Raw genomic sequence first — 72,089 nt, 5'->3', positions numbered from 1 at the left:
TTCAAGTATGGAATATATCAAGATTATCGTTAACTGTCATTGGATAACGAATGATTAGAATAGAGGAGATGTGTTCGAATTTTTTTATTGAAAAAATAAAGTATGTGCAGTACTATAAAACTGTGACATAAATTTTCTATAAGTGCACAATAACAAACGGTAATTGTGCACTTATAGAAAATATATGTCACAGTTAGGAGTCTGAGATTTAATTTCCTTTCCTAAAGTGCTACACTTTGAGAATTATTACCTTGTAAGATTATGCTATTAATGCGACATATTTTGTTTTTTTAAATTTTACTTTGGTTGGTTAAACTTTAATTTATTTTTAATTAGAAATTGTTTTGTTCTGTATATGGAATTTAATGTTCTGTCAAGTAGCAAATGACATGTGTACTTTTTATTCAGATTTCAAGAAAATTGTCGTCATAAATGATCCTTGGCATTAAAACTAATTGTAATGCGGTGAATTTATCACGGACTTTTGACACATAACGATAAACAGAACATACGTTAAATACCGTGCTATTTTGCTGGAAATTTTAACGAGTCAATAACATTTACGAATGACTTTACATAACAATCGCATTGGTAAAATGTCAAATATAGTCAATAAAGAGTTTCCAACAGTGTAATGTTTCATAAACAATTTCATGTTATTTTTATTTATAATTTTTATAAATAACGTTTAATGTATTTAAAATACCACAAAACTCTAAATTTCCAATTGACAACATGCGATGAACTTTGAATTCACCAAAGATCATTCTCATTTCACAAATTGAAAAAAAAAGAAGTACCACTATTTTGATGATTATGCAATGTGATGTTTACAAAATTGAACAGGTTATTGAAAACCTGTGTTGTGAGAGTAAAATTATATCCCGACTTGAAAATTCATCTGCCAACAAACACATATCATGTTGATATGAATAGATATAAGAAGATGTGGTATGAGTGCCAATGAGACAACTCTCCATCCAAGTCTCGATTTGTAAAAATAAACCAGTATAGGTCAAAGTACGGCCTTCAACACAGAACCTTGGCTCACACCGAACAGAAGCTATAAAGGGCCCCAAAAATGACTAGTGTAAAACCATTCAAACAGGAAAACTTACGGTCTAATCTATATAAAAAACGAGAAAGTATCCTGAAATGATATATTTGTATCAACGTTGGCCATATTTTTTTATGAATCAAATAAGTTTAGAATGAGGAATAGTAATGTAAAGGGTACATAAAGCCAATTTTCTATACTATAGCACGAGAAGAGAGAATTCTATGGTATGTACATACATTTACTCTTTTTAATACAGATCTTTCGAATTTGTTTAGCATTCACATCTCATTCACTATGTCAATAGAGTACGTAGTTTCACCGTAACTCTTACGCCCGGTATTTGTTGCTGTTAAAATAGATCTGCATAATGTAAAAGTGTTTTAGCAGAGCATTGATCAGACCAAACAATATAACGATTTTCGAATGGACACTTGTGTAATTTGGGTATCCAGTACATTAAAGGAGGATACAATTTTCATTTTGCAATTGGTTGAAATCGATGAAGCAAAACAAATCTATCGAAGATATGTGATATGAATGAAAGAATATACAAATCAAAGTCGAAATAGGAGCCTTTCAATAGAGACTACCAAAGTTCACCAAGAGATAAATATATAAGGTAATGTCACGTGAGAGAGCTATAAAACAAAGACAAACAAAACCACAAAACAATAGGACTTGTGCCAGGACAATATATATTTGATTCCTGATTATACTCAGTTCTCTGGAAATAAAAGAGACGTGTGATATCATAATCAAAGAGATCTTTTGAACATGGGAGGGAGCCATGTGTGGTATTCTTAAAAGATAGCAACCGAAATGACTTGTTCAATTAGAAATTTGCAGATAAAAGGAAAGGTGTGGTATACGTCAGAAGAGTAACCACAATGAATTGTTTAATTAGAGGTCTGCATTTGAAAGGAGATGTGTGGTATTCTTTAAAAGGAGCAACCCAAACGACTTGTTCAATTAGAGATCTGCATATGAAAGGGTATGTGCGGTAAAGAGAGCAACTATAATGACTTGTTCAATTAGAGGTCTGCATATGAAAGGACATGTGTGGTATTCGTCAAAGAGAGCAACCCTAACGATTTGTTCAATTAGACCTCTGCATATAAAAGGAGATGTGCGGTATTCGCCAAAGAGAACAATACAAACGACTTGTTCAATTAGGGCTCGGCATATGAAAGGATATGTGTGATATTCGTCAAAGAGAGCAACCTTTACGACTTATCTAATTAAAGGTCTGCATGTGAAAGGACATGTGTGGTAAACTTCAAAGAGAGCAATCCTTACGATTTGTTCAATAAGGGGTCTGCATATGAAAGGACATATGTGGAATTCGTCATAAAACGCAACCCTAACAATGTTCAATTTGACCTCTGCATATGGAAGGAGATGTGTGGTATTCGTCAATAAGAGCAACCCAGCCATGTGTTCAATTAGACCTCTTGCATATGAAGCAAGGCTACCTTCTAGAAATTTGGAATGCACCACAAATACTACCTCCTATAATGGATTTTAATTTATTCGACGAATACATTTTTTTAGATTAAATACTTAATCTTTCGATTTCTCTTTCTTCGGAAATACGTGTTCATGTACAACGTCAGGAATTTGAGAGTTGTTTTCATTCATTGCATTGGTTGAAATAGGGTAACATTTGATATTGTCAGGTCATATGGACTTCCCCCTCTTCAAAGTTACCTTGAAGTTCGGTATTTTTGTTAATACTTTTTTCCTATTACTAGTGAACTGGTCATTTAAATATAACAATCCTCATCAGAACATTATGCCGAATTGCAGATATAATTTACAACATAAACCAAATAAAATATATTGCTGCAATATAATCACTTTGATATAAATAACAAACTGCTCTACATTAACTTCCATAGTTCCCCAATGATATGCTGTATGCACCAGCAGATATAATTCATCATAATCAATAGCTACAGACCAAACAGAGTTTTGTATTCAAAAGAACATTTTCTTCGAGGGGCAAATAATTGCTTTAGAGCCAGCTAGGATCATTACTAACAACACTATGCTTATTTCCATAGGAACAATATATACGAAATTAGCGTGAGAAATACTCCGGGATTAAAAGCAAAATACCATAATATTAGACTGATATTCGTACTTGGAAATTTTGTTAAGTTGACAACAATATGTAAAATTTGTTTTGTAAAATCGCAGATTACTTCCCCTGATGAATAAAATGTCTTGTATGGTTTTAATGTTCTTTCATGCTAGTACTTCAAGTTTGGACAAACACCACGGTAAACTATCAATTGTTGTTAGATTCCAATGCAGACTTTATACCAAATGTGATATATAATATCTAATTCCTAGTAACTTCCTATCAAATGTTTACGCAATCAAATTATGTTTAACATAGATAAAAAAATCCGTTGTTACATACATGCATCGTTATTCGCATTGGAAAATTAATATCTCGAAACTAAATATCGGAAGTTTAAAAATGTCAAATGTTAAAAAGCAATATATCACGATAACACCAAACTGATTCAATATTACAACGATTGTGTTCTTTGTCATGATTTCTGTCAGATAGATTTGTTGTTTACAAGCAGGCTAATTAACCAAAGGTTCTTGATATAAATGTTGAAGGCATTTCTTAAATGTTTTACGGACACCATCATCACTTTACTGTATATTTATGTTTCAGATATCAAAGAATAAGTTTTAGTTGGCGTAGCCAATACGCCGCTTTCTTTTAATGTTCGTAACAGTAAGTAATGAGATAGTGAGGACAGGTTATTCCTGAAGTACTATTTGTTTGTGGAATTCATGGGTAAATGTTGTTAACGAGTTCAAGTGTTAAAACAAAATTTTCTAAAGAATTTGATACATTAAAGTAAGAAATCAGGTATCACCGAAATGTTTTGATTTTCATCAACGATAATTGGTAGTGACGAAAGTAAATTCATCCGTATATCACACCTAGATTTGACATGCCATGATCAACTCATGGGGTACCTCTTGTGGAGCAGTGTCTTCTCATCTCTCTATTTAGACAGGTAAATTAAAAGCAATGGACTTGTAGAGCTGCTTTTGGTCCGGGTATTCTTTAGAAACTCATGAATCTTGAATCAAGCTTTTATTTAAGTTCTGATATAAATTACATAATACATTTTGATTTATAAAGTTATGTAAAACAGAGGCGATATAAACCAAAGGGATATGTCAACTTATAAATCAAAACCAAACTGCCGATGCCATAGCAAAAAAAAAATAATTTGATCAAAAGACAAACAACAGTATACAAACCACAACATAGAGAACTAAACTATTTGCATGATAGAAGATATACAGCTACAATATGTGTGCTAGCCTTCTGTGGGACCTGGTTTGAAAACTTCGTATAACCGAGCCAGACAGAAATAGTAACTACATTTAGTTTTACGGTCACTTACCTCATTTGGGAAATTTGATAGTTCGTGCATGTGTTTCCAATGTTTTATGGTTGTTCGTGTTTTAAATTCTAAATGAATGTATTTACAAACAAAACATTGGTAATTTGAATTGCATATCAATTGTAATTTTTATACCGTAATCACAACATGCGTGCCTGCATGTATATATATTCTACAAATGGTAAAGACTGTAGAAGTTCAGATGAAATTAAACAATCAACATTGATATTTGTTTATGACGTAAATAATGTCTCATTTTATTTTTAAAGATTTAGCGAAAGAAAACGGATGCAAACGGATGCCTGGTAATTACTTCAATATTTATTCATGCTGCTAATGTTACCATCTAAGCGCCAAAGTTATTAAAAACAACTGATGAAGCGCGATGAAATTATGTAACTGGACATTATTCAGCCAACATGATAAAATAAAACATTTACTCAGACAGCTCTTACGTCTTACGAACGGAAACATATCAAATAAGATGTATTACTTAATTAATAGTCCACTCAATAAAGTATTCTAATGCTTAAACCATGCGGTCGAAAAACAATATATAACTAAAAATAGAGTGATTTGATATTTCTTCTACTATTTCTGGTGACAGAAGTCTTTTGTCTAAATTCTTGTTCTTGTTATTGAAAAGTTGACGGTAATAACTACGTATCAATTCATAACAATTACTAATAAAAATAAAAAAAAGGTAAATTAATAAGTACGACAATATATTTGATAAAGTCTGATTTTTAAAGACAGTTTCGTTTAATTGCTTCTCAACCAAAACGTAGTTGATGAATAGTACATCCTCGCTGATGTCATCGTATCTCATACACTGTTCCATTTGTGCTCATAACGAAGTTTGGCAATACAAATTGATTGAATTACAAGCTTATTTACATATAACGATTAGTCCGATTACCCAATTATGAATTGAGATAGCATTGATATATTAATATGTGTCCATGTCACCATAAATGAGTCAAAATATGGAAAATGTTAGAGGGGTGCTGATAATCTGATTTTCGTATTGACTTCAATCTGTTTTAACCGAACCAAATGACGTTCTCGATTATTATTCTTATAGATTGATAGTATAAGCAGTATGATAGAGTACGGAATTTAAAGTTTAAGTGTATATACGGACATACAGTTGTGACAAGGACTAATATTAAAATGGAAAAAACAGATTTAAAGTCAATGAAAATGTGTTAATACATATCATTCAGACTAAAATTAATCTTTCAAATAGGCATGCATTTACCAGGGAAATTTGATACACACGCGGAACATGCTGAACATAGCTAAAATGTTAATGGAAAATGCTGTGCACACATAGGAATGTTCTTTAAATTTTCCTCTTGTGCGTTTCCGTCCAACAGTTGTTTTTCTATATGAACGATATTTTTCCTATGTTTATAATGAGATGAATATCAAGAGCTGACTACCGTACACCGTGGATTTGACTATTTCAGAACTCAAATATAATTGGGAGTAAATTTCAGTACCCCCCAATTAAGAACAGTTTCTGTGGTGGTCCAAATTGTTTGTAAACTATGTGTTCATCATATAACAGTAAACAAACGAAAATCAAGTAAATTCCACCAACTTCCGGATTTACAATGCTGTTTATGCCAATACATAGACTGAAATTTAAGAAAAAGAAAAATAAGTGATCAGTCTACATGACATAAGGCTGATATTCATACTTAAACAAACTTTCTAAGTTGTTGACAATATGTACAATATGTTTTAAAAATAGCAGATTATTTTCCCTGATGAACAAAATTGTTAAGCTTGTATGAATGATCTTTCATTACAGTATTCCAAGTTTGGACAAATACAGTAAGCTATCCATTGTTGTTAGATTGCAGTGTAGACTTTATGACAAACGTGATATATAGTATCTACTTCCTAGAAACTTCCAATCAAATTATTACACAATCAAATTTGTTTAACAAAGATATTAAAATACCGATGTTACGTAGATGCACCATTATGCGCACTTCCAAACCTTTTCTCGAAAACAAATATCGGAAGTTAAAAAATGTCAAATGTTAAAGAGCAATAAATTACAATAACACCAAAATGGTTCAATATTCTAGCGATTTTGTATATAAGTGACACCCAACATCCACGCATTCCAACATACATCCAAATCTCAAATGCCAAAAAAATCTTATTCAGAAGACTCCATATACATAGGTTTAGATTGTAGTTGTATAACAGTATAATGATAAAAAAGATGCTAGCATTAATAGACTTGTAATTGTAATTCGACCTCTGATCCCTTTTATATCTTCTCTTTTCCCTACCAAGGCAGGTAAATCAGTAGCAATGGACTCGTAGAGCTGCTGTTGGTCCGGGTATCATCACAGATCTTTAGGCACCCACGAGTCTTGAATCCAGTTTTATTTAGGTACTGATATAATTTACGTATTGATGAAAAAGAGGCGACAGATTCAAAAGAAATATTCAAACTCATAAGTCGACAATGCCATGGCAAAAACGTAAATCGATCAAAAGACAAATAATGTATACAAAACACAACATAGAAAACTAAACTGAGCAATACGAATCCCCCCAAAAAAATCCATATACAATAAGGGTTAAGAGTACATCAATTGAAGTTGATAAAATATTGGTTAATGTTCCAAAAGTTTTTAGTGTCTTCATATTACGATCATTAATTATGAATATTAATTCAGAAACGTGTACTGTGGGTATTGAAATCGATATCAAACTTTTATATTAGTCCGAGCGTAATCAAAAGAAAGTCATCAAAGACCCATACTTCGGTTTGCACAGAACGTTTCTTAAACAATAATGAACGGTTAATAATAGGCATTTAAAATCAAGGGGGAGGGGCGGGAGGGTTTTTAAATAACTGCAGGTACTTTTTTTTAATTCAGCTGAAAAATGGGTTCGTTCCAAAGTCTGCTAAATGGGATAACATTATCATAAATTTCCATAATATCAGATGCACAACATCATGTGTGTGGTGTTTAGTGATCGGGTTTAAAAACTGGAAGAGGAGTTGATTACACAAAATAGGTACTGTAGTTTGTATTGTGATGTCAAACATTTCCATAATAGAATAGAATTTATACAACTTCAATATGTGTGCCATCCTTCTGTGTAGTTTTAGGGACCTGGTTTAAAAACTTCGTATAAACCAGCCAGACAGAAATTAGTTTTTCGGTCACTTTCCTCATTTGGGCAATTTGATAGTTCGTGCGAGTGTTTCCGATTATTTATATTTGTTTGTATATTAATTCTAAATGAATGTATTAACCAACAAAGCATTGGTACTTTTAATTGCATATCAATTGTAGTATTTAAACTGTAATCCCTTCATGCATGCATGCATGTATACACATTCTGCAAACGGTAGAGACTGTGTAAAATCACATGAAATTAAATAATTTACATTGATATTGTTTTTTTATGACGTAAATGATGTTTAATTTTTTCTTTAAAGATTTAGCTAGAGATAACGGATGTAAACTGACGCCTGGTGATTACTTCAATATTTATTCATACTGCTAATCAATGTTAAAATATAAGCGACAAAGTCATCAAAAATAACTGATGAAGCGCGATGAAATTACGTAACTGGACATATTTCAGCCAACATGATGAAATAAAACATTTACCCAGACAGCTTTTATTACTTAATTAATAGTCCACTCAATAAAGTGTTCGATTGCTTAAACCTTGAGGTCGAAAAACAATATCTATCTAAACATAGAGTAAGTTGTTATTCATACTGCTATTTCTGGTGACAGAAGTCTTTTGTCTAAATGCTTGTTCTTGTAATGGTTAAATTGGTGGTAATAACTACGTATCAATGCATAACAACTACTAATAAAAGTAAAAAAAAGGTTAATCAAAACTACAACAAAAAATTTAATAAAGTCTCATTTTAAGGGAATAAACCAAGGTTTGGTCAATGGTTGCACATTTGACTCCTTTGAGGATTATCTCAGATTAATTGTTGTTACGAACTGGGGGTCTCTACCTGTCAAGTCCATCATCTACTGATAATTCAGTAAAATCCTTTTGGTGATTTTCATGACGAGATACGTTTCAAAAACCCCTTGACTTTTTTTTTTTTATATTTGCAGCCCAAATTTCAGCCCATTACTGTTTCCATGAACAATTCAGTTTCTACATGATGTGCGTGAAAATGTTATTGGAAACTTGTAACCGTCCTTAATATATGACAATATTTACTAAGGACCATAAAGCAACACCCAATGTCATATGATAAGAATCCAAACGAATACCTTGTACCATAACATAAACCGAGGTTTTTTTTTTCTAGTTATCCTATATCGAAAAAATCTGATAACACGGTATTCTTTATGACATTCTTTACGAGTGAGTGTTAGTACACCATGCACATGTATTTTTGCACGGTTGAAGATCATTCAAATAAATGACGTAAAATTAAGTAAGTCTGCACATCTCAATATTACTCAATATAACTTTTCACTACGGATTTATAAACAGAATGTCCATGATGTGTGCGGCACGACATGGTCAGATGGCTTACTAACGTAAAACACCTAATGTTTTTTTTCTGTAAAAGATATAATCAAAAATATATAAAGCAGACAAGGCATTTTGTTTGTCAAAACTCTTCATTAAGCAATGTTTTTTATAACATTGCATAACGCGTTCAGGAATTCACTTACGTAGTTACTACATATACAAATAATTCACATTATTAGTGTTATTCAAGGTTTTGATCTATAACATGATTATTGGAAATAACTCATTTAACTTAATCCAATCTATTTTACTGGGAATACAGAACTTAAATGAAACTTTGATCAAAACTACAGTAACAATATCATAATATGATCGAATTCTCAGCAACAGGATATGGCATCGCCTAGAGAATAAAACTACTTATGGATACAAAACAATCTCGAAATTCTATTATGTAGTCGAACTATTAGATAGTCTGATTTTTCACTTCTCACTTAATACAATTTGCAATGTTTTCCGTTATAAATTACTTTTAGGTGTTCAATTGTACTTGACCAGTGATAATGGAAAGCTTTACAATCCTTTATATTCCATTTGCACTAGATTGTTTTACATGGCGTTTGGAAGTAGTCGATGATAGCATTATACTTGTGGATAATAAAGTTATATGTCTCAATCGGAATAAACTCTGGGCAGAAATTTTACGTTTTTATCAAATGTATAAAAGCTTTCCTAAGTAATTTTCCGCAATGTTTAAATAGAAAAATAGATGCCATCACTTCACAATATTAGGGAAAATATCACTTCCCTCGTCGGATGTGATCCAGTGTTTAATATACGCCATTAAATTTAATCGACATTGATGTTGTTCATGACATTGAATAAAAACATTTTTGTATACTTTTTTATGTGGTCAGTTATGGCTGAAGAAATGTTATGTCATTTTAAATGTTACCGTCGTATCCTCTTTATCTTAACATATTAAAGCAGTCTACAGACTATTTTCATACTATTTATGGACACATCTGACATGATTTCATGCTCAGCAAAGCATCTGTTCTGGTATTTTCTGAGCGACATTCAATTATAGCTGTGAGCGGAAATTATTTATCGTATGGACATTGTGTCACACTTGTCAATTTTTTGTCTGGTTATTTCTAAAAGAAACAACATCCATTTACACGGAAAATTGTTAAGGCACGTTTTATATATTAGAAATGTTTTTACTTCAGAAATTAGCGTCAAAGGAAGGTAAACCACGACTAATTTTGGGGTTTATTGCTTTTTTATTATGTCAAATTAATGAGGTATTGATCGAAGATGATTCATCAATGATTAAGTAGCATATGATTTTAAGATGTGATCTCGTTCATTGGTCAAAATCTGACATCTATTTAGTAACTAACCAGTAATATTGTTTGATTAAAAGGGTTTTTACAATGCAAGTCTGATTTTCATGATTATTGTGGTTTGAAATTTACCGTTAAAGAGTTATGCTCCGTAGTTGCTTAAAAAAATAGATATTTGTTTTGTAAACGTCTGGATGAAACTTGAAGTTCCACCAGACCAAATTGTTGAAATTTTAACACTCTGTCGAATCATAAACTACAGGTCAAGTTAGATTCCTACATTTACCGATCTAGAGTTACACCCCCTCACTTACCCTTAAAATTATATATTTAAAAAACTTCAGATGATAAGTGAATCACTAAACAAAAAATTTCAAACTTTGAGCATAATGTCATGGATCATGATATACAGTTCTAGTTCGATTGTGTATTTACTGTTCGAGTTCTTTGCCTTATATTTTTTTTATGTTTTTTATCAAATGAAAGTAAAGAACCATTTGATGAAATATTTTTAGATTTCAACAATAAGTTATTAAACATTCAATTTCAGATTCAATTTGAACTTTTGTTTTTTTGTCATTTACCGTTAAGGCGATTTATTTTTTCTGCAAGCGGGAATATTTGTCATCACCTAGTTCTAGTTAAAATCAAAGATGCATGTTTCTTAAAATAAACCTCCATGATGACTAGAACATGATGGAACTTTGGATAGGGAAATACTTGTTTTTATTTGCATAACCCTCGTGGTCGATGCAATTTCATAAACATGCAGAGATCATGGGACTTACTTATATTGGGGAATCGGACTTTGAAACATATTCATTCTGACTGAACATAGCTACGTATATATCCCGCATGGTCAAACAGACGCACTCACTTCAGCGTGGGTTTTACTATTGAATTGCAGAGCTCTAGGAATGATCATACATGTACATCCCAAGTCAACCCTAGTAGTTTTAAATTCTTTGAATAGAAGAAATATATTGAATATATAAAAAATTGCTGGAGCTGGAGTTAAAATAATATTTCGGTAACATTATTGATTATATAAACTTTGGATCTTCATTCAACCGTTGATTATGAAAACTTAATATATTTGAGAACCTTTCCAACTTATGACAATGAGAGTACATTATTTTTGATAGATTCCATTATGCGCAATAAATTCCTTTTTATTGTAATGAAAAAAAACTGTTATATCGTAACAGTGGACAAAATAATTGGGCCATTATAGTTTTGTTCTTTCTAGTTTGTAAGCCAGTATGCATTGACTTTATATCAACATTCGATGATTAACGCAAACGGGGACAGCTGTGAAGGAAAATATGATAACGTTGAACAGCCAATTACATGAATTAGAGATATTAGTAGAAATGACTATCGTGAATGATGTATATTTATACATTAGTTTTGACAAAGTCAATCAAGGGTTTAGGATGGTATTTGTAATTAACAATGATAATTTCTATCTAGTAGTTCAATTTAAAAAATTTCCGACATCAAAAGGAGATGCAAATGTCTAAAATCAAACTCAATAATATTATAATTATGAAGGTTTACCAAATTACAACAATAACTCAAAAATGCACACGTAGTAAGGGAGGTTATCCTGAAACCAAGTCCAATTTCTTGTACTCAAACGTTCTTAGCCGTATAATGGTAGACTAAATTATTCAATCAATTTCCGTGCCATCGCTTTGTTTTTTGCTCAGGCTTTTGTAGAGCTTTATCATCACAAATTGAATTTTCTGCTTTACAAAACCTCAAAGAAATAAGTTGTCGCGCAGAGGATAAAAATCCAATGTTTATATTGTTGGAGATGTCTTGCAGAGTTGTATTTAAGTTTTCATTTTGTAAATTAAACATCATTAAATCTAAATAAAACAACTGTTTTAAAATGAAATATATGATTGATAGTTACTTTGTTATGATTTCAATAAAATGAATTGTATACCTTTCTTTGACATAATTGGAAATCAGGAGATCTTGACGAATTATCGAAGTACTCTGAGGTCACTATCTATGGAAATCATTAATTATACATTTATTATAGACACATAACTTCCACCCAAATCAATTCTATCGTTTAATTTAAAAGCACAAGTCTCATACATTGGTAATATTTATAATATATTTTTTGGGCAGTTCTTGTACAATAAAATAACCGACTGTGCGTAATTTAAGCTACCAACATCCAAACATGTCAAGGTGTACGTAATTATTAGGTGTATGTAACTTGCAGGATATATAAATTGTGAATTCGACAAACACTTTTAAAGGGGCATTAGCTATCAAATTCGTGCTCATCGATTTGACTAAAATTTTCATATTTGATTTTATAACATACTTAAACGTATATTCAAATTACAAAATGTCTAAAATAAACATTTAACAATGCATAGACTCGATGACATATATCAGTATTTCGTGTGTATTTTAGTCAAGACGCCATGTAATTAATCATCGCGATGACCTCACAAGACTGACGACGGTCACATAACCCGATATAAAACATAAACATACATATGAATAGATAGCAATATCGTGCAATTGGACTTTTTTTTTTAGATCAGTTTGATTTAAAAATGTTATAGGTTGAAAAATAAGTTAATCATCGTTTTTAACTGTAAAAGAATGATTTTTTGTAGATTGAATCAGTCAACGAAATGGTTCACCTTTGTTTCACTTTCAATGTTGATATTCTTTTCCTTTTAATGGCTGAACACGACTAATACATTCGTAACCAATCTCTAGCTAAGGGGTTAAATTGAAGGTAACATGAATACGGATTCAATGAGGTCGAAGTATTCACTTGCAAGTGAATAATTCATCAGCCATGTTTCTTATTTTGACAAAATTGAACAAAACTGGCTGCTAAAAGCGAATTATTATTTCACTATTTCACTTTCATAAATGATTGCACAAAAAACAAAACACATTTTAATTGTTTTTCAATCTCGTAGCTAATACCCCTTTAAAAAACTACTGTGTAGTTACTCAAACAAAACGCAGCTTAATATAAAGGCATTTAAAATTTTTAATGAATAGTTATTCAATTCGTTTTCTAAAAATAGTTTACATTAATCTATCAAAATGAAAAATTGACTCGTTTGAAATCAGTAATACATTCAAACGGAATTCAAGTTACGAACATCCATAACAAGTTGCGTTCGTCTTTAAAATTTAGACATCTTAGGTTACGGAAATTCTTATTAAAGTCACGTACATCATTACGTTTTTCATTAAATTAACACTTTCAATATGTTTAAGTGTTGCTGTTAATAAGAACATTCGATAGTTGTTTTTTTTTTAGTCAGAGTGTGCTTCATTAACGACATTCGATCAAATGCAATCTTAACGATGTCAGAGTATATCAATGTTGGGATATAAGTATCTTACATTTCTAGTGATAACGTAACCCTGTGTTCGCTACTTTATCGAAAGGAAAGGAGAATTCGTCAGTTAAGTATAAAAAAAAGTCAACCGTTCGCATGAAAAACATTTAATGACAATGAAGAATGGATACCTCCCACGCTCAAGTTCAGAGATTTCATTAAAAATCAATTATACACTCCCTCAGGAGAAATCAATCTTAAGCTATATACAAATAAATTGTTGATTTACACTAAAATTTTGCATTTTACTTTAGTCACGACATTTCTTACGAAAATCGATTTATATTTTCGATTAAGTTCTTGTTTACTTAAAAAAAATGTATGCACAAATAATTAAACGGTCTAACGCAATAACTGTGCCTGGAGTGGATTCATTGCACGTAGTGGGATGTAGTCGTAACCTTGTCGACACAGTAGCAAACACTGTGTTACGTTGTCGTACATAGTACAATTATCATTAGTATAATTAGTATTTTAATATTCAATGGGTTAAAAAGTAACCAGCAAGGTATTGAGTTGAGAACCAACATTCATTTAAACGTTGTATTGACATCCGGATTACAAAATCAATTAATTTTGTTGGTTATTTGATAACCCCTTTTGTGGATCTGTTTACGGAGCAATTTTCTAATTTTGCCGCCCTTAGAAACCCTTAACAAGCCCTATTTAGTCATGTCGGGACTTTTTTTACCTACTGCCAGACCTCGAACTGATGCCTTTTACTCTTAAATCACCATTCCGTGCATCTAGAGCAGGTAAGAATTGAAAAGAAGACATATTTGCCTTTCAGAATTCATTGAAAATGCTCTTTTATGTGAAGATACGCATTTGGATCATGTTTTGTTCTTCGTGGGTGAAACTCTTCATATGAATACATACATTTGTGCAGGCAAATTTTAAACCAAAGACAAAAGCAAACTAACTTGTACGAAGATGGGTTTATATTTTTCTAGAAATTCGAATGCAATGCAATCAGTCATTAAGTCTGTAGTTTTTTTTTATGTTGGGCTCTATCAAAAACGTAAATTGTATTTGTTAAATAAATAATACATTTTGTTTGCATTTAGTCAGGAAAAATTCAAGTGCAAAAAAAATGATATCTCTTAAATTTCTTGTCTTAGGGAGGGATAAATCGTACTAAGTCTTCTGTTTCAAACATAAAATTCTCTGAAACTGACATTATCAAGATGCTTGATTTCTTGATTGACAACATATTTTTTTACGTTTGGAGGACGTGTTTTTCAATAAACAATCGGCATTCCCAAGGGAAACAACTGTGCTCCTCTTCTTGTCGACTTGTTCCTTTATTCATATGAGGCTGACTTCATACAGGAATTTCTTAGAAAGAAAGAAAAGAAGTTGGCAGTATCCTTTAACTTCACTTTCCGCTATAAAGATGATGTTCTCTCACAAAAAAAATCAAATTTTGGTGACTACGTTGAACGCATCTATCCCATCGAACTTGAGATAAAGGATACAACAGATACAGTTTAGTTTGCCTCATATCTTGACTTATATCTATATATTGACAATGAGGGTCGGTTGAAAACAAAACTTTACGACAAAAGAGATGATTTCAGTTCCCGATTGTGAACATTCCATTTCTATGTAGCAGCATTCCAGCAGCGCCTGCATACGGAGTACATATATCTCAGCTGATACGATATTCCAAGGCTTGTAGTTCCTATCATGATTTCCTTGATAGAGAGTTGCTGCTAACAAGGAAGCTATTAAACCCAGAGTTCCAAGTGGTGAAGTTGAAATCATCCCTTCGTAAATTTTACGGACGCCATCACTGGTTTCCAGTTATGGAATATCTGTTTCACAGATGACGACTGATATGTTCCAATTGTCGTAACTACAATCCCGTCCCCTTTTCCCCGAAAATGACCTACCGAATTAGACATATCACCGGGTTTATACTTACATGAGCAACCACGACAGGTGCCACATGTGAAGCACGATATGCTTACCCTTCCGGAGCAACTGAGATCACCCCCAGTATTTGGTGGGGTTCGTGTTGCTCAGTCTTTGGTTTTCTATGTTGTGTTTTGTGTACTGTGGTTCGTCTATTTGTGTTTTTCTTTTTTGGCCATGGATTTGTAAGTTTGTTTCCGACTTGTGAGTTTGAATGTCCCTTTGGTATTTTTCTATTTTAATCAATACATGAGGTTTTTAAGATCGAACAAGTATAAAAGTAGATCACGATTTGTTATTCGTAAATTATTACTATGTACTTACACAGTGGAAGCACTAATATACTATCCCAAACTCCAAAATAATACACCACTGTACCAGCCGATAATCGAACCCTGGACTACTTGCATCGCTCTAGCAACTGGACTTACGGAGTACACCGCTAGCGCTGCTAATAGAGGGTTGTAACTTACCTACTGGGTTATCATAGTAAATGATCAGTAATGTCCTGAGGACATTTATTGTCTTTATATGTCATGAAGACACATAAACAATGCTTTCAAGTTGTAAGATGTCTTGAGGATTTTTTTGTCTCTAGAAATGTCCTAAAGACACATAAATAATACCTTTAAGAGATGACTAACGACATAAATTTGTCTAAAGATGGTGCAAATAAGCTGATGTCCATTTGCTATGACATAAACATATATTTGTCTTGTACTTGAGTAATGATTCAAGCCATGAGATCGTTCCTTTCGACTTGGGGATTAATGCCAATAATGACGTACGAAATTGCATTTTACATGTTCATCTACCATCTAAAGATTCGACAAATGTAACGAAAATACTAATATCAATCTATATATGTCATCAATGAAATTCATTTTCTAAACTAATTTCTCTTCAACACAAATATATAGAAGCTGCGGACTTAATTATTGTTTCAACATGATGCATTGGTGAAGTGCATGAAGACTTGCTGATATATTACTCATTGTTATGGGCATCGGCTTTTAGGCATGCTTTTTTCTCGTTAACGGTACATGGAATAAACAAATGTATGATTAACAATTATTATAGCATGCCAATTTCTTGTCTTAGGGAGGGATAAATCGTACTAAGTCTTCTGTTTCAAACATAAAATTCTCTGAAACTGACATTATCAAGATGCTTGATTTCTTGATTGACAACATATTTTTTTACGTTTGGAGGACGTGTTTTTCAATAAACAATCGGCATTCCCAAGGGAAACAACTGTGCTCCTCTTCTTGTCGACTTGTTCCTTTATTCATATGAGGCTGACTTCATACAGGAATTTCTTAGAAAGAAAGAAAAGAAGTTGGCAGTATCCTTTAACTTCACTTTCCGCTATAAAGATGATGTTCTCTCACAAAAAAAATCAAATTTTGGTGACTACGTTGAACGCATCTATCCCATCGAACTTGAGATAAAGGATACAACAGATACAGTTTAGTTTGCCTCATATCTTGACTTATATCTATATATTGACAATGAGGGTCGGTTGAAAACAAAACTTTACGACAAAAGAGATGATTTCAGTTCCCGATTGTGAACATTCCATTTCTATGTAGCAGCATTCCAGCAGCGCCTGCATACGGAGTACATATATCTCAGCTGATACGATATTCCAAGGCTTGTAGTTCCTATCATGATTTCCTTGATAGAGAGTTGCTGCTAACAAGGAAGCTATTAAACCCAGAGTTCCAAGTGGTGAAGTTGAAATCATCCCTTCGTAAATTTTACGGACGCCATCACTGGTTTCCAGTTATGGAATATCTGTTTCACAGATGACGACTGATATGTTCCAATTGTCGTAACTACAATCCCGTCCCCTTTTCCCCGAAAATGACCTACCGAATTAGACATATCACCGGGTTTATACTTACATGAGCAACCACGACAGGTGCCACATGTGAAGCACGATATGCTTACCCTTCCGGAGCAACTGAGATCACCCCCAGTATTTGGTGGGGTTCGTGTTGCTCAGTCTTTGGTTTTCTATGTTGTGTTTTGTGTACTGTGGTTCGTCTATTTGTGTTTTTCTTTTTTGGCCATGGATTTGTAAGTTTGTTTCCGACTTGTGAGTTTGAATGTCCCTTTGGTATTTTTCTATTTTAATCAATACATGAGGTTTTTAAGATCGAACAAGTATAAAAGTAGATCACGATTTGTTATTCGTAAATTATTACTATGTACTTACACAGTGGAAGCACTAATATACTATCCCAAACTCCAAAATAATACACCACTGTACCAGCCGATAATCGAACCCTGGACTACTTGCATCGCTCTAGCAACTGGACTTACGGAGTACACCGCTAGCGCTGCTAATAGAGGGTTGTAACTTACCTACTGGGTTATCATAGTAAATGATCAGTAATGTCCTGAGGACATTTATTGTCTTTATATGTCATGAAGACACATAAACAATGCTTTCAAGTTGTAAGATGTCTTGAGGATTTTTTTGTCTCTAGAAATGTCCTAAAGACACATAAATAATACCTTTAAGAGATGACTAACGACATAAATTTGTCTAAAGATGGTGCAAATAAGCTGATGTCCATTTGCTATGACATAAACATATATTTGTCTTGTACTTGAGTAATGATTCAAGCCATGAGATCGTTCCTTTCGACTTGGGGATTAATGCCAATAATGACGTACGAAATTGCATTTTACATGTTCATCTACCATCTAAAGATTCGACAAATGTAACGAAAATACTAATATCAATCTATATATGTCATCAATGAAATTCATTTTCTAAACTAATTTCTCTTCAACACAAATATATAGAAGCTGCGGACTTAATTATTGTTTCAACATGATGCATTGGTGAAGTGCATGAAGACTTGCTGATATATTACTCATTGTTATGGGCATCGGCTTTTAGGCATGCTTTTTTCTCGTTAACGGTACATGGAATAAACAAATGTATGATTAACAATTATTATAGCATGCAATTCATCACAACTGCGCAAAATTTAATTAAACAAAAAACTTTATTTGTACAACTAATATGCTTTAAAGGTTATAATCTTAAACTTGTGACATTTTGTCAATTTTAAACTTGTTATCCTTTTTCATATCAATTCTATTTATGATTTTAAAATTATATATTTCATACTAGGTTGATTTGAATAAAAGAATATATTTGAGTATGAATCTGTTCTAAAGGGATGCGACAGATACCTACTGATGAATCTGAATATCCCATTGCTATGTGCGACCCTAGAGGCAGTGTTTTATACATAAGTATAAGCAATTACCAAAAATGACGAAAATAAAAAATAAACAATTAATAAGGTGCGATTATATAATAAATACTCTATTGAAATCTCTATCTCTATATTATTTTCATAATGGTCAAGAATAATGCTTCTGTACAATAATCATATTTCAGGTGTCTGATATAACTTGATATAACTACATGTATTTAATATAACTACATGTATTTGATATAACTACATGTATTTGATATAAAAACATATATTTTAAGTAAATAAGGAATATAAACAGATTTATGCCAGTGCACTGTTCTGTTTTAAATGGTTAAATTTGTTCGTTAAAGTATTGAGTTGTTGATGGTTGACAGAAGACAACAGCCATAGGATCTTTTTCAATAATCTGCCAAAAGTTAAGTTTTTTCCTTGTGACTTTCCATCAAAACAGGTCGCCGTTTTATGTAGAACTGACATGAAAGAACCACGCATTGATTATAAAAACAATCAACCAGTTAGGGAAAGTATAAATAGGCTAAGAGATAGAAAAAATGAAGTTCTATTTGATATGCGTTCTGTAATTTTATAATTATAGATTTTTGTATCAACGTCCTGTTAATGACATCTGTTATCCAAGGAGTAACAGGAACGAGGAACGTGTAGTGAGTTATATAAACGCTCTATTTTTTGTACGTAAGCGTATAAATAAGCATGACCGTCTTGGGAGTGCAAAACCGTCTTACAAGGAGAAAAAACTTAACAATTATATCTTTCATTTTATATCATTCTTATTTTGCGTACACAAGTGCAAAATTGCCGCCGTTGCTTACTTTACCTTATGGAACTTGTTTAATTTCCCCCATGCAGTCCTTAATATTAATGCACTAGTCACCACTAAATGGAAATTAAGTAAACATCGATCGATCTTGTTTTGTTGGACACATTGTAGCGTCCTTTGTTGTGTTTAAAGCTTTTCGTTGTTGAACATAGGTCATACATTTACAACAGCTATACAATTATTTATTTTAGATCCTGGTACTACAAGGTATATTTAATATTTGTTGTATTTTTGCCATGCTGAGCATCTTCAAAATAGCCTATATCTTTTCCATATGAATGCATCACTTGTTCGTATGGTGTACGACTAAAAAAGGAAGTGGATGACCGTCAACTAGATTACAACCAAACAACACAATAAAATGCAAAGAAAATTTGTCAAAATAGTATGCCCATCTGATGTTGTAGTAGTTGTAGTATCAAAAATGTTTATAAAAAGCAATAGAGGTAGTAGTAGTAGTAGTTTTAAAAGTAGTACATGGCAAATAGATTTTTATCACAAATATCTTTCTCATCAGCTATGAACAATCATTTCAATGAGTAGAAAGCGGATTGCAAAATATGTTATGTTTCCTTATCCCCAACCCACATGACCTAGGATAAAACTAATCGTGCATTATGACGTTTGATTACTTTGCTTACACATACATCAACCTATTTTTATCTGTTTAATCACTTCCCCATTGTATTATTTCACACTGAAAACATATAAACAAAAAAACAATTTTTTTTCTGATGTGCATATGTGAAAATCCTTCACATTCATACTACAATTGTCATTTGCATATGTACCTTACAATTATTTGGTTTGTCAATATTATATTCTAAGAGTGTTAACGTAAACGAATTTTGACATCAAGTTAAGTCAGTTAATGTATTTGTTTTTGCTGACCTACCTGATTTTGAAAATAAGTTTATTTTTATTCATTTTCTTTCGTAATTTAGATATTTACGAATATCAGGTGCATTGATAAGCGTATTTAGAAGTAATTAGTGTGAAAATAGCTACAATTTTCTAGGATTTGAACATGTTTCAAGTTGATACAATCTTTCCAATCGATTTGATCCATTCTATAACAAAACAACAGAGCAAACCATAAACAAAGGGTTTCATGGACTGTTAGATGGGGTGTTCTATGTTGACATTCCAGTAAAAAAAATGTTTAATGATGTCCGTGTGTTTGATGTAATTTATATGGAATTTTCCTGTATATTACCACCTAAAAAAACAACAATCTGTCGATCAACGCAACAAGTGAAAAAGAGTTGCTATATTTCTGACTTGGAACAGGCATTTTCCAACGAAAATGGTTTTTTAACTAGCTAAATCTCCCACTTGTATGACAGTTGTTTATTAATTTAAGTTTAGGTTCCGGTTGTTTTATTTTTCTGGATATTTGCATGTGGTCACAAACAGTCGAACTGTGTTTGCACAAAAAGGGGAAGCAGAAATTATTTGTGTGTGTGTATTAAAAGTGTTAGCAACAGAGAATATATTATCTTTAATCCGATGAGAGGATCTTGGGTAGCATTACTTTTTTCTTTTACCAATTTTCTTAAATAATTTGGCTGCTGATTGGATACCTTTAGGTTGTCTCCAAACTTAATATTCTACAGGCAGATGTAACTGACCCCTTGCATCTGTTCAAACACTCGCTTTTGTCTGTGTTTAACTGTAAACTAGTTACTACACTCGCACGCAGTAGCTAGACTTATTATCATTTATAGGATAAATAATTATCTTCCTTTTTACAATTACATTTTGAATATCGGTTAACTACTGTTGTCTGAATTTACAAAACAAACAACTGTAAAAGAGAGGCGAAAGATACCAACGGGGCATTCAAACTCATAAGTCAAAAACAAACTGACAAAGAAAATGTAAGGATATTAAAAAAAATGTGAATCGATTAAGATTGATTCCCAAATTACTGAAAGTAACAAAATGACAAATGTATCTAGATTAATTGTTATGCATCACGTGTATACTGATAAGTAAAATCAAATTAGAGAAAACGTTATATTAGTAATGTTTAACTGCTATAACATGTATAATCACTTTGAAAATAGCACTAAAAAATGTTGGACTACGTCCATTAACAATTAATATTAACATAAACGGTACAAATGTTTCTGCACCAGATGCACATTTCTACAAATAATGTCTCTTCAGTGATGCACGATGCCAAAATATTTGAAAAGCCAAAGCTTTTTAAAAATTGAAGAGCTTATAGACCAAAAAGACAAAAAGTATATCCTAAGCCGGGCAAGGAATCAAAACTTTGAATGAAAGAGATATATTCCTTAATTTAAAATAATTCACAAAATTTTATCACAACAAATTTAATAACACAATATCCGTATTTTCTAGACAGAACCGAAGATACTGGGGTGTCTATACCATTGGGGACTAACAGTCTAATAAGACTATTCTATGTTTTTGTTACAGTCGTCAACTCTGTTCAGTCAGTTTACTGAAACATTAGACCATCTGAATTCATGCATGTACCATTAATTAGACAATAATGAATTGAACCGATACACTGGAAAAGTCTTTCAAATGATTGACAAACTAAAACAAGTGTTGACAAGTTTCTATCCATCTCAAATAAGTATTTTACTGATTATTAAAAAGAACGTATCGTTCTAAATCACACCAGCAACAGTATTTCAAGTAAAAGATATACATAGACCAGTTTTCAAAAATAGCTTAGAAATATAAAAAATAAAAGAAGGAAAAAAACAGAATAAATCAGAAGGATGCAAATGTAAGAAGCTAATATTATTTAATCTCTGCATTATACATTACAAGAAACACATGTTTTATGTGGATTGAAGAGAGTCAGTTGAAGGCAATAATTTTTCTACTTTTATTGACCTCTAAAACATAAACAATATCACAGAAATAACGATTTTAAAATGTCTTTCCTAACGAGGAACTCGAGAAATAACAGGAAATACAAATTTATCAGTTTCCTATTTACGACTAGAAAATTACTGTCGTAATTGGCAATGAAAATCTTTTTACGACTTAAAAGGGATGTTGTAAAGTAGAATGCACATTATCAATGATTTGATGAAGAAATCAAATATTTTTTGAAAACGAGAACATACGTTTTCAATATATAAAATTATTCTTTATAATCAGATGTGAATTCCGTACTCATTTGGTAAATGCAAGGAATAATAATCATAGTATCAACGAAGAAAATTAATAAAAAGAGGTAATGGTTAATAACAATGAAAGAATACAATCATCTGATTAAACCTAAATTAATTAATATGGAGAGTAAAATTAGCAAAAAATTACAATTCAACAAAATGGTAGAAAACGTCAGCTCCGTTTATTAAGAGTAAAGTCTGTAAAGATTTATTCAACAATACTGATAAAAGCTGATTACGTCTTGGAGGTTGCACTTTGTAAATACAGCTGTTTCACAAGCCACGCCTCTTTTGGGGAGATATATAATATTCATAGATATTTTAATTTGTTAACGTACTGGTTCCCAGATATGATCTCTGTGTTTCATCTCATACAGACATAACTTGAGAATGTTATCAGTATAGAAAAAAATGACAGCGCCTAAAATTTAATTCTTAGGAGGTCCAAACGTGGAAGTAGGGGTAGTATAGAATTTTAGTATAAGTTTAAACCCTTAGAAGTTCAGGGCATATAAATGTTGAAAATATGCTGCACAGCCCTATATTTTGACCTTTGAATAAAATAGTAGTGCATCTCAACTTTCCCTTCTGGGATATAATTTTTCACGAAACTTCCTAGTAAAAGTGGCACAGTTTTAGCCGCAAAGGGCTATATTTACAGAATTGCAACCTATAATTACTAATATAGTTTAGCAATACAAACATTTCGAGTCACGTTTTGAAAAAAAAATCAAAACTGAAAAATATAAAAATAAGAAGATGTGGTATGATTGCCAATGAGACAACTCTCCATAATAGACCTAATGACACAGAAATTAACAAATATAGGTCACCGTACGGCCTTCAACAATGAGTAAAACCCATACCGTAAGTTTATTTTTGCGCCGAAATGCTTTGTCTTCTATACGAAATAAGTTTATCTTAGTCGTCTTTTACCAGTACCGGTGCACTAATCTAAAGATTAATCGGTTGTTTCCGTTATTTCCAGGCGATTTGATACCAGTATTGTTTCCTAGTTGGGTGTTTTCAAAGTCTTTTATATATCACAATCACCGTATGGCCTTTAACGAAGTGTAAATCTCACACCGTTAGTAAGCTATATAAGGCATGGGAATTACATAATGTGACACAATTCAATACCAACGACCGTATTTATATTAAACGGACTATGGCAGACAAGAACATGTTTCATAGCATGTCGTGTTGTAAAAGTGAGGACTGAATTCCTGGTGTCTTTGTTCGCATGGAGCAGAATGCATCGAAAGTTAACAGAAAAGAAACCACTTCATTTTGACTCTGTTGGATAATTGTTCATCGGTAATCATACCATATCTCCTTATTTCAAATATATATAAAATAAAATTGAGAATGGAAATGGGGAATGCGTCAAAGAGACAACAACACGACCAAAGAGCAGCCATAGGCCACAATGGGATTTCAACATCCGAGAACATGCGGCGGGTTAAACATGTTTTGTGAGATCTTAACCCTCTCCTATACCTCTAGCCAGTGTGGAATAAACAAACACACAGAGTACGCACTGTAAAATGCAGTTTAAAAGAAGTCCGAATACGGTGTTAGAATAGGTAACAGAAGAAACTAAGTAAAATGACAATAATCAACATAAATTAACAAAGGAATACTAGCAGTTACTGACATGCCAGCTCCAGACCTCAATTAAGCTGATTGAAAGATTATGTGTTCATTATATGAAATTTAAGCACAATCCTTCCCGTTAGTAGTTTAGTATCATACCATCATAAAATATAAGAAAAGAACATGACCCGTATCCTGCCCATAACTGGTTTTAGAAAAAATGTGTTTATTTCCGATGCAAAGACACTATGAGTGAATCAATATTAATTCCTAACAATGCCATCTTTAATGACCTGACAACAGTATCGGAACTATATCCCTTCTAAATAAGTCTGTTTAAAGGTTTGGTTAGCTTTTGAGGTGAATGACGACATTTTTGTGCTTTGTATAGAATATTACCATAAAAGATGGGATATGAAATACCTGAACGTATAAGATGTCTGGACGTTGATTTATATTTACGAATAATGTTCTTGTACCGATGACCCTTAAATGTTGTAAATGTTTTGACAAGTTTGTGATATCGAAAACCCTGGTGTGATAATTTCATTCGTTAAAATCAAATACATTGTTACATACACGAGCGAATAGAGCAAGTTGAGATATATAACACAATAAGATGGTGCAAAGGGAACGTTACCATCTAAAAATGGATAATTAACAATAGGAAATGAAGATCCAGGAAAGGGCAGTGTTCATTGTTAGTATTAGCTTTATTTAAAGTCATTTCAGCAGGATAAAATTCTTTAGTGTACATACTGAATCGTCATTATTGAGAGCCAATATATCATCGAAATATCTAAAAGTATTATCAAATTTTTGTATCAGATGTTGTTTCGATAGATCTCTGCTGATTTCAGTCATAAATTATAACTCGCAACAATACAGAAACAGGTCCGCAATAAGTGGTACACAGTTAGTCCCCATTGGAATTCCGATAACTTGACGATAAACGGAATCTTCATAGTGAACAAAAATGTTATCTAGTAAAAAATCAAGTGCAGTAATTATATCAAAGCAGGTCCAATTGACATAGTTCTTATGTTTGTTGTTACTGAAAATTAGTTCTTTTGTTTATTTTGTTACTAGATATATATATATATATATATATCATGATCTCTTCATTTTGATAAATAATACCATATCACTTAATAATAAATTTCAAAGTTTTGCAATAATGTTGTTCGCATCAATTTCCATAACTTGAAGTAACATATACCACAAATTCATATTCAAACCATATCATTTTTTTTAGAAAGAAAAAGAAAAAGCATATAAATGGTAAAGTTGAAGTTATCCTTAGTCAGTGTTGATCGTCACGGAATATTATATATATATATATATATATGAGATCTGTAAATTTTTTTGTTCTTTCCTCGCCGGGATTCGAACTCATGCTACTGAGATATCGTGACACCAAATATATATATGTCATTGATGTCAACAGACGTGGGTTCGAAAGCTGATATCTCGTCTACCTCTATTACAATACAATTTGTAATTAGCGATTGATAATATTTAGAACCAAATATAACTCAGAATGCATCCAACTATTGCAATTTGATTTCATACAGCATTTCTAATGCCAAAAACATGTCAATCCAGATGTCTTTAAAGCCTTCAGGTAAAGTAACACGTTTGAAGTTTTTATTTTCTGTTACGTCTGTTATCGATAAATTATCGATATGTTTGATATAATACATCTGCCCACTGATAAAGTTACTTTGTACCTAACAACATAAACGTTTGACATGCATAATATATTATCTGTTTTGAATGTACTTAAAATATATTACTTTTGATATGATTGGAAAAAAATACAATTGTTTCAATTTGAGATCTTGACATAAAATTTCTATGTAAGCAACAGCTTTTCCTTTAGAATATTATGTTAAAAAAAATATTTGACTTATAATTTGGTACGCCATACGCACGCTTCGTCTTTATAAAAATTACCAATTGCGCTCCAATCAAAACAGTTCGACGCTCAAATAAAATACGATTAAATGTAGTTTCAATACAAAATCCCCGATCCTCTTTTTAAAACTCAGTCACTGGAATTACAAAACGTACACATGTATGTATCTCCACATTAATGTAGACATAATTGGGAAATCCATGTTGTTTTTTTTAAACTAATAAGGTTATTTATTACAAGTTCCTAATGTGAAAGTTCTTTAAAATTCTAGAATTGTGTGTTTAACGACGAAAAGTACATATTATGTAATTGTAATCCCTTATTTATTACATGATTATTGTCTTTTTCTGCCATATATCATTATAATGAGTGTTTCACTGATGCATTGAATATTTATCATCATGCATTCTGAAAAATTCTTTATTAGTAAAACAATGTAGTACATTATAACCCTTATAAAAGAAGGAGATGAGGTATTATTGCCAATAAAACAACTAACAATTAGAGACAGAATGACGTAGATGATAGGTTGTCATACGGCCTTCAGCAATTAACAAAACCCATACCGTATAGCAAGATAAAAAAAAGGCACCGACATAGCAAAATGTTAAATAAATTCAAATGAGAAAACATTAAACTATATGTATTTAGATGAAACTATCGGGTTAATATTGCTCTTCATACCTTATGTCGTTCATTTGTGTCGAACATATGATTTTATTGACAATAAGAGAACTATCAATTACACAATTTTGACAATTTCTTTCGTAATAAGTCAATTAGTACGAAAAATGAAGCAGGTGGGTTGTATTATGGTGATTAATACGAATTTTCTTACACAACACACATTAAAAGATGTTCTCTGACTAATGATTTTTAATCCTTATGTTAATAAAAATGTCAGTAATTTAATCCGTAAACATTAGAATTATACTAGAAATATAAAAGTAAGTGTTATTCCCATGTGTGTCTGATGCTTAACCTTTCTTGCTAATCTGCACTAAATTCGTCTCCGCAGAGTTTTATTCGAACAAATATAGTTTCTTTACCAGGACAAATTATATTTCAATATCAGTGGGTTATGTTCTATATTTTCACATGATTGTGAAATATCAAATTTAATGTCAAATGGGTATTAGTTCATTTTCTGTAGAGGTATTAATGTATTTTTATTTTTATTACTATATGTACATGTTTTTTAAAGAATGTCGACATTCGTATTACTATATGTTTTAAAGAATATCTAAGTTTTCCTAAACAATGAAATAGCATTTCGTGATCAAGTCATTCTTTATATTATAGTAGTTAAAGACCGGGGATGACCTAGAAAATTTTACACCCCTACAGCAATTAAGCCTATTTAGATATGGGCGGTGCTAAGATAAGAAACAGATTATTTTTAGTGAATTAGCTTGTCATGTAAATAGAAGCACATGTTCATAACTGCATGCTGTGATCAGAGAAAATATGAAGAAACTAGTAAAACTTACACACTGATTTTTATCTGATGAAAATCCAATTAATTTATATACAAGATAGAATCACAATGTTACTGTATCCAATAAGTAATATTGAATGTTTCAATGAGGCATAAAGTTAAAATAAAAATGTAAAGGTGCATCCATGAATTGATATTTAAATAAATCAAAATGTTTCCTTCATAATAAAAATGATGAATTAATATTAATTCCTCTCTAATTTTCTCTAATAAAATGAATTTATTTGCCTGGCCCAAATACTTTGTCTGTAATTTTAAGTTGGAGGCTTTATAGTCCTTTTTTCGAATGTTACTTCTTGGGGCATTTCTAAGGTTTGGGTTCCAGATCGATGTGAAATCGCGATCAACATTTTCATTCCAATGACAAACTGCCAACTGACTTCTAGCTTGGTAATTGTCATCAATAAAAGCAATCCTTTTATCTTGAGACATGTTCATAGTATTGTTAAAGCTCTCAACATAACATGTATCTTTGGCTAACACATAATCCTCAGGGTGAGTGTTAATTGTAGATTTCCGTATAACACCAAAGAGAAGTTTTTCGGCAATAGGTATCGTAAGAACTATCCGCTTAGGTTCGTAATTTGTATCACGTTTACATCGTGAATAAGGATGACACTTTTGGTGGTTGTTCTTATAATGTTCCACAATATTTAGCAATACATCCTTTAATTCCTTTGAAATTTCTTCACAATTTCTAACGGTCCAATGAAAATGTGTGGCAACTGATTCCACCTTGTCCTCTAGTTGAGCAGACCAGGACTTTTCTTTTAAATATTTTGGTCCCGCAGACACTCTTTTCATTGCAACTTTTACCTTTTTAATTGCATACCATGGATCATTCTGATTTGTAATTATCAATTTGTCTTTTACCAGCTTGTTAATACTCAAGTTTCGGTCATGTGAATGTACATTAACTTGAACATCTTGTTGTTCCAAGTACTTGTATATTCGTTGTGTACCCAATTTTTTATGTCGTTGTGATACAGAATCATCAGATTTTGTAATATGTTCACATTTAAGAACTTTGTGGATTTTTTCTCCTATGGCAACAACACTGCTGTCTTTCGCATTTTTACGCCAGCCATGTCGAGCATCCGTCATTATATTAACTCCTGTCAAGTCATCATACATTCCAATTTCTTCTAATACTGCTGACTCGATACTTTCATTGTACTGCTGTTCAATATGATGCTTGTATCTTTGAAACATGTATTGCTGTTTTTGTTTGTTGATATGTCTAATTTTAGCAGCATTAGCAAATCTGTTGTAGTGCACTGGTTACATTCCGCTACAAGTATATCCATGAAATGTCCTCAAGTTTGCAAGGTATTCACCGTTAGGTAAATAAGGAGAAGATGACCATAAAATAGAATGGTGTTTATCAGTGTCATAATTGAAACACACTGCAGCCACATGTCCTTTTGGTGTCAACTTCTTCATACTGAAATGTCCATTGCAAATGGAAGAGTGGTTTTCTACAACTTTGATGATTTTCTTGAGTGATGTTTCAGCCGTTAGGAATAATTTTTGATCGACATCTTTTTTCTGCATCTGAATGTAGGTATTTAAATCTAATGTTGTCAAATCAGTGTTTGCGGACTGTCCATTTTGGTCAAAAAGAAAATAGTCTAAGATGTCAGCATTATTTACAGGGTGGTTCAGTTGCTTCACAAGAATATTCCGAACATTTTGTAATTTTGAAAGTATTAATTGCCTTTTACTTTCATCTCCAGGAACAGAAATTTTGAAGCAAGGAGGTCGTTTTGTTTCTTTTTCCATTTTCAATAGCAAGTGAATAATACTAAAAATAACTGATGCTATTTAATATTATACATCTAGAAGATTATCTACATGATCTATATGTAAACAGTTGTGTAATTTGACCCAGTCTAAGAAAATTTTGGACAAATGCAGGGTATTGTTTTTTTTATATTTTTTATCTACAAATCCTAGTAATCATATTATGGATATAATAATTTTACAATTACAGTATAGCAATGGACATTTTTTAAATATTGAATAATAGGGAGTAGGGTCAGAAAGAATTAAACAAATTTATAATAAATCCTTACTTGTGTTTCCTATCATGATTTCCTTGATAGAGGATTGCTGCTCACAAGGAAGCTATTAAGCCAAGAGTTCCAAATGGTGAAGTTGAGATCATCCCTTCGTAAATTTTATGGACGCCATCACGAGTTGGTTGACCGTTATGGAATAACCATTTCACAGATGATATCGGATATGTTCCTTATGTCGTAACTACAATACCCTTCCCTTTTCACGAATGTGACTTACCGAATTAGACTATTTACCGGATTTGTAATAACATAAGCAACACGACGGGTGCCACATGTGGAGCAGGATCTGCTTACCCTTCCGGAGCACCTGAGATCACCCCCAGTTTTTGGTGGGGTTCGTGTTGCTTAGTCTTTAGTTTTCTATGTTGTGTCATCTGTACTATCATTTGTCTGTTTGTCTTTTTATTTTTGGCCATGGCGTTGTCAGTTTGTTTTCGATCTATGAGTTTGACTGTCCCTCTGGTATCTTTTGTCCCTCTTTTACTAAACCTGCATTGCCCTGCATGATAGCCCCCCTCAATTTGAGAGGGGATTCTGAAGGAGTATGTACTGGACATAACTTTCAAAGCATTACAGAGGCAATGTCTTACTAAAGTATGTTAGATATGTTTAAACATATTCATCATGTCATTTTTTATCCGTTATATAAAATCTTTTAGTGTAAAACATAAAATATGAGATCACTCCCGTAGGTACCTTATTATAATATGAGGTGTGTAAAACACTGGGAATATGATATCCAAGATATTTGGTGCTAAGATTTGGAGGGGAAAAAATATCGTTGCTTTATTGCTACAGTTTGATAAAAGGACAAGTCGTGTAAATTAGATATAAAATAAACACTTGACAAAATGGAGAAAATAGCACTTCTTGTCACTGAAGAACAAAAGGAAACTATTTACAGTTTATTTAGATATTACAATTGGGATGTAAATTTAGTAGATAGTGACAAAGAGATTGCAAAAGTTACAACTATGTCCACACAAACTAGTGACATTGTACAATAGGAGATAGAAGATGGAATTGAAGGAAACCAATTCCTAATAGAACAAGACCAAGAATGTGAGGAATGTCCCTTTTGTTTTTGCAAACCTTGCATTACTAATGAAAAAAACAAACAAATGTGGTGGGAAAGTGAACCTCAAGGGAGACATCAAAGAAATCATAGTTTGCAAAAAGAGAAGTACAAATATTTTTGGACAATGATGTTTCACCGTGAAGCTTGGAAGGATGACAGATATTTAATGCGAAAACAAGCTGCTCTTGAAAGAGACCCTAAATTTAAAAATTACACATGGCATAAAAGAGATATTATGCCTAATTGTGTCCTAAAACTAGTAAGAGGGTGGCATCCAAATCCTGAAAATATTACTTATTTGGGCCACCTCTGGGAATAGTTACATAAATTTATCATACGTGACATTTGTTTGGGATATAACATATTTTTAAAACATAAGTTGGCACTATACAGTTTAAAAGACTATCTATATTCTGAAGCTTTGAAAGGATTATATAATTGATTGATTCCGTGCAATATGTAAGTAGATTCTCAATTCACTAATGCATGATTTAGATTATAGATAATAAAGCCACATGTAGCATGCTACTTCCGTTGTAAACATAAACAGAAAGTTGTTGTCATGGATATCTCCTCCTACTTGTCAATCACAGGAATTTGAATTTGAAAAAAAGCTGTGCTTCAGGATTTAATTTGAAATATCTTTATTGTGAGTTATATGATTTTCTCACTTTTTGGCCTAAACTGACCATTATTTATGTTCTGACAACTGTACAAATTTAAAAGTAAAGAAGATAGCAATTTAAGAATTTTGAAAAATGCTTCTCACTTCTTAACCCTGCCCAATATTTGAATAAAATCATATTTTCATGAATTGTCTCCCTTTTATACCCTAGCCCCGGTCTTTAAGTTTCTTTATTTTGAATATAAGCAATGATTTTAGTTACCATCACGTAACAGTGTCCTAGCTATGATCTTATCTTTAAGGATTGTTTAAGGTTACTTTCAAAGGAGTCTGATACGTTGTTGAAGAGTTAAATGATTTTCTGATGCTGATTTCCTCGCATGTTCTTTTCTTTTATTTTTTGTCTACTGATCGAGATTAAACGGGGAAGGTTAAGATCTAATAAATTAGAAAACCTTGCTAGCGGTTATATGTTATTTGGCGAGTTTGGTGGTCATCTTTGATGGTTCCTGTTAAATTTTGTCGCAACTTTTAAATACATGGGAAGATTTAAAGTCATAGTGCACTGGTTAAGATAAACATGACAAAGGAGACAACATACTAAATATCATGAATTATTTAATAATTCTATTGCGTGAGATTGCTCTTTATGGAAGATCTTTGAATGCATAAGATGCATTTGTAATGCCGAATGAGCTAAATAAGAATACAATCAAATCCCAGTGTGTTTGATGCTATTTGAATAAAAGCCTACGATCGACTAATTTGTAATAAGGTTAAGGTGTACATGTCTGACCTTGACCTCATTGTGATAGTTCATTGGTAAGTGTAAAGATTTCATGGTTTGGTCTCTTTCTTGGATAATACATTGGTGATGTTTATCTTGTAGTAAAACCTTTGATTTCATCTTTATCCTTTAAAAGACTTTCAAAATAATTGCAATCATGGTCAGTAAAACAGGCGAGACATGTTAGCGTGTGCACTCTTGTTATTTTAGAATTAAATTTATCTTACACGATGATGTCATTAAAGTTAATTGGATACCCTGCTTTTTTGTATTGTTTTAACGTTTCGTAATGCAGGAATGCAAAAATAGAAAATACTAAGCACTGAATCGCCAGATAACACTGAAACTTGTCTGATATGCTTTTTATCATAATAACATCAAATTGACATGACGCCTCTTATTTGGGTTTTAATCTTATTCCAGATAAGAGTCCTATTATGATAAGCGAACCTTTAGATGCAAAGACAAATACAAAATGTATCTAGCAACAAAAAAAGCAGTATTTAACTTCAATATGAAAATTCATGCGAATATATTAAAGCATCTACATTTGAAATAAATTCTTAATGGTCCTTTGAACTAACTTATTTTAAAAGGGACATTACCTACGATTTATTTCGCAATTTATAGTCAGTTTGGTTCAATTATGTTAAAATAATCTCAAGAGTTGTCACATTGGCACTCATACCGCATCTTCTCATTTATATAAAATACTAGTACACCGATAATATATAATTGGGTTGTAATTCAATCTCATTGGAATCTGTATTCATCAACCTTTAAGTTGATTCATAAATGGAGATTTGTTACGCATGTTTATTCGTGTTCAGTTATTTAAAAAATGAAAAGGATGTTAACGTTGAAAATCGAAACAACGGAGCCACTAGGAACATGAGGAAAACCCATTTCGTTGACTGATGACAAACAGTCATTCATATACAGGTAAAACGATGCTTTACTTTTTTTAAATCTATGACATGAAAACAAACAGACCTATAAGATCAATTTATACTCCGTCCAAAGTCAGGAGCCAGAAGTTTAGTGGTCGTTGATGGCTATCTGCCATACTTATTTTTCATTTCATGCTATTGTAGCAACTGTTTCTTTTCAATTGTTTCTTTTATAAACCCTCGGCTTTTTAAAGCATACTGGTTTTAAGCATTGTTGAAGGTCGTTAGGTGTGTTTTCATCCTTATCCTTGGATTTGTGGTGGATAGGTCTCTCAATGGCAATCATACCACATCCTTATTTGTATAGCAAGTATTAACGGATTCATCATTAATTACTAGTATGCAATGTTTTATTTAATATTTTTTAAGGATAAAAATAATGACAGACACTTTTAGGCAAACAGAGAAGCACCATTCAACCAAGATGTTCAAACCGAGGAGACAGCTACAATTTTGTGCTGAATTAAATAAAATGGAGCTGTCAGGAAGGTATAGCATCGAATCTATCTACAATGTAAATATCGTATTTTCTGATGCCAATGCCTTTCGTCTGCTTTTACACTACTGTTATAATCCCCTAATGTCCTATGAGCATTCTAAAAGTTGAAATGTTATTTTCGGATCACGATGAATCAAAGATTTTGTTGGTCAGAATACAATTGTGTTCAGCCCTTGGTTGATATCAATGAGTTGGGTAAATTCTCTTGGGATTTGTTTTTTAATTTGCGTGTCAAACAAGATTTGTATGGGATCAATGTCCGTGTTGAACTCTATATGTATATGAAATAATTTACTAGACATAAGGCAATGCAAAATCCCTATTCATTTTTGCTTATGTGCTTTGTCTATAGAGTGTCTATATACCATTTTGTTTTATTTTGTTGACGTAGTTGTTTGTGTTTATAGTGATTGAGATTATAACACAATGTTGACTGCTGAATCCCAGTTTTGACATTTTTACCTATTTTTTCTGTTTGTTTTGCTCACACATTGTTGTTAATATAATAGAATTCTATGCAACTATCATACTAGTGAGAGTTTTAGCTAGCTCTTAAACCAGGTTTAATCAATAATTTTCTACTTTCAGGAAATGCCTGTACCACTTCAGGAATATGACAGTAATTTTCCATTTGTTTGATGTGTTTGAGCTTTTGATTTAGCCATTTGATAAGGGACTCTCCGTTTTGAATTTTCTGTGAAGTTCGGTGTTATTTTGCTTTTCCTTTTTGTAAATATTTTGAAAGTTTTAAATAAATTAACAAGCTAACAATATAGCTTGGAAAATGTCTTATTTGATCTGAATTATGCAACTTTATGTATGTGTAAATCCTTTTGAAAGATGGATTTTGTTTCAATCGTTCAAAAAAACTTTTCAGGTGCATATGCTTATTATAAATATAAAAGTTTGAATGACATGTTTCATTTACCTTTACCGTTGATGGGTAAAATACTTTTGAAGTTGTTAGCAAGTGTGAGCATTTTCATTTTCTGTTACGATATATTATTATTTTGTGGTCTTTGTACTTCCGATCTTTACATTATTTTTCTGGTTTGATTTATATTTTTCATTTTCATTTTTCAAATTATCGAGATAGTGGCGACTCACAAACCAGTAAAACCTCGAAAGCTTGTTTGTTTGAAAGTCAACTATCTCGTCACTGTCAATTTCGTCACCTTTGTCGGTTTAACACTGTCGTAGATGAATGTATTATGTCTTCATCACTCTTTAACTAATCAACAAATTGTCTAGACTCAGGGAAATATATGTACACAAAGGGGGTCGTCCTATAAAAAATGAAATCATTACGGTGATTGAAGTGTGGGGATGTCACTGCCTCATCAGCAACATCGAACCAACTGGTGTACTCAATGAAATGGAGCAAAGAATTACATCCAAAGACAACTAATGGAAAATCCGTCCGTTTGTCATTCATAATTTGAATTTCAGGGAATTCAAATACAATAACTTCTTCTGATGCTGTGTTAAGTAAGATTTAGTTCAGGGAGATGAATTTCATTGATGTATTGAAACTTAACCACGGCTTATATATCTTTCCTCTGCACACAAGTGCACGTCTATATGTTTTAAATGTGATCTCTAGATTTCGTAGTTGTATTTCGTGTCGTTTTACTTTTCAGCGTCTGGGTATATTTTTCGATTAATTACACCTTATGTAAGAATCCTGGGTTTTGATTGGTTGATAGCCAGTGTATTTTTCACCAATTTACTGTTATCAAATGAATATCGTTCTTTTTTTAAACGCCGCCGGAGTATATGCAAAATGGATATGCCTTTTTTACCCTCTCTGCCATGGTATTTGCCAAAAAATACTCTATCCGAATGGACGCTTGTAACGTCACGATCATGCGTTTTTGAACGTTAACATTCGGTGTAATTAAACAGATATGGCATGTTCTTGAGGGGTATTTGCGAAAAATACCAGTCTTGAGAATGAATTTCCCTCGCCTTACGGCTCCCGAAATTTAACATTCTCTCGACTGGTATTTTTCGCAAATACCCCTCCTTAACATGATATATCTGTTCAATATCATTCGATATAGGTTTTATCTGTTCTTAAAAAAACTCTATAGTTCTTGAATGAAGGTTAAAGAATATATATTTACCAATGGTTTATCAATTGTATAACGTCTTAGGGTAAGAAAGAGAAATGTAGTAATCACCTTCTATTGTTTAAGGTGGTACCTAACACTACAGGGAGATAACTCTGTAAAAATCAGCTAAACGTTTTAATTACGTTGTATTGTTAAGGAAATATTAAGCTTCTCAATGATCAAAATTAGTGTTTGTCAAACTGCTATATAACCAATGAAATTTTTCTGATAAAGTTGTTGGTTCAATTTTTTTGAAATTTTTATATTTTTGTCAAAGGGTCAAAGTAAACATTTTGTCAAAATTTTATGAAAATTAAACGAGCCAAATTAATATTAGTCAAGGTGTTGGGTACCACCTTAAATCCATATCACCGAAAATGACTCATCAACAGATTTTAAAAGTGGTGATATTGCAAGCATCGTAAGTAGAGCAGGAACTATTTGCCCGTCTGGAGAACATGAGTTTACCGAATTTTGGTTGATTTCCTGCATGTTTTCATGTAGTGTTTTGTGAACTGTTGTTTGTCTTTTTCTCCTATTTCTTTTTTGACCCATGATGTTGTCTATTTGTCTTTGTCTAGTTGTTTCGGACTGCCTATCTTTAAAGAAAAATCGGGAACAGGGCCAACTAATAAAATTACAGATCAGACGTATTCTGATATCTAAAGATCTAAGACCACGAAAACATGGCGCTAGTGAGTTGAGACACAGACTCATCGTATAGGTCAACTAATTCGTGATGGTGACCGTTAAACTTCATTCTTCAGTAATGTCAATTTTCAGTCGTTCTTCATAACTCTGTTGAAGCAGTTTTGGTGTAGACGCACATATGTTAATGAAGTCCGCAGTGTGAACATGTACGAGTGTAACGTATTTGTTACTGCTGTGAAATGGGAAGTTGACAATTGGAAAGTTAAAACAATCGCGTTTGTCATATATTCTAGGTTGAAGTCGTCCATCTGTGTCAATATAAGTTCACTTGGATACATGAGATGCAAACACTAAATGAAGTTTGAGTTATTTCGTAATAAGACATCAGAATATCTGAAAGTGAAATTAAATAACTTTGCAAGATGCTTTTTCTTTTTGTCTTTGAAAAGGATATGTGCTTCATACGAGTACAAAATTAAATCCACCAGTAGGAGTGCACAATTTGCATCCATTGGAATACCGACCGTATGTTTTAAATGCCATTCCACCAATGTCAACTAATATTCTGTCGATTAAAAAGTCCAGCATTGTGATGATATCTTCTTCGATGTATTTATTATTGAAATCAGTATGGTTCTTCACAAAGTTAGATCTTCATGACCTTACACAAGGAATTTGTATCTACGATTCCCATTTGTGTAGAAAAAGCTCTATTTGATTTAATGATGTGGTCGAACTTTCAATTGAGCATTGAAAATAGTAGTGCAAAACGTAGAAAAATCTAATGTTTTGATATTAATGCAAAATTGTAAAGATTATTGCTGGAGATTTTGGGGTATATCTTTAGAATTTGTTATAATCCACATATGATAGATATCGGTTTTTGAATATACCTCATCACAATAGTTATAAAGGCCGTTTTTAACTGTAGAATGAGTGGTGATAAGACGCTATATATCGTGCTTTATTAGGATTTTGTTTTTAATTTAAGGTATCCCGTATAAATATGGGAGATTTCCATTGTCCTTTTTGTTCTAATAATAAAGCAGACAAGAATGTTTTTTAATTGCCTCTTTCGTAAATGGTGTATGGGTATATTTGAGATTTCCAAATTTGTTGTAAATTCAAAGTTCTTTATTGAGACATTCCAAATAATCATTTTTACAAATAACAAACAATAGTGTTTGAGATTTTGTCAGCTTGAGCAGCAACATATTTGTCGTGAAAAAGATAGAGCATCCACAGCAAAAAATCGTTTGACTGGAATTTCTAGATTGGTTTTAAATTAGGAACAATTTACTGTTTCTAATAGCAAGAGAACACTTCTTTGATAAAAGATACACGGCAAGCTCCTATTTTATTACCCGTTAATTGTGAGACGCATGTATTATCGCTTAAAACGAAAATAATATTCGATAACATCAACTACATTAGATATAGTTACATCAAGATTGATCGAAAGACGATTTTAATTATAATAAAAGGAATAAGTTTCTGTTTAGTAATAGTATGCAGTGTCGAATGGAAAAAATATGACTATCAACGAAGATAAATTGACACTTTTTTTTTTATTAAGAACTTAAATGAATTATTTTTTTTTAGTTTCTTGAAATATATCTTAACGAATGACGAACATCGAAACGATTTGAGTGAATATATTTTTAATACACATTTGCACTTTAATCTTGCAAATCTTTTTTCCCAGCAAGTTTCTTTACATATTGTTTTGTCTACCTCCAGTTGTTGGCACTGTGCGTTCTAGACGAATATTATTGCAGAATATGCATACGGAACTTTCGATGGACCATTTGAATGTACACGAGTAATTCTTTTTTTACATGATTTTGTATATTGATGGATTTTAAATCTTAATATTCGTCATCAAAGTGGCTGTTTTACATTGCAATAAAAAAGTATTAACAAAAATACCGATCTCCAAGGTAAATTCAAAAAGGGGCAGTCTATAAAACTGATAAAATCAAACGTTAAACTATCAACCAACGGAAAGAATGGAAAATAGCTGTCATATTCTTGACTTGATACAGGCATTTGTCAAAGTAGATGGTTGGTTAAACCTGGTTTTGTAGTTATCTAAACCTCCCACTTGTATGACAGTTGTTTAAAATTCTATTTTATTGTCAAAATTAGGTGAATTTATATCATCTGATGACTATTCGAAATTATTCACAGCCTAATTTATTGTAGAACCAAAATAAGGCGGACGATTCAAAAGGGAAAATCACAAAAAATACTGAACTCCGAGGAAAATTCAAAAAGGAAAGTCCCTAATCAAATGGCAAAAGCAAAAGCTCAAACACATCAAACGAATGGATAACAACTGTCATATTCCTGACTTGGTACAGGCGTTTTCTTATGTAAAAAATGGTGGATTGAACCTGGTTTTATAGCTAGCTAAACCTCTCACTTGTATGACAGTCGCAAATTCCATTATATTGACAACGATATGTGAACAAAACAAACAGACACAATGTACAGGTAAAAATGTCAAAAATAGGGGTACAGCAGTCAACATTGTGTTATCATCTTAATCACTATAAAACAAACAAATGTAACAAAGAAGCACAAAAAGGCATACATCAAATTTAACATCCTCATTTTGCTTTTTTATTATACGATTTTATTTATCTATGTAAAATCCACCCATAATTTTAAATAACTGACAAAACTAGGTCATAAAATAAAAACGAAAAAAGACAAAACAACAGTCAACAAAACACTGCAGGTCAAACTTCTTTTTGGAAATTTGTAGACTTAACAATTGAATATTAAAAGACATTTAATGGTATAGTATATATCTTTAACACAACAAAATAACGTACAAAATATTTTACCCAAACATAAGTTAGCATTTAACAGTGATTATAGACATGTACAATATGCGCGTGTGAATAGATGCCATAGAAGTGTTTAAAAAAAATACATATATTTCAAACAGAACAGTTTATTGTTCACTCAATTTGATTTTTCTTTGCAAGAGAAACAGGAAACAAATGCATTTAACTAATTATACCGTCAAATCTAAACTGACGTAAAAAAAGTCATATAGTCAAGTAACCATTTTTTCAAAATCTCTAATTAACGTGGTATCTACATTTGTATTTAAGAACGGAAAACCATCATCACTTACTACACGATGTAACAATTTGTAAATGGTACATTAATTTTATATTTCCTCATCCCTACAGGAGCTTGGGTTTTCCTAACGAACATAGCTCCACATCTCAGTATCGAATTACAAAAATATCAACACTCATCATAGTCATTGCTATTATGTCTTTTATCACGAACCAAACCAGTTCCGGCATTTCCTGAATCATCTATATAGTCAGTCATAGTCTGCATCATTGATCCGTTCCTGAATTTCTCTGACATTGCAAAGGAGCGAACAGGATTTAAACATGTCACATATTTTTTCTTTATCCTCTTGCATGGCCGGCATGGGCAGAAACAAAACGCTTCAATAAATCCCGAACGAAATCTGAAATTGATACACGTACGTTTTAAGATAGAAAAGATGCAATTAGTTGTAAATTTGGTAAAACGTTTGCATCCTTACCGATAACACACATATCAAAGGGTTCAAATGAAATAATAAAAACATAGACCGCAAATCAAAATTTACAAGGAATTGCATTCTGCTTTAAGGATTAAGGTTATTTTTGAGAATATTGAAACATGCTTAAATAAACTGAAAACACTTTTATTATTTAATAAATTTTATAAAGACAATCTACAATCTGCTCGGAAAAGTAAGACATTTAACAATCCATTACTAAACAATATTTTACCGTATCAAAGAAGCAGATACGGTAAAATATTGTTTAGTAATGGATTGTTTGTACCAGTTTTTCTGTTATTTATTTTACCCTTATTTTACAGTATAGCGCTTTTCCTGTCCTGATTTCATTCATATTTTATCTGAAAGCGGATTAAGTCTTCTGCTTTAATATCATGATAGTGTAACCAATAGGGTAATGCAGTATGCTTTCTACTATTTTTAAAAGAGGTAGGGCCAATGTCCCATCTGTTGGTTACACTCACAGGGTCAAGATTAGAACGTTCTTTAAATACGCTTGAATTTGTATAATAAGGATAAAAATGAGAAGGACTCTATATGAAATAATTAAAAAATAATCGACAATTTAAGATCATGCAAATGTTATTCAGCGCTACATACATGTATAGCTTCTGAAGGCAATACTGCAAAGTTAACAATGTTTATAAAAGTATGCACCAATCGATATCATTAAGGTTCATCTATACACTTTAACAAAAATGGCTGTGTTTACACCATGAAATTTTCTCTGAGTACAGACAAAACTGAATAATTTTCAAAGTTTTAATGCCTGGCAGCACCTAGATAAATTAATGTTACATCCAATTTATGTTCTAAAAACTTAAAACACTTAATGGATTTTGATGAACATTTTCTTTCCTTGCCACAGAAGATGGTGCAATAAACAAACACCTGAGTTTTCTTTGATACAGTCCACTCATTTACACTATTTAAATCACCTTTGTTGTGAGTAGATTTCTATTGTCCCTCTATTGTCCATATCAATCAATATGATACAATACAATCATTACCTCAGGGGGACCATCTCAAAGATTTCACATGACTTTGTTTATTTTTACACAACCTGTGGCAAGGAAAGAAAATGTTTAGCAAAATCCACAAAAGTTTTTTCTCTTTTTAAAACACAAAATGAATACAACTTGTATATATCTAGGTGCTGCCAGGATTTAAAACTATTAGAATTACACAGTTTTGTCTGCATTCAGAGAAAATTCCATGGTGTAAACACAGCCATTTTTTTGAAGTGTATAGATGAACCTTAACAACAATTAATTTATCTTAATCGCAAAGACAAAATATAGAACTACTTCGAAATAGAATTTTGGTTTTAATTAAGAACGTTCTTCTTGATATTACTTTTTTCAATAAGGTACATGTAAAACATTTCGAAATACGCCAACATTTAGTTAAAACATTCAAAACACATTTCAATCTATCACGATACTGTGCGTTTTAGTAAAGATTAGGGACTTTTCAAAAATGACTCTTATGTGAAATAAGTTAAAAAGAGAAATTGTCCCCAACTCTTTGGTTGTGCAATTTAAATGTCGTTGAACTGAAGTCAGCAAAATGTGTTAGATAGGTAGGATACAATCATGTAAATAACTGACAAGTGTTCTAACGGGATAATAATCATATTATCTAAAGAAATAATCTTTTAATTATAACTTCTAGTTTATAAAATCACATATGTTGAGTAATTTCTTGTATCAGATCTCTTTAATTAAGTTACTTTTAAGCACTGCATTGTTTACGATAAAACAATTTTTCATCCAATAATGACCAGATGCATTCAAATTACCTCATAAGAAAAATGTATTAACTGAGTTTAAACTAAACAAGTAATACCTTTCATTCATCCAACAGTATATAATAGGGTTGTACATAGAGTTACTCATTGCTATCCAATAAATCACCAGATATATTTGTTGTACATTTTTTGCCAACGTTATATCAGGAACTGATGATGCCAACAGAAAGTAGAGATGATATGGTAACCAGCAGACACCAAACACAATCACCACAAAAATCATCATTTTTACAACCTGCAAGAAAAGAGATACAGGTTTGTTTGGGTAGTGAGTGTTGGTTTTTTTTTTTTTTTTTTTTTTTTTGGGGGGGTGGGGGGTGGGGAGGGTAGCATTTGATTCGACAATTAGTTTGAATTCTAGGTTTGTATTATTATATTGTAGATTAATTATTATAGATACACAAGACACGGAGTTGAATTTTGTTGCAAATAGCAAAAAGACGATCATAAAGGTTTCGACATCAACGCTTCCTTTTTTCATACTCTGTGATACAACTACCATGTGTGCCCTGATTTTTCGAACACGCAGTTGTCTATGGGAAACTCAAATGAGAAAGCAACTATTTTTAACTATCACTATTAAGTAAACAAGCAATTATAATGTTTACCGATGTTCAAAACATACTAACATATAAAATCGGATAGCGGCTGATGTGTGTCTATAGAACGGAAGACGCTTTTTAACTCTCTCAAAGTCTCGAACATGTGCGATTAACTCAGTTCATTAGCTCTTGGTTTGTATATTCCAAATTAATTTAAAAATGGTCAGATCAGACAACACTTCTATTCTAAGACTAAAGACAGTAAAAACATGTCTCTTCCGACTTTGCAAACGTCATTTAACAGTTTGATGACCGATGCCAAAATGGAGAATGGAAACGGGAAATTTGTCAAAGAGACAACAACCCGATCAAAGAGCAGAAGACAGCACAAGGCATGTACCAATGGGTCGTAAACGCAGCGATAAAATCATACTTTTTTGTAAAGTTGTTTAACTTTCTCACATTCGATGTGTGTTTACATAAGTAACAGGCGCAATTTACCATTCATAAGATGATTTTAAGCTTCTGCCCACCTAGAAATATAAGTTACAATACATGCACTACATAAATTGCATAACTGTTAAAGAAATTACCCTTCGTTTGGACTGTATCCGGTCAAACTGTAGTTGTGTATTTTCTCCAATAGCCCTATGACCCCATAATTCTTTACCAATTCTACTATAAGCTAAGATCAGTATAGCCATAGGTATCACATAAGATACAATTATGATGACTACATTATACCTGGGGAAACAAATAAAAAGTAGTTATTAAAATTATAAACGGATAAGTCTGCGGGGATAATAATCAAGTGCAATTTAAATTAAGACATAACTGAAACGTTTTTTTACAAGTTTCAAATAAACTCATCATAGACAACAGGATTAAAATTTTGTACTGTTACGAAATATAATAAATTCCATGCAGTTTGCAGATTACGCTTAGTGTAAGTTTAGAAACAAACTTCAATCGAATGTAGATTTTTTGGTATTATCTTGTATTATATAGGATTTGTGCAATGCATCGACACTCCATCTACACCACATATCTGTTTATTTTCTATTTGTAAATGACGAAGTCACCCAAGTTCTATAAATAATGCACAACTGCCTGTGTTTATATACTATTACCAGTAACCACATTATGCGATTTCTCTTTTGCCTTTTGGTGACTTTAATATTTCTACGAATATTCTAAAAGATCGCCTAAACGATATATATAATAAATGAGATGGACAAATATTTTTTTTTATTATTTGATTTTATTTATTTTAAGATAAACAGAGTGTCTGATAAACGTCATTGAGACAGCAAATAAAAATAGAGGTATGGTGAGAAAAGCTCACAAATTGACACCACCACTCCCCTACATACAGGAATGGCAAAGTCTATACATTGCTCAGAGAAACTACAAAAACGTGGTTTAAAAAACAAACTAAGTGTACAATTGCAATATATGGTGAAGATTCTGAGAAAGACTAGAGATGAGTAAGATTCTGTGAAGGTGTCACAATATTCTAGATATGTCGAGTCGTTCAGGGGCAGTTTCGGGTATAAAAGTGGGACGGACGGACGAACGAAGGGACTCCCATATCACTATATACTTCCCACTTCCGAAATCGGGGGAAAATAAGAGTCCCTTTGACCAAAACTCATAATATGATACCCCAATTCCTAGATACAGGAAGTGCAAGTCTATGATTTGCTTGGGAAATCCATAAGATAATGTGGAGCAAAAATACATATAGGAGGTACATAATGATAGTTATAGTTACCCAAGGTCAAAATAAAGAAACGGAAATCAATGATTTGCTTAAGGAAACCGAATAAATAATTCAGATCAACAAACAGTATAGAAACTGCACAACAGCGTTCTACCCACTAAACATGAGGTATCCAATAATAAATAAGCGTGTGTAACGTTTACAAACCTATGTATTACCCGAAATGTAGACAAATAGTAAATTAATTAAGCACAGTTTAGAAGAAACGTTTCAAAAATATCTGGGCAAGACTTGACAGAAATTTACAGACAAAGTATATCATTTAAATCATGTTAAAAACAGAAGCACATACTTCAAGGTTGGTGTAAACGGCATGTGATTTATTAAAAGATACAAAGCATATCTTTTTGTTTTTATATGTCAGTGGAATTTCACCTGATGTTGTATTATATGTGTCGTTCAGCAACTAACATAGTTTAAGAGCAAACCTAGGCTCATTAAATTTCGTAGAATAATCTAAACATTGCGTACATGTCTATTTGTGAATCATTACATAAATAACAATGCTGTAGCAGCTCTGATTCTATTTTGGATTTGGCAATACTTTAAATCCTTTTTAGTTTGGTCAAATATTTTGGCATCGAGCATCACTAAAGAGACATTATTGTCGAAATGCGCATCTAGAACATACTTTTATCTGAAAATAAAAACTAAATTACAGACCAGAAATCAATCTTGCTTTCCGCCGGTGTTCCATCTGACCATACAATGCCACATGTTTTCTGTGATATATTCGGGTATGTGATAAGAGTCCCATACATCAGATTTGGTAGTGCTAGAGCTATAGATACTGTCCATATACACAAAATCGCTAGAACGACTCTTCTTGTTGGTCGTGGTCGTAGCGGATGTATAATAGCCATGTATCTGAAACAAAGGAAAATAATTGATATGCGTTTTAATAATGTCTGTTCACTTTTCCGTGGAAAGACTTTTTGTTCTTGTTTTGATTATAATTTTTTTTTTTTCTTCCGCTTATTTTTTTTTTTTTTTTGCTATTTTTTTGTTGTTTCGCAAGAAGTCGCTAAGACATTTGGTATATGATATATCATGACACCGCTCAACCAAATACTTTTACTTGTAAGAGCTATCTCCCCAAACACTATTATTTTTATTACTTAGCAACCGTAGAAGAAACCGACAAATTTATTTTTCCAAATTTCCCGTTATATCCTCAAGATGTTTTGTTTAATTTTGACTGAAGCGGTATAGAGATTCCATATGAGCGTTATTTCCCCTTCTGCGTTTGAAATAAGTGAAATGTACTTGTAATTGGCAAACCATAAGTGATAGAGACCTATGGTCTCTTGATTTGAGGTCATTGCTTGAAAGTGTACGTAGACATTTAATTGGAGTTGTCTCCCCTCTTATATTAGCTGTATGGTGATATAACTCATTAATCATATATAGTAGAGACTTAGGGTCTTTTGATTTGAGGTCCTTGTTTTATGACCTTGAAATGGGTTTAAGGTCAAAGTTTGATTTGACGAGATATTTTGAACTTTGAACTAACTCCTTATTGTTTCAAGATATAGTCAACTGGTCTTATTCATTGGATAACAGATATATGACCTCAAAGAAGTCAACCGGAAGTGACCTTTTGTTAACCGGAAGTAGCCATTTTTGCTTTATTTTTACATAGAATTTACTAGAATTAAAAAAAAAATTGGAACCAGTGTGAAGTAAGGTTCAAATGTAACTGGAAGAAACATTTTGTAAACCGGAAGTACCTACTATCTCCTTTAGTTTTAGCAAAAGTATATAAAAACCATATATTTTCAGAATCAGCATAAATTAAGCTATTTTCTAACACCAGAGTTGACATTGTATATCAAAATTGAATATTTTTCTGTCTAGAGATGTCTATTTTTAATTGTGATTGGTTTTCTTTAGTCGTGATTGTTCTTTATATTTCTTTTGGTTGTGCCTAAACGCCCAATACATTCCTTAAAAAGAAGGTATAATGTATTTACACTTGGAACCAGGCAGGTCGTTAGGATGGTATAGTTTAATTAATTTCAAATACTTTTCATACATGCATACAAATGTACAATTTCCACAAAATAGATAGACGATTAAGTTCGTTTTAGATTATCCGTAAAGTAGCTTAAGTTAAAATAAATATCCTTCTTGCAAACATATTATCTGATGAAAGTATATGAGTATATTATAATTCATTTTGTATCTTTTTAGAACACATTACACTAATGGTTTGCAGAAATGAAAGGCTGAGCTTTTCATATTTCCAGAGTTAACCTGAAGCAATGAAACAGCTATATCTAATTAAAAGTTCTTTAAATAATGATCATATCAATTAAAAGATACTTAACATTTTGATATATAGGATTATGTTGGTATAGAAAATACAGCATTTTGATATATCACTGAAATCAATTACAATGTACTTTATAAGTACTTAATCAAAACAAATAAAAACTGTATTTCACTGCCATCTGTACGATGTTTTACAACAATTTGGCAGTGGTTGCCAGATACATTTTATAAAAGTTCGGTTAATTTATTTTAGAATAAAACCATCACCCTTTTCGAGTGTTATTTATATGACTGTATAATATATGTTTTTAGTATTACTAGTTAGCTTTTCTCAGAATCATACAGTGGTATAGTCAAAACGTGTGAGTTACCCATGCATATGTGATTGATTAAAGTCAAACTGAAAACCCGTTTTTTAAAAAGTAAATCTTAAAGAATCTATTTAGATTCATTTTACGATTTTGTTTTTAAAATTAATTTAAATATTCTACCAAGGTATGACATGTATTTTTTTTATTTCAGGTTCAAGAAAGACTTCAAATAAGGATATTTGTCTTAAATGATTGCTTATATTGATTACAAAATCTAGATTCCCGCAGTTTCCTTGCAAGTTTTCGATATCATTGCTACGTTTCCCCCCTTTGTTTTTGTATGTACAGGGTCAAATAAAAATTTGTGGTTTTTAAATATCAGAACAGAACAGTCTTATTTAACTTGAACAAGTACGAGGCATGCTGGGCAAGTAGATTAATAAGAGTTTATTGAAACATTGTTTAAGATGGTTTTTGCGTTTAGTTTTGGGGACCACAATGTAGTTCAAACGCGAGAAGTCAGCGTGCAGCGTATTTTTAACATTAATGTTGCCGACCAATACTTGGGGCAGCAAGTTTCAGTCCAGATATAATAAAATATCAATTGTCAAGTAAATAAAACTGTCATTATTAAGATGAAAGACTTTTTATTGAAAAAATTGAATATCAAACAATATCTTTTTGTGTGTATTCAATATAAACTGACTGATAAAGGAATAAGGTGATGACAGTTCACTCAGATTGATTCATTGTTGTTTGCCCAACATAAAGTGGCAAATATGTCATGAATCGGATAGGAAGGTTTGTATAGATACATTTACCTCTTAATTGTTGAAACTATCATTTTAGTTATTGTTGTTGTTGAGTTGATGTCTCGTTTGCGTATACCACATCTTATTTACTCGTATCTGCAAAGTAAGGCAACCGGAATTATGGTTGACAACTGAACTGGTATTAGAAAATGAGGGTATGGAAGGGGACAGAAATGTTGCCTTGCAACAGGTCATTGACAGAACCCTCAAAGTTTCTTTAACGAATAGGGAGCGTGGCAGTCTACCTATTCATCACTTATAAACCAAACATATACAAAAAAACACCTCTTACTAATTATGAATTACTTAACAACCTGCTTTTGTCAACAAATGGTTAAGAACTAGATTTCCCCACTTTCTACTTCATATCCAAATTATATAACCAAGTGTCGCTACAAATACATTACATTGCGTGATCTGTCAAATGTGCCATCAAACTTATTTCCAAATAAGCAAAATATATTCCTTTGGTAATAAAATAACAGTTAAAGTGTTATTTTGAAACTTTATAGATCTACACGTGGATAAAGATAATTGAGATATGTCTAGTACATACAATCAAGATAATATTCCTCATGAAATAATTTGGTTTGTTTTTTGTTTTTTGTTTTTTTTAAATTGACTTATTCATCCTTAACATATCATTGATATGTTACTTTTCTGTACATGTAATGTTTATAAAATGCTGAATTATTCCAAACACTAAAGTTTTAATAACCCCCAGTCATAAATTATATTAACCTGTTTTGACACCAGTTTTCGAAACCCTTTAGGATTTAAATTCTCTTCAACTTCCGTTTTTTATTTTGACTTTCAACTATTCGAGCACCAGTGGTGAGTCTTGTGTAGATGACATGCGCGGCTGGTGTAAAAATGATAAGCAGTGTACCGTAGATGAGCTTTCACAAAAGATTTCCTCGTGCTAAATTTAAGACAAATTGAAAAACAACTTTGTTCAAAGAAACGAAATGACCAATGAAGATAGAAAATTAACATATTCGGAATAGATACTTATGAGACAGATTGCATACAAGGGCTTTTAAAAAGGAACGAAAAGAATTAAAAAAAGAAACAATATCATTTAATTTTCGCTCCTGTATATCGATGTTGTCTTTTCAATGAATACTTCAAGTTTTTATTGTGATACTTCCTTTCTAAGGCCACTGATTGTGACTATATGATACCGCAGATACATCTAGGTTAGTTTTGGTCTCTGAATCCGTTAGAAATCCAGTGAGGGTACAGTAACTTATAAATTAGTGTGAGTCAAATTTTGGTTTTGAATTTTTCATTGAAAGTTATCAATATTTCAGCAGCATCTGCATATGAAGTTGATTTTTTCCAATGAAACGAAATTCCAGAGCTTGTTATGATATTCTCTATATTGCAACTTGAACAGGGATTAATAAAGTTACAGTTGACGTAAATGCTTTGCGGAAGCCTCCATGACTTAATTGATCGTATGTATGTGTACCAAATGATCACTGATATGTCCCGTTTACGTAGTCACAGTTCCGTTCCGTCCTGTTTTCCTCTTTGACAAAAATGGTCGACTTACTTCAAATATTTTTAAAATGTGATGAATTCAGCATTCCTATTGTCCACTTCTCATTTCGCAGTAGTAACATATATACCCTCTGTCCCATCGTAAGGCGTTTATATATTTCAATTGATATACTCATACATGTTCACATTATACGGACTTCATTAAGAGAGGTGTGGTCCTGACACAAATTTTGTTATTTGAAACAACGACTGAAATCGACACTACATGAATTTCACGAGTACGTCAACTTCACGAATTTGTTGACCGATATCTAATCGATTATCGAAATTTTGACAGTGTTTTGGATCATTAGATGTCATAAAAGTCTTCTGATCTGTGAATTTTCCGAGCGTGTCCTGTTCCATGGTGTGCTATTCATACTGGATAGGGATTGAGATGAAAGGTGATGCATACACTTGTTTGTTCTGGTTAGATTTGTGGGATTTTCTTGTGTTTAATTTATGAGGTATCTGTTAGCTTTCAAATGTGTTGGATGTAACATTTTTACTCTGTCATAGATCTCCCATATGTCTACAAATGTCAATCTAACACAATTATAGCAATGACATTGTCTAAGTGATGTGACTTTGGAATCATTAACGGGTACTGAGGATATTGCAAAAAAAAAGAGGCGGAATATAAAAAAGGGACATTCACAACTCATTAGTCGAAATAAAGTGACAACGAGATGGCAAACAAACGAAAGACGACGGAAAGACATACACGTCCACAAAAAGACTACACAGAAATCTAACGACTGAGAAACATGAACACCATCAAAACATGCATATTCTGACAACGCACATAACCCCACTCAATTTGAAGTTCATAGATTTCACTTCTGATATTTTGTTACATGGAATTCATTAAATTTACAAAACATGGATATACTACTATAATCTTTATTGCTGAAAACGAACACTCACTTATATATCATGTCTTCGAGGAACTCGACGAGAGAAACGCTTTTAAATCGGGAACTGCTCAGCCTTCCGTAGCACCCGTATCTTCCGCAGTCCTAATAGGGTTTATGTTGCTTGGTATTAGTTTTTCGTGTATTGGTTAGGTTTTTGCTTTCATTTTCTTTGGCAACTGGTGTGTGGTTTTTAGTAATTTTTTTTATGTTGATTTATTAGGAGAATACAGGTGAAACAATATGTAATGAATTGATCTTTAAAAATAAATCGTTCATGCTAGGCCAACCATCTACATGTCTCAACCTTCGGCAAAGTTATTATAAATTTAACCAAAAATACCGAAGTTAATTTAGCTTTAGACACTTGTATTAAAAGGTTTTTTTTTGCGTTTTTAATACGTGTCGCAATATGTAAAATATTTCTTTTTTCTCAATAAAGGATCGAATTTTATTAATACAATTTAAGTCCAGTGGGCTACTATCTTTCTCTTCGCAGCCAGTAAGTACTTAATATCAGTAACAATTTCTCTAAAAATAAACAAAAGGAGGCAAAACAGCAATTAATCTCTTGATAAAACGGTCAAACACGGTGTTTGTTTTAAATACTAAAAATCATGTACTATCTTTTAAATAGTCTTGATGTAGTTTACAGACCATTGTCCAGATCATGAATTTATCAATGCTTTTCACTATGTTTCATTAAATTAGTGTCGTCGGTCACTGTTATAATCAAGTCAAAAATAGTAATGTAACTTTTTTTATCAACAATAATTTATTGTCTTCAAGAGGCATTACCATTGTCACATCTTTTAACAGTACGAGAAGAGAGGTTTCGTACTTTGATGTAATATTCCAATCCATTTTTAAATAGAATTTGCAATATAGTTAGAGTTCATAGTTAACGTTCACTTCTAATCACTATTAAAAAAACGTGGCACTAAAGAATCTATTATGCTTTAACAATTTGTTTTAAGGATGCATGATGTATAAATTGTTAAGTTTTACGATTAACATTTACAATTTCATAACTTCATATAGGCCGCAAAGAATATTTCTATTTTATAATTTTCAAAAACACGAGTAACTACTTCCTAGAGGAAAATAATATATGTTCTTGCATTTTGGATAAACATTGCTTTAAATATTTCAGGAACATTTTCTTTTTAATTCGCGGTACTCCTTATTTGCCATGCAACGCAGTTTTTTTGTCTTTTTCTTTATTTTACAGCATATTGCGCATGCTCTACCACTATATATAGTGCCAATTTGCATTTACCTCACTAGGTTTGCATCCCAGCGAAGGGTTCTTTTTTGCTAATATCAGATGTCTAGGATTATCTCGAGGTACAAAAAATTATCATATATTAGTGCTTGCCAAGTCATTATAGTTGAATAATAACACATATAATAAAACATAAATCGGAATACATGGGGTAAACCACACATCTTCTGTGAATTGGCAATTGCAATTGGCTGGTAATCACTGCTGTATCAACCGCAATACTGAGATAATCTTGTCGACAAAAGTTATAAGGAACAACAAAAAGAAAAACTCCACCAACAAACGAAAAAAGACCAAAAACAAGACAAACAATAGCCCCTTGGTGGCCTATCACACAGAAAACTTAAGATTCAATTTGGGCAATACGAAAACAATGCATATTACTTGAACAATGTATACAATGTTCACCTTTACAGGTATGTTCATACCTTTTGACTTTTGTTCGGCCATATGTCGACAAAATTCCACGAAATTATATTTCTGTTCAGATTAGCATGCACAAAAAAGTGTCATTCATGGAAACTATTTTCCAACCTTTTAGTAAAAGAAGGCACGCAGAACTGCACTTAACCATGAAAACAGGAACACGAATACAAATGTCGTAAACATTCATATTCAGATCATTTCCCTTCTACCATTAATTACGTAAATTCTGTTCTTAATTTTCTAATCACCATAATAATTGATTACACTCTAGATGATTTACTTTCATGTTAATCTCTTCCTGACGGTTGTTTTCAACACATTTTGTTCAGTATCCATTAAAAATGAAAGAGTGATCAATCACGCCTGTTGTATATTACCTAAAACTTTTATCAGTAATTATAAAAACACAGAGACCGTTAATGACCCCACTGATAATAAGTAAAGTGAAATTCGTGTGAAGTCGAAAGCTTTCAAAGTCGCCAACATTCAAATGTCGTCTATAGTCATAGTCATCATCGACTAATGTACTTACAATGTTGACAACATACTGGTAAAAAGGTATAATAAATTACATGCCAATTATCCCTCAATTTATGTCACAGTATGACCATTTTCACAAAATTAAATCGAAAAAATAGGCATACAAATTTATTTGAGAAGGATAAAGGGTGAACAGTTTTGGCTGACACAGGAAAACGTTGAAATTTTGAATAGGGGCACACATTTTGCCTTGCATTAGATCAATGACGGACCCTGGAAAGTTGTTATAGAATAGTTTAACTTACAGGGACATTGCCACTCTTCTGAAACGAGACATCAGATCTAGTGTACCGTTACAATTTTGACCGGACTTTTTATCTCAATCAACCAAATGGACGACCTATGTGGGAAAGTCCTAGTCTTACCCAGTGAATCTGAGAACTATTTCTATGCATTGGGGTACTCTCGGGGGATATTTGCTGGTCCACCTACAGCCTTTTAACATTCATTCATTCTATAATCCCTTTTTTCTACCTCTGTGCCCCCTCCTCTCTTGCACTGGAGTTTCTGGATCCGCCCTTGAGGCTTTATATCATTTGATTTCTATGTAGTTTATTTTTTTCTTATCCGTCTCTGCTCCATCTATTTACAATGGAGGAGTATGTTTTAATTATCGATGTCCTTAGATGCAAAACTTAACAAAATATTTGTTAAATTTGCTATCTTGTAGCAAAATTGATCTCAACAATTATCAATGTATCACACTGAATATCATTTTGTTTTATGGATATCGTTGAATTATTGGAAATCTTAAATGTTTATTATATAGACTCTTTGATATTGAAACCCCATAAGGTTTCAGTCACTTGATTGAAATTAGTCCCGTAAGTAAAACAAATCCAGGTGAAATTGGCCATTACCTTTTTAACAGGCGCTCAAAATAATGATGTTTTAGCATTATACCGAAACTTATACACAGACCAATTAAATTATGTTTTATGTAAATGCACAACTACAATGCTGACATTATATCTGCTGTATTTCTATGTCATTATTTTAATTGGTGAGCTTTAAATCAAAGACTGCAGTTTACCTAAAAATGCTGAACCCTTTGAACTAAAATGCAGAGGAATTCCTCTTGAAAAGTTATCAACGCTCTATACTTCTTTTATCTGATAATCTTTAATGATCATGCACTTGCTTCACATTTTATGAAATGTGCTTTTATTAAGAGAAAGTACTTTTTACAAATCCGACATACCATGTTAAAATTATACACGTGTTACACGTGTAACACAAATTATGAAAATATTATATATATAATGTTTTATCTTTCATGTACATTTTATGAGAAGAAAAGCACTTTTAAAAAAAGCCAAAGACGATATTTTAAGAGACAATGGTTTACGTTATGTAATGTTAAGCATGTTTCTAATAAAGATTTATTGCGATGAATTTATAATGCAAATATATGGCCAAATTATAACAGTTTAATTATTTGCGTGCCTGCGCTATATAACAGTTTAATTATTTGCGTGCATGCGCTATAATTATGGTAAACAAATAAATATTAAAGGTAGAATGGCCCTTAGCAACAATTCTATGACACGAACTACCTTGCATCATTCTCGCAATTATAGCTCTCAGTTCCGTTACACGTAGAGTAATTCAAACATTTTGAGGATCGTGTAGGGTTTCCAGTTTAAAAGTTTAGATGAAACATTTGGTAATGTAACTTGTGTTCATGGGTTCTCAATTTTTTCATCTATCATGCTGTACCTCGATCATTTTTATATCATTATCATTGCAGTATTACCTTAATCGGTATGGGCAATGTGACGTATACAAAAAAACAAATTATTATGCATTTTCGGAAGTATTTAAAAGCTTTTTTGTTAAGCGTTCAAGAATAATGCAAACGTTTCTGCAGTAACATCAACATATCTATATATCAATATGTAAAAACAAACTCTTTTAAGATCAGACGGAGCTTCCGACAGGTTCAACAGTACTTTTCGTCTGGAGCCTCGATTGTGATGCTCTCAGATATCACGACATATTTTATTCATATTGATTTTTCATTTGAAATATACAAATCATTTTAGTTGCATATTATCGCAGTGCTTCATATCTAGACATACAACAAACCCATTGTTTTATGGTTTTTCGTGACACTTTATTCATTTCATCCGCAGCTATTTGTCGTTTCCATATATAGAAATATCTCGTGACTATACTTTCCTGTTTTCAAAAAGGAAATATATCTATTTTTGAACATACGACTTAAGGTATACGTATGACTGAAATCATTGCAGTCAAACAGCTGAAAATCGTTATCCTCAACTTATCTACGAGAATCGCAGTTTTATCATACTGATGGGTGCAATGGAAGACTATGCTACACAATATATGAAAAGAGAAGAGATCCCGAAGACTTTGAGAACGACAAAAATTAGATATAGAATTCACCAGTCCAAAGACTATATATATATGTTAAGGACCATAAAGTTACCAAGACGTTGCCTTAATTTTCCGACAAGTGTATTCTTGTTCCGACTGTTTCCATGCCATATCAAAATTACTTTCATTAAAAGAAAAACAAAATATTGACTGCTTGTAATGAAATTAGTCCCTAACAATACACTTGGAAACTATTAATACGCTAACAACGGTACTTGAGATGGAGATACTGTTGAATCACTAGTCTGTATCGTGATCGATTGACATTTATGTCGATAACTATAATGTCGACGGTCCAATCATTTATTAGATATTCAAAGTGAATAAGATTCCTTACAAAATACGGTATATAGCTGGGTTTACAAAATGTTCTACTAATAGAAAAACAAAGGATATGGGGTATCCATCCATGACACAAAATCAGTACATGCACAGCTTCTTAAACCTTTGAATATCTACCTAACAACAGGTAAAGAATGAGTTGTGACAACATCTTCATACTAAGTGATGGTATTCAGATGGGGGATTCTTAAATATTCAAAATAATGAAATTGATTTGAAGTATTTAAAATATAGAACCATTGTAGTATACTGTATGTATACCAATGATATATCTACACTTCTCCTTTATTAAGTTTTATTTCCTCTTAACATGTTTTAATAGATTTTTTTATGACACAGTTGATCTTCTTTTTGATATTATTTATTTTTTTTGCTTGCCTAACGTCCATTTGCAAACATTTCATGCATACTCTGGGACGACAACAAGTAAGTCATTAATAAAATATGCATGTTCTGCAATGGAGGTCGACCGGAATGAAGGCCGGGACATTTTGACTGCCATTGGACAATTTGGGTATGTTGAAAGGAGGCAGAAGTTTGCCTTGCAACAAGCCACCTACGAAACTAAAGGGATTTTCAACTGGTAAAAGGAGCAGAGATTGTGGCACCCGCTCTTGGCCCACACGAGGCATCAGATTTAAATTCCCCATTCCAAGCAAACGTGGGTTCGAATTCATACATGTCGAATAGCAAACGGCGTTCAACTTTAGCAAGGATTTTACTTCCAGATAAGAAAAGTCTAGGACTGACATATCCCTATTACCCAGTCAACCCTTATGGGTTTCCTTTTCCTGTGGAAAATAAGGCAAACAACAATAGATATGGTTGTATTTCTGATTGTTCGATGAACAAAGGTATGTTGTGTACTCAGTACTCCTGTATCATTCATGTTGATTTGTCTCGTGTGTATTTTGTCCTAAGAATATCAATTTTCTTATCCTCTTAAAACTAATTTATCTTTATTCTAACCTTTTTAAAAGCAGTGCGGGGGAGGGGGAATAAGTTGAAAAACGATAGACAACATTATAGCAAAAAGACAAAAAAAAGTACAAAAAAACTATATACAGAAATCGGAAGATTGAGTATCACTAACATCACAAAAAATATTTGAAACAAAATGTGATATGTATTTGTTTTCTATACAAATTTTTGCTGTTAAATCTTAAGCTCATGCGGAGAATCGTATATTATTTAAAGAAACACAGTGTGAATGTTGTAATATCGTATCTTTAATTGAAATTTGAAGTATATATACTGAAGTAAATATCAAACTGAATTTAATATCGTTCGAATCAAGGATAAAACCATATTAATGCCTAATGCAATGACTAAAGTCTTAAAAGATCTTTAAGTTTAAATTTCATGTGCCAACAAACAAATTTTAGAATTGTGCACTGAGAAAGTTGATGATTATAAGTTGGTAGCTTGTACTTGTGTTTTCGTTATTTTGTATTTAAGAAATGAAAACTTGGTTTTATAATGATTGTTATTGTAAATTCTGTTTAGTACCTTTTATTTATCCACTGGTCGATAATAAAAGTTGTCGAGACCTCAAAAAACTATTTAAAACCGCCACGTGGTTTACATGTGCTAGTCCGAAGTCCGTTAACTGGTTATTTCTAGTTTAATCTTGGTATTTGTGTTACTTAGAAAATATGGTGTTGACAGATCTTTAATAGTCTCTGTTCAATACACCTTATCGCTATTTAGTCCAATCCGGAAAAAACAGTCATTTAGACAACTTCCTGTTTGGGTCAACAGTTAGGCAAAACAAAGGTCATCAGTAACGAGCTGAGGGAGGAAAATTTTTAGAAAGCGATCAATAGGAAACTTTGATATATTATGATCCACTTCTTCGAAACTCAAATTACAGCAAAAAAAATATTTTGTTTGATCAGAAGTATTTACGATGGTTTAAACAGGTCTCATTAAAAAGTATCATGCATGGTGTATTGTTTAAACAGGGTCCCAGATAGCTTCAACTGGACGAAAAAGTTGTGTAATTTTAGAACTTACCTGGAATGGAATAAATAGCGATTAGGTGTATTGGTTCTCAACTTTTTATAGACTCTGGGCGATTTAGAGCTTGACATTTTATATAGACTTGTCTTTTGTTGACAACCGTATGTTCATTGCTTGATAAGTTTTCGGGAGATTGCTGTATCATTAACGTATACCCTTTAGTCTCCTTTTATTCATATAGATATTCGAAACGAAATTGGTCAGTTTCATGTAAAAGTTGTCTTTTAAACCGCATACTAGTATCAAAAGGGCGGTTTCATATTAACAATGAAAAAGGTAATTGTTTTCAGCAAGAATCTGAATTGTATTTCGATTATCTCTGCTTAAGCTAAACTAAAAAATAGAATGGTATTGTCAAATGTATGTTATAATCTTTTGAAAAAAGTCATTTGATCAGAATTTTCCTTTGGTCTTCCAGAATCAGAATTTCCCAATGGTCTTCCAGAGAGAGAAAATGATTAATGCATGTGACCAACTACATAATTAACCTAGCAGCAAAGGAGGCTTCAAACAAACTACCCAAGCAACTTTATAAAAATAATCAGATGTGCTATGATTGCCAATGAGACAACTCTCCACGAGAGGACAAATGACGTCGAAGTTGTCATTTTGTGGACTCGAGATAATGAGATACGAGTATATTAACAGTTAAATTTTTCAATTAAATGACGATGAAAAATTACATAGTATGCTACTTATAAAGATATTCATAAGGTGATTGCATTATGTGTACATTATCAATTATTACTTTTTAGAACATCAATTTGCACATTGTATGAGAGAAAAAGGTATATGAGGGTTTATTGTATTATATATTACAATGTAGCACTACTTCAAAATGTCATTTTCATGATCAACAACTTTTCAAAAAAATCATAATATAAATCAAAATAGACCGTTCTCGATATCTCATTATAATCAAGAATGTAATTTGTATCTCTACATGACAGTAAAATGCACATTTAATGAACTGAAAATATACCCGTATTAGACGAAAGCCATTGAAGTTTAAACTATTGCTTAATGAACTCAGAAATAACTTACAAACATAATAAAGGCCATAGCCATTATTGATGGCTTGTTTCAGTGAACACTTTAAGATGTGACATAGGACTGGTCAAAATAACGAGATTTTTTTGTCTTAATGAAGTGTTTTTGTTCTGACAAAATGGCTAAATTTTCAATCAATGGTCGGATATTGCTGATATTTCTAGGAACGTTTTACGTCCTTGAAAAAAGCCTTAGTTTATACATTCAAGGTGAAATCTAATAATCATTTGACAAATGTTGTAGAAAAAGTCTCACGTTAAGCATGTCCATAGGGCAGTCAACACAATAGAAATGCCGTAATCAGCTGTGATCCACCGGGTGGTCGGTGGATGGTTCATGATCGCAGGGGTTAAAGAATAACGATGGTGTCGGGAGTTTTATAAGTTCGTGCTAAAGAAATAAAATGGAACACGATTATATTGTAATCCCATAATTTGGAATTTCAAATAAAACTATTAAACAGTATATTATTCAAACAGCTTCAACAAATTACTGAACATTGTTACAATTATTGCAAAGAAGTAAATAGCTGACATAAGTGATATAATATATATATATATATATATATATATATATATATATATATATATATATATGTCTGCCTATGTGTAGTGACAACTGTAAATTATACCTTGTCCATCGGATTTCTTATGATTAAGAAATGCCAGGCTTTAGAATATTTATAAAGTGCCTAGAAAATCAACCTAGAAGAATGAAGTGAAAAGTACAGGTTCCAGCCCCGCTTGGGGAGGAAGTAAAGAATCAAATCTACTCTAACATTGTTAGGTTGATTTTCTAGGCACTTTATATATATATATATATATATATATATATAATATACTATTCTTTTAAACTGAGTTTTACTGTGTACAAGACTAACAAAGGCCAGAGGCTCCTGAACCCGGAGTCTTGTACTATTAAACAGTATATTATTCAAACAGCTTCAACAAATTACTGAACATTGTTACAATTATTGCAAAGAAGTAAATAGCTGACATAAGTGATATAATATATATATATATATATATATATATATATATATATATATGTCTGCCTATGTGTAGTGACAACTGTAAATTATACCTTGTCCATCGGATTTCTTATGATTAAGAAATGCCAGGCTTTAGAATATTTATAAAGTGCCTAGAAAATCAACCTAGAAGAATGAAGTGAAAAGTACAGGTTCCAGCCCCGCTTGGGGAGGAAGTAAAGAATCAAATCTACTCTAACATTGTTAGGTTGATTTTCTAGGCACTTTATATATATATATATATATATATATAATATACTATTCTTTTAAACTGAGTTTTACTGTGTGTATTGCTATGTTTTTCTTTATTCTGCATTGGTTAGAGGTATAGGGGAGGGTTGAGATCTCACAAAACATGTTTAACCCCCGCCGCATTTTTGCGCCTGTCCCAAGTCAGGAGCCTCTGGCCTTTGTTAGTCTTGTACGTTTTTTTAATTTTAGTTCCTTTATGTGTTTTGGAGTTTAGTGTGACGTCCATTTTCACTGAACCAGTACACAATTTTATTTAGGGGCCAGCTGAGGACAACCTCCGGGTTCGGGATTTTCTCGCTGCGTTGAAGACCCATTGGTGGCCTTCGGCTGTTATCTGCTCTTTGGTCGGGTTGTTGTCTCTTTGACATATTCCCCATTTCCATTCTCAATTTTATAATTTTCAGGCTGAGAAATAATCGCCATTTTAAATCAAGCAAATGATATTTTAGTTAAATGTATAAATGATAATTTGTATACGAATTATTTATTTTTGTATTTTTGTATTTATTATTTATATTACTTTTAATATTGGTTTGTGTTGCACACTGTTTCGACGTAAACCTTATTTATGTTTTGTGTATTGTATCGTTAATCATAACTATCCCAAGCGAAAAAATGGTGTTGACTATTATTAATACATCATGTATTATATATAAACCTTTGTTCGGGATTTTCAACAAAAATATGTTGCAATTGTGATACGCTCGATGGACATACAAATTCGTATAAGGAAAACTTCTTACTTTACCTTTAAGTTACATGCCCACTTTTTATAATACATTAACAATTAAATTAATGATTTATGTTTTGTTTCAATCAGATTATCTCTTAATGATGTTCGCTGCTCTTGTTTTTACTTTTTTTTTGTCAGATATTCGGAACCCTCTGGTTTTATCTATGTAGTGCCATTACAAATTTTGCCCGCTAACCCGCAATTTTCATAATTTAATAACGTATGGTTTTAAAAACCAATTTTTTGAAAATCTCAACAAATCCTTGTTATTTTTTCATAGTTTTTGAAAGAAAAAAGGTGCCAATGTTAAAATGTATGAAAATCTAGAGAAAATCAATTCCCGCATAATTTTCAATGCCTTATATCTAAAAAAAAAATAATGACACGGATCTATAATTTTTTTCTACTTTTTAAGTTATTTCTGTACTATCAATTTATACCAGTCTTTTAAAACGCTTATTATTTCAAAACAGAGTAGCGAACTTCCTTACATAGTGTCTACTAGATGTAAAGTAACTAATAATAAACAACAATTAATCATTTTCTTGGAAGTTTAATGGAAACATTGCTGCTATGTGAACACAAATATTTTGGTTTGCTTTAAGTCAAACAAAAATTCAATTATCTTTATTATTTCAGTTACTGATTCCTGACAAGTGTGATCAGTTCTTCTAAAATGAACTATAGCAGTAATCATTATACCATTATTGTGTAAAAGTATCTTAAATTTCTAGTCCGTTAGTTTGTTTTTTTTCGTTTTTTTTTTCTTGGATAACCATATTTTCAGAGGTACATTGTAGTAACATCAATATTTCCTTTGAATTTCCACTTTCCTGATTTTAGTTTAAAACTGATTAAAACTTTAGTCTTTTTATTTTGCTATGCAGTGCTTGATTATAATCGTTTTTATTACAATTCATGTATTAAACTTATATCAAAGTTGAAAATTAATTACGTCAAATGTGAGTAATTGAAGAACATTTTTTTTAAAAGTTCCCCATCGACGTCAACCTGCAACAGTAAATCCGTCGTTATAGCTCACATTTTAGACAGTGATATCAATGATGTTTAAGGCTATCGTGCCTGACATATATGTTCTCTATTTGTGAAATGATCGGTTTATAAAATCAAAATTGATTTGGCAATGAAATAAATCGAGTATTATAAACACAACATAATCTTCGGCAATTGAACCTACTGTTTTGTATAAAACATAAAACTTGTTTTTGTTCCCTTTAGCGCTTTATAAATGTGTTTGACAATGCATTAACATATGTAAAAACTATGACTTTTGTGAAAACTATTTCACGCTTAAGAAATTACAATATACATACCTATCTATTGCGATCGCCATAAGTGTCAGTACACTTGCAACTACTGTACAAATAGATATAAACATAGTAAACTTGCACCATACGTTTCCGTACCACCAATCCTGGTACATGAGAAAAGTTGATGTGAACAATGTGTTCAGAATGGAAATCAAAGCATCAGCTACTGCTAAGTTGACCAAGAAATAATTAGTTACTGTCCTCATACGTTTATGTGCTAAAACTATCCATATTACAACTAAATTACCAACTGCTGCCACCAAAATGAGAATTATAAATGCCGTTATGAAGAGAAACTGTTGCCACCACGGAAGCCAAAACATATTTCCATACTCGGTGTGGTTCAACATTGCTTCGTTAGTGATATTAGCCATAATAGTTTGTTCAAGTTCATTGACGGAGGTTGCTGGATTAAAACTTTAAAATAGAAATTTCTGCATTTCCTGTGATACTTTGCACATGTATGGCTCCTGGCTTACTTTCCAATAAACATTCGATAGACGCACTGATGACGGAAAATATTATTATAGTTTTTTAGTCTAATATTATTTCCTTCAGTCAAATGTTATGTAAAATATGTTTAATGATATAAAAATAAATGCCTTAAGAAGGAATAACGTGTTTTAAATCTAAATTCATGTGTTCATGCAGAAGAGGTGTTGTCTTCTATTTTCTTCTCTCAATATATTAATGTATCTTTTTCACTCGTTTTCCAATTAACAAACATCTGCAGCTCTGTATCTTATATATTAAACACGCTAATTAAGCGTTACTTATCTAAATACATTGAGAGACAAGTAAAAATACCTCCAGCGACAGTAAAATACAATTGAGTTGGTATATAGAAAGTCTTCACAACAGAGCATTAGCTTATAAAACCACTTGCTAGAATGAGCAGATTGATTGTTTCGTTTCACAGATTTACCAATCAGATAGAAGGGTTTCATATAAGATAAGAATTAGCCTCCAAAACGATAATGCGTTCATCATTTGGTTAAAGATCAACTGATTTCGACTAATAGATGCATTGATTTCTACTATATAATTGATCATGAGGTGAAGATTGATATATATATTTCTTTTGTACAATGTTCTATGAAGTCAGAAATATATTAGTCATATGTATATACATGTACCTGAGTATAATATACTTATTAACATATAATATTGCCTTTATTTGTATTTTTGACGGAATATTAATTTCCTATTAGAATCATATGTATCCCCTATTTCTATTAAAAAGATATTCCTAATATGTGAGATAACATATTTGTATTTTCTGAATCACATATTTAAAATCAAAGAATTTTCTCACCTCATTAAGAAAAGTCGTAAAGTTTAGCGGATTCTATTTGTGCCTGCGTACCAGGTTTAATCTGTATTTAATTAATTTTGTAGGTTACCATGTAACATACTGGCTTCAAATCAAAATGGCACGTTTAATCAATGTCAACCTCATTTTACTTAAAAGCCGGACTAAGCTGAGCAGGTAATTGATATTTTTTCTGCTTAGCGGAGCAGCATTCTTATTATAATCTTTTTGTCTGTGAGGCTATTGTACAACTTAATGGTATTTTCCTACGACTTAAATCTGTATGAATTATTATTCTTGGCCCAGTGGAATAAGAGTGTTATATATTTGATTTAGTTCGGTCCCCTAAAGAGAGGCTGAAGATACCAAAGGGGCTTTTAAACTCATAAGTCGAAGACAAACTGACAACGCCATGGCAAAAAAAAGGACAACCGAAAAATAATAAAAAGACAAACAACAATCTACAAAACACCACAAAGAAGACTTAAGACTGTGCAAAAAGAACTCCTCCCAAAACCCAGGGGAGATCTCAAGTACTTTTATGTTGGTCATATTGGTACAAACTTGGTGGTAAGTCTCATTCGGTGATGTCATATTCGTGAACATAATTAAACTAGTTAAAAGTGTAGAACACAATAGTGTATCACAACACCATCCATGGTCACAATATTGTATCACAACACCATCCATGGTCACAACGAAATATTTTAACTTCTTTTATCATTATTCAAAGCTTTTCTGATAATTTGAACTTAGGGAAGCGGTAAAATTCACAAGTCTAAGTAGTCAATGACTTTTTAAATGTGCTCTCAATTTCCTTGAGATCATACATTCATCGCACAAGTTGGCACTCCGAGGCGGGTGGGGAGCAAGAAGGTGAACTGTGGTTTCTTTTTACCAATAGTACCGCTTAAGTCGACGCTAGGGGCCGTTTTGACCTTGTTGTAGGGTATGAATGATTCGTTCATTGTTGAAGACCCTACATCAACTGTCAAGATGAAGAACAGGAATAAAAGCCCTGTTCATTTATATTTTTTTTTATTTTTTCTATGTATTGTGTCCGATTTTGTCCCATGTACATTTACTCCATATTCTTTCATTTTCTATTATATGTCATTTTGTAACATAATGTCAAAGTCCAGATAATGGTACTTATCATACATTAAATGAACAAAATATTTATTTTCAATTCTCAAAATGAGCTGGAAAATTACGTTTCGTGGCTGCATTTTGCTTTTTAAAACAATGTTGTGTTTTAAGTTTCAACAGAACCATTAACATTTTTGTCCCCGATTATACGTGTCTTCTCTATAGATAGCTGTTACTTTAAAAGTATTCATTTCTATTTAAGAACATAAAAAGCTGAATCGATTGTGAATCACTTTATAACTAAAGTATAACATGCCTTAGTTGTAAACCAACTTCTTACAAAAATCTGTTAAATTGGTCATTTACTGTAACTTGACCTTAATCGTGCACTTTGTTTGAACGATTTTAAAATTTATTGCCTCAGAGTTAATGAAACGAAAATGAAAGATACAATGTAGTTAAACCACGAAGACCTTTTGTTAATGTGCAAAAAACTGAAACAATAGTTATATACACTGTTAAAAACAGTAATCGCTTAATTTTTTGATTATAACTTGAAAGTTAATGGGTCGTAAACCAATGAAGTGTTGGAGATCAGAATACTTTCTTAATTATACCACCTGCTTTACGAAGCGGGCGTTATAAATTAATGGGGAGTCCGTTCGTCCTTCTTTCCAATTTTGTTTCCGCTACAATCATATCTTTCGGTATCCACTAATACTTCTCCCGAAGCGCTTGACAGAATGTTGAAAAAATTTTATGTAACTGCTTACCCTACCGGAGTACATGAAATTTACTCGTAGTTTTGTGTATAGGAGGCTCATGTTTCTCTGGTTTTAGTTCCTAGTGTTGTTTTGTTTATTTTTTGCTACTCGAATTTTTCAATGGTGTTTCTACTAGTAACTTTTCGTCGATGGTCCTCAAAAACTAGGTTTTCATTTCAAACTTCAAATTCAGTCAATTCAGTTAAGGGTAAGATAATTAACTAATAGTTAATGAATTTGGTGATATCTAAGGGTTATAATATAATTTATATCCAATGGATACTTTTTTCAAAGTATATTTTATAAACAATAGTAACACGGCAGTCAAATGTGAAGCAGGAACAACTGACTCTTTTATACTCCTGATACGCACGAAATCAACCCCCGCTTTATGGTTGTGGTTTGTATTTTCAATCTTTAGTTTTATGTGTAGGTTGCACTTCTGTAAATATAGACAATGCAATTTCCCATAGGAACTCCCTTTATGGCTAAAACTGTGCTACTTTTACTATGAAGTTTCGTAAAAAATTATATCCTAGAATGGAAAGTTGATATGCACTACTTGTTTATTCAAAGGTCAAAACATAGGGCTGTGCGGCATATTTTCAATATTTTTATGCCCCGAACTTCTAATAGTTTAAAATTATATTAAAATTCTGCACTACCCCTCCCTTCACTTTGGTTCTTCCTCAGAATTCAATTCCGCCGCCTACCATGTGCATGTATACTGGTAACATTACCAAGTTATGTCTCTATGAGATGAAACATAGAGATTATATCTGGGAACCAGTACGTAAACAAAACAAAATATCTATGAATATTATATATCTCCCCAAAAAAGGCGTGGTTTGTGAAACAGCTGTATTTACAAAGTTCAACCTATAGTGTTTTGTGGCCTATTGTTTGACTTTTCGTAGCGTTTTGTTTGGACATGGTGTTATCCGTTTTTCTTTCGAACTATGATTTTTGGTTGCCCCTTGGTATTGTCTTCCTCAATATTAAATCTCTATTCTTTCAATGATCGGATTTTCTAGGTAAGTATTTAGTTGTGTATTAAATTACCACAGACATTTAAACGTAATTTTCTAGCATAGTCAATATATGCAGTGTATGTCGCTTCAACGAAATATTTATTTTCAAAGTAACTCATAATGACGCTCCCTGTCACATCAAATTTGTTTTGAATTTCATAAAAAGAATATGAAAATGTAGGCATGATAGAAATCAAATCGCCTAATACTAGAACAATTACAGGTGTATATAGGAGCAATTTATATTTTTATTATGGAACACACCAGTAGTTGCTTAGTTACTACTTCCAGAATAAACCAAAGTCATATATTAGCTTCGATTATGCCATTTATGGATAATATATCATAGAATTTGGATTTTTGTAATTTGATGTCCAAAATGATTTACCAAACTGTTGGGTGGTAATGTATATGTTAAAAGATGTCTTTAGAACTAAAGGGTTCCTGCTGCTTGAATAATTCAATGGATCTTTTACGATGCGTCATTCGAAAAGCCAACAGTTTCTTAGAAAATAAGTGTACTTTTAAAGATTGTATTTTATTGTTTAATGCGAAAAAAGATCATGCAGTTTTTGAACGAGGATTGCCGATGAAGAACTGCGGCTTCCTCTGAAAAAGCTGGTTTAATAGTTCTGATTTGAAATGAGTTTTTCAACTGCCATCTTGCAATTCTTTTACGAGAGATAAAGAAGGTATAATGCGTAACAGAATAAGAAAGAAATCACCATTGGATTATTCTAGGAAGATACATTATACAGCTTGTATAAACATGTTGATATATTGCTATAAAACAGTCAAATGAGAGACTATTAGTTATACGATCATGACAGGTAAATCCATTTTGAATACACAAAAAAAAAAAAAAACACAAACTGAAAATACGCATCAACTCCTCATTAAAGGAGGAGGACGTAGATTAAAGCGTCTCTTTCTATACAGCACGCATCATCCGCCATGCGAATCCAGACTAACTAAAAGAATCCACAATCGATAAATTTACATATCTGGCTGTTAATTTTTTAAGTTTTAAAAGAAAGGGTCAGTTATTTTTACTTTTTTCTAATATAACAAAAGGTCTTCTTGTAGGTTCGATAAGAAAGATTGTTTCACGAGTTATTTTAAAGATCAGAGAGCTTGTGGCTCACCAACGTACGTTTATTTAAAAGGAGTTTCACGACGGATGTCACTAGTGGTGCTGGAACTGCTGACCCTTCTGATTCACTTGCGTTCATCCATGGTTCTTCGTGGCCTTCGCGTTACTCAATCTTTTGATTTTTGTTTTCTGTGTAGTGGTTTGTATAGACTTTTGTTGTCATGTCGTAATTCAATTTTGGCAATGGCGTCGACTGTTTTTCTTGGTTTTATGGATTTTGATTGTCCCCTTTTTATCTATTTCCTCTTTGTGTGAACTTAAAGCTAAGAGGTCCATGTGCGACTTTGACATGTCTTATTTTGGCCTAGTTTAAGAGAGACAATTGACTAAAATTCCAAGACTTTCCATATTCATCTGTCGTTCTTCTTTCATTTTGGCTTATCTTCTTTCAAAAAGTAGATTTCTAAGTTGACAGAAAAAATTAACAACGGACACAAATCAGATACCTCATCTTTTTTCTTTCGTTATTTTGGGTGCTTTGTGGTCATATAGCTCGTCAACGGTTCTTGTACATCCTTGCCTTTCAAATATTCGGCATTGAGCGTTCCTGATGAAGGTGTATCCAGAAAAGCGCTTCGAACTCATTAAATTTATAAAGTGTTGTTTTCATTTTTGTTTTTCAAACCTTGCATCAGAAAGACTGAGTTACACTTTTGTTCGTTTACTATTGGTGGTATATTTTAATGAAAATGAATTATAAGACCTGCATGTATGAAATTATCTTAACTTGTATCGGAATCTGCCACAATTTTGAGAAACAACATGCATTTGTAAATTAATTTCATTATACCAAGGAATTTTAAAACGTATGATATGTAAATAGCTCAAAGGAAAGCGAAAGACAGCATACCAAACAGCTTGAAATCGATGTTACTTAGTTTTAAACGATTTATTTAAATGCACTCTATTTTTAATCAGTGTTATACATGTTTGTCGATTATTGCGTTTCTATCAAACCACTTATAACTGAGAGCAGAATAAATCAAAGTACTGAAGTACTGAACATCGGATGACCACAAGTTCTTGAGGATGGTGAAAAGCACTTGTTTCAGAAAAAAAAAAAAACATATCTCTTTACCTGAAACTGAGGTTAATGTACAGAGATATATTTTTTTCTAGACAAGTGCGTGCGAGTATGATGAATAAATGACAGGAAATTCAACTTCACCGTAATAACTATTATATTGTAGTGATACAAATCAGTATACACTGATTTGTTGTTATATATTATATTTAAATAACAGTTACATATATATATGATTTGCATCCGTTTGTATACCATTCTGTTCTACTGTTCTAATAATAGTGCAATGCAAGTGCATGGTGGACACTTTTCTGTAAAAATTCGATTTTTCTAAGATTGGATACGAGTAGGCATTCATATTTTCCCGCAAAAACAATTACAGAGTTACCGGTCCTGTCGCAAAACGTTCTTTGAGATATTCTTCCGCATGCTTTTACACAATTTTTCGGTACGTGTGCATTGATATTATCAATGATTTTTTACTTATATATATATATCTAACTACAAAACATTTTCACATTATTAATTTATGTTGTAAACAAAAATATTTTTATCAGTATTCATTGAAGAGATGTATTTATATCAAATGACAAGGAATGTTATTTTGCACTCGTTTATGTGCGCATATTTATCATGTTTATAGATCGGTTACAAACCCAAAACTAATTTACATAATGGAAATCTAGGCGATAGCAATACATCGGAATGACCTCAAGGTCATCGCGATGTAAAAAGGAAAAAAAATAATTTTCCTTTTTTTTCTGGAAATCCTGAAAAATGCAATTTTGGACCTTATTTGCAATAAATTTATTATTCTGTAAAACGTGTATTTCTATGAATTCACTGTAGATGTTAATTTGTTGCATTTTAAAATAAATTTATTTTGAGCAATGTACAAAAAAAAATGTACTAAGCTGACCTTTTAAGGAAATTTGTCTACAATAATGCATAAAATAAATTTTTATTCTAAATATACACAGAACTTTCTGATCATACAGAGATATAAAATAAATTTATTCTAAACATTCGCAGAACTTTTTGATCATACAGAGATATAACATGTATAACATAAATTCATTCTATACATACACGGAACTTTCCGATCATACAGAAATATAATATAAATTTATTCTATACATACATAGACCTTTCCGATTATACAGAGTTATAAAATGAATTTGTTCTATACATACACAAAACTTTCCGTTCATACAGAACTATAAAATAAAATTATTCTATACATTCACAGAATGTTGTGATCATACAGAATTATAAAATAAAGGTATTCTATACATACACAGAACTTTCTGATCATACAGTTATATAAAATAAATTTATGCTATACATTCACAGAACTTACTGATCATACAGAGTTATAATATAAATTTATTCTATACATACACAGAACTTTCTAAATGATACAGAGTTTTAAAATAAATTTATTCTATAAACATGTACAAAACTTTCTGATCATATCGAGTTATAATCCACACCCTCGTACAGATGAAAAAATGTCCTGCCCTCAGTTTCGGATTTGAACCCTAAAAGATGTCTGGGTTATAGAATAATGGTAATCTGGACTTCTTCCTGTTTGCAGACATTTCTAGGATATTTTAATGAAATCATTATTATTTCATAATTTTAGAATATACTAATAATCATGAATAAACTGTTCAATAAGCTGTTTATTGTACTTGTTATTTAACCAAGCGGAAAAGGTTTCCAATGGCAAAATCATGGTTAAATATTCCGACCATCCCATTTTCCATATTTCTGATAAACCTATTGAACTCAGCTTTACGAAAAACTAATAAACACGAGTTGCTTGACCGCTATGGAATATCTGTTCCACAGATTACGACGGATGTGTTTTATATGTTGTAACCACAATCCCGTCCTCTTTATAAAATTTCATTGAATGTGACCTACTTAATTAGACTTATCACCGAATTGCACGAGCAACACGACGGATGCCACATGTGGAACAGGATATCCTTGCCCTTCCGGAGCACCTGCGATCTCCCCCACTTTTTGGTGGGGTTCGTGTTGCTCAGTCTTTGGTTTTCTATGTTGTGTTTTGTGTACTGTTGTTTGTTTGTATTTTTTTTAGCCATGGCGTTGTCAGTTCATTTTCGACTTGTGAGTTTGAATGTCCCGTTGGTATCCTTTGTTTCTCTTTGGGTATACATATACGCCCATGAGATAGCAACCCATCCACACATACACGCAAAAAATCTCTTAGACTATACATGAAGATAGTTGCAACTGTTAATATCTTTTTTTCAATTTATAACACTGAGCAGAAATAATTAAAATTGTTGGTTATGGGAACTATTTGCGTCTCCAAACACACTATTAAGCATTGAATGTCAATTCAAAATTATGGATATATGTAAAATCATTGACTTTAAAGTATATTTATTTAATAGAAAAAACAAAGGATATTGGATATCCATCCATGACACAAAATCAGTACATGCACAGCAAAAAACACACACAAAGTAAAGGAACAGCGCTTGTAGCTGTTCTTAATCTCAAAGTCACAGTCTTTATATATTCAAATTTTAACTTCCTTGCTTTGATTCTGTGTTTGAAACACAAACAGATGAAATTGGCCTTCTCTTAGTTTCGGATTGGAACCCTAAAAGTTGACTGGGGTATAGAATAATAGTCACTTGCAATTTTTACTGTTTGCAGTAATTTCTAGGATATTTTAATGAAATTATCAATATTTCATATTTCAAAAATACCAATAATCATGAAGAAACTGTTCAATAAGCTGTTTATTGTACTTGTTATTTAACCAAAGATTTCCAATGACAAATCACGTTTTTAAAGTCCTCTTTAAAATTTCATCTAATGTGACCTACTTAATTAGACTTATCACCGAATTACATAAGCAACACGACGATTGCCACATTTGGAGTAAGATCTGCGTACCTTTCCGATACACCTGAGATCACCCCCACTTTTTTGTAGGAGTTCGTGTTGCTCAGTCTTTAGTTTTCTATGTTGTGTTTTGTGTTCTGTTATTTGTCTATTGGTCGTATTTTGATTTTTACCATGGCATTTGCAGTTTATTTTCGACTTATGAGTTTAAATATCCCTTTGGTATATTTTTTTCTCTCTTTTATCAAAGTTTAATAAAAACCAGTAAAAAAAAAATGTTGTCACGATCCGCTACATGCTTTCTGGATACGTTAAAGCCCTGCTTTATGTCCCGACCCCGAACTTAACAAACAACATTTAACACATTTTGAAAAAAAATATATTTCTTTAACTCGCTTTTTGTGAGTTGGATAGTTGCGTGAAACCCTTTTTGCCTGAAGTAAAAGCTGTGACGTTTAGAGTTTCAGAATAGTTCTGCTGTCGATTATGATTTAATTAAGATAAGTATGTAATTATCAAAAAAGACAAAAAGCTAACCGTGTTCATTTATTTTCTGAACTTTATATAAATTCTCTACATTTCCTGCAATGAATTTATTGAATGGCAACGCGTGTGAGCATCCACGTGTTAATTTGAGATTAATTTCACTGCAATATTTTTTAACATGTTTATTATTACCACCTTAAATTAAATATGCACCTTAATTATCTATGTCATCAAAAGATTATATCATCAATATGAGCAAATTCTTTGACTTCAGATGAGAAAGAGTTATAAATATACACATTTCTAATTTTAATGGTTAGTCAGATGTTACTTCCAAATAAAATCATATCTTTTAATTAAATCAAATTTATTTATAATAATAAAACACAAAACTGTTATGCCTACATTATCTTAAATAGTTTTATCTATGTGTCTTATAAACAATGTCTGTATTTTATAATTTATTTTGCGTAAAAAAAAAATATAACTTTGTCCTTATCGACAATATTCCAAATTTAGAATTAAATGGGAAAACCTTTTGGTTTGACAAACTGTTGTCCCTGCCTATACAAAAAGTTGGAACAAGCATTGCGCATGTATTGTGTGGGACCACATATAATTTTTACATCATAAGTGCATTACACATTT

At 32.0% G+C, this 72,089-nt stretch overlaps 1 protein-coding gene across 1 annotated transcript; it reads right to left on the bottom strand.

The window, feature by feature from the left end:
* Positions 1–39,438: 39,438 nt before the first annotated feature.
* Positions 39,439–62,540, bottom strand: LOC127708801 (tachykinin-like peptides receptor 99D). Its single transcript, XM_052213925.1, has 5 exons — positions 61,697–62,540; positions 45,090–45,293; positions 43,237–43,387; positions 42,140–42,336; positions 39,439–40,192 (listed from the first exon to the last, which is right to left on the bottom strand). Exons 1-5 carry the CDS (start codon positions 62,065–62,067, stop codon positions 39,958–39,960), a joined length of 1,158 nt encoding a protein of 385 aa, XP_052069885.1. The 5' UTR covers positions 62,068–62,540; the 3' UTR covers positions 39,439–39,957.
* Between the last annotated feature and the right edge of the window lie 9,549 nt (positions 62,541–72,089).

Source organism: Mytilus californianus, unplaced genomic scaffold (genome assembly GCF_021869535.1).
Source record: "Mytilus californianus isolate M0D057914Y unplaced genomic scaffold, xbMytCali1.0.p SCAF_7, whole genome shotgun sequence".
Taxonomy (NCBI): Eukaryota; Metazoa; Mollusca; class Bivalvia; order Mytilida; family Mytilidae; genus Mytilus; species Mytilus californianus.
This window is presented reverse-complemented; position numbering and strand designations above follow the sequence as displayed.

What these genes read in the sequence shown, in the direction of transcription:
- LOC127708801 (XM_052213925.1), bottom strand. Translation starts at nt 62,067, where the DNA reads ATGGCTAATATCACTAACGAAGCAATGTTGAACCACACCGAGTATGGA. An exon ending in GAAAGCAAGATTGATTTCTG is followed by an intron (nt 43,388 to 45,089) that starts GTCTGTAATTTA and finishes TTGTTTCCCCAG; the next exon opens with GTATAATGTAGTCATCATAA. An exon ending in TACTGTTGGATGAATGAAAG is followed by an intron (nt 40,193 to 42,139) that starts GTATTACTTGTT and finishes TATCAATTTCAG; the next exon opens with ATTTCGTTCGGGATTTATTG.